This window comes from Papilio xuthus, unplaced genomic scaffold (assembly GCF_000836235.2).
Source record: "Papilio xuthus unplaced genomic scaffold, Pxut_1.1 DF828142.1, whole genome shotgun sequence".
In the NCBI taxonomy this organism is placed as follows: Eukaryota; Metazoa; Arthropoda; class Insecta; order Lepidoptera; family Papilionidae; genus Papilio; species Papilio xuthus.
In genome coordinates, this window is record NW_013530507.1 from 2,040,759 (window position 1) to 2,112,847 (window position 72,089).

At 33.0% G+C, this 72,089-nt stretch overlaps 1 protein-coding gene across 1 annotated transcript; it reads right to left on the reverse strand.

Moving 5' to 3' along the window:
- Window positions 1–9,545: 9,545 nt before the first annotated feature.
- On the reverse strand, window positions 9,546–47,594 carry SC1 (voltage-dependent cation channel SC1). The gene is made up of 30 exons (XM_013307705.1): window positions 47,100–47,594; window positions 28,271–28,479; window positions 24,670–24,890; window positions 23,795–23,987; window positions 23,336–23,555; window positions 21,559–21,693; window positions 21,115–21,332; window positions 20,403–20,509; window positions 19,774–19,994; window positions 19,500–19,644; window positions 18,440–18,574; window positions 17,678–17,892; window positions 17,436–17,606; window positions 17,167–17,360; window positions 16,831–17,062; window positions 16,479–16,750; window positions 16,160–16,407; window positions 15,486–15,783; window positions 15,087–15,402; window positions 14,737–15,012; window positions 14,374–14,670; window positions 14,011–14,299; window positions 13,652–13,845; window positions 13,370–13,572; window positions 12,631–12,903; window positions 11,898–12,257; window positions 11,595–11,817; window positions 11,339–11,447; window positions 10,511–10,567; window positions 9,546–9,899 (listed from the first exon to the last, which is right to left on the reverse strand). Exons 1-30 carry the CDS (start codon window positions 47,592–47,594, stop codon window positions 9,697–9,699), a joined length of 6,729 nt encoding a protein of 2,242 aa, XP_013163159.1. The 3' UTR covers window positions 9,546–9,696.
- Between the last annotated feature and the right edge of the window lie 24,495 nt (window positions 47,595–72,089).

Genomic DNA, 72,089 nt, shown 5'->3' on the forward strand with positions numbered 1-72,089 from the left:
CAGAGCGGAAATCGGTTATGCACTTTCATCTACGATTTGAAATTAATTAACATTTGTATTTTCGTAGTTTACCTATAATCGTTTGTGGTGGATTTCAGATTAATTATAAATTTAAATGTAAATAGAATATGCTTTGTTAAATTATTTAATTTTAAACTTATAAAGGAATATTTGTTTAAAGTTATGTAATAAAGTAAAATAATAGTAACATTATACATGTTATAAGCAATTTTTTTATGTGTATTTTTTAGTATTTGATGTTAATGGTTATAAATTATTATTCGTATGGTCTTTGGGTGTTCATTGTGTGACTCTTTTATTTACACACTAACGGTCGACCGCTACTCCGTCCGCTCGTAATTAAAAAAAAATCTATGTGTTTTGATAGAGAGCCGTAGATTTGTTCTGGATATACCTTCAAGCAAACATCCATCCAATCATCTGTCAATCTAAACATTCACATATAGTAGTAAGAAGTAGGGTTAGTTAATTAGAGGGGTGGAAATATGTTTTTATAAAATGGTGTTACCGCGGAAATTCACATTAATGGATTAGCAATCTACAATCAAAAACGTGTCGGAGAATACAATCGTCAAACTGCCTCAAACATTTGCTCCATATGTGATTTTCTCACATTTCTTACACTCGCGCTGTAAATGAGGTACTTTTATGTACAATTAACCTTAATATGGTGTCTCTGGAACGATGGCACCCGAAGTAGATGTGTATTTAATGAAATTAGTGAACGTATTTTGCTCAAAACAGTACCTTCAATCGATTTTAAATATAATGTAATTAAAAAATCGTTTTGTTTCAATTAGTTTCATCATCAAGTACCATTTTTAATGGGGTCGATTATCGTTGTTACTGATGAGTTTGTCAGTTTTAATATTATAATATTTGAAAACATAAAGTTCGCATTTAAACAACCGACTCGACTAAAACTTCGTGCTTAATTCTTAACAAAATGCTTTCACAAAACATTATTTTTTTTTACTTCTAGCACAGTTCCCAAACTTATTTTGTCTACTGCCCACTTTGAGAATAAATATTTTTTTAGCGCCCCCATATTTTCACATATTTAAAAACCACTATAACTTCAAATTAAATTAATTAATTATTGTGACCTATATATGTATATTAACGGAGAATTCTAAACGAAACTTTTACTATAACCCGCAACTTGAGACCTGCAGCGCACAAGGGGGCGTTATCGCCCACTTTGGGAAAGACTGTTCTAGCAGGTTCTATAACCTTGACACGGCATATGGTCCAAAGTTCAATCATGCCAATACTATCTAATAAAGATGATTTTAAGTACTGAATGATTTCTTTATCTGTGCCAAATAGTATTAAATGGACAATATGTTTTTGGTACAAGTATTCCGTTAGTGTAAACTAACAATAAGGAAGCGTCATCCGTGAACTATCTTGATTGCCTACGTCACAATGTATTGTCCGCTCTGATGAATGCTCCTTCGTCCGGAAGTTTATCGAGATTGACTGGAATACGTTATACCGACTGGCTAAAGTTTAATTGCTTATAATTAAGCTTGTCCCAACTGTCAGAATTAGATTTAAACTTATATTTATCGTTGTAAGAAAGATACTTTTTAAATGTCGGCATAATATCGTCGACAATTTATATTTTAAATGTTTCTTAACACTTTTGAAAAATTTACGCTATTAATAAAACAGTTTTGAAGTATTTATAAACAAATAACTTATGATAGTATAAAAATTCTTCAAAACAATTTAATTGTCTTAAATTCGACTTCTCTTTTGTGAATTTACGGAGCTCAAGTTACTTAATTTAGTAACTTTGAGACAAACTCCAAATTCTTTAGTTTTTAATCTCATCGCACTCTTCTAACAATCTTCTAAAAGTTAGAAGTAAACAACTTACTATTACAGTTGTAAATACAGTCCTTCTTAATTACAATAGTAAGATATTTAATAACTTTATTAAAAACTAGATGTCAACCGCGACTCAGTCAGCGCGGAAAAAAAAAATCTTAATTAGTAGTCTATGTGTTCTTCCAGACTATGTTCTATATATATACCAAACTTCATCGAGATCTGTCCAGTCATTTTGGAGATACCTTCAAACAAACAACCATGCATCCATCTATCTTAACATTTGCATTTATAATATTAGTAACATTACGTAAATATATAAAAGTGAGCAGGCGACATTTACCCAAACGACACAGTACCCGTTAAAGATTTTTCTCATAAATATAAACGGTAAACTAATGAAGCAGGCGTTCGTAAGACATTAACCTAAATTTTAGAAGCTAACAGTTTAAAAAGTAAAACAAATTTTCCTTAATACGTTTACATTTTTCTTTTGCGACCGCTCCAAAGTAAATTTGCAAAACGTCTTTAAATGATCATAAAAATATTTTATGAAACTTTTGCATTTTAGTATTTGAATTGGAGCAAGGTTGACTTACGATTAAGAGCTTAACTATGATTTAAACAAAGAGAAGTTTTTAAAGTTTTTCTGAGCAATTAACAAATGCTTTTAACTCTAAAAACTATTAGAACTGTACACTAAGGCCGTTCGTACACAAAGTGACATAAATCTTTGAAACTAATATCCTAGTATCCTTGCGTCACGAGTATCGCTTGCGTTTGCTACACACAATTATAAGTCGTCGATGCAAGTCGTCTATTAGGTCAGTACAGGCATGGCGGCTACATGTCAGCGGCATAGATTTGTTCCACCATTTTGAAAATCACAGCGACTTTTCTCACGACAATGTTGACAAACACATAGTGACCGACAGGTTTTGGTGATTACAGACAGAAATTTTGAATACCAACATCTACGACATTGTACGGCCTTATCTGTAGAAGTCAATGTCGAAACATGGTAACCATTTTGTCAATTAAGGTCAAACTAGAAAAGTACGACGAACCATATACGCCATAACAGGAAAAAAATGACTTAAATATGATTGCTCTACTTTTATATATTTTTCTATTTAAGCAACTGCCAAAAGCTAAATATTAATTTAAATCTTGAAATATTTTTAACAAACTTCTACCTTATCTACATGTTAAAATAAACTCAAACTTTACGAGTTCACTGCAGTCGGCAACTCTTTAACTTCATTGATTCCGCTTGCTCTCAAATCTAAACTGCTAATTACCAGTTTCAAAGGAAAGTTAGTAATTTCGTAGAACGCCAATTTATTCGATATTCAACATGCAATAGTTTAAATCACTGACTCCCAAATTGGTCTATGTGGGCCCCCTTGGGTCCATGAAAGATCCAGGGGAGTGCATGATGACATGATATAAAATTTAGGGTTATTGAAGAAGATGGGCTGTAAGAGAAAAACGTTTGGTATACTCTGATTTAGCCAAAATTTTACATGCGTTAGCAATCGACCAATTGGCCACCCCAGGTCTAGACCATATAACCATATGTACATTTTTTACTGCCACTCTCACAATTAGTAATTACATTTCATGCATTCCTTATTGTACGACTAGAAAATGTGAGCACGTTCGCCCGTATTACATTCAAAATTTTAATTAATCTCTCTTGTATAACCGTAATTCATTAGAGGCGGGTTTGGCTTAAACACACAATGCAGCTCCAACCGTGTCTAACCATATTAACGGAGCATAGTTTCAAACAATCTTAATCTTAATAACACATCTAAACTGAGAGAACCTGAATATACTCGTAGTGGAGTAAAGTGAAATAAGTAACTCGAAATTTTAGTTTTTTTTCGAGGCAAACATCCTAGTTATATTATAAATTGTTATAAATTCTTGATTTGTATTTTTTTATCACATATTTCTTTTTTTATTGAAATATTAACAGATTTTTTGTAAATCTCTAGGCTTGTGCTAGGATATGGTTTACGACAATAGTCGAATGGTGGGATTCGAACCCCCGACCTCGTGATCGGAAATCCGTACCCTTAACCATTAGGCTATTGACGCTTCTAAGACATTGAAAGGTTCTTTGTCCTATTTTCTGTTCTATTTTGCATCACATAGCCTAAACGACTTGCTTCAATTGATTTGAGGGTTTTGTTAATTAAGGATTGCTAGATATAAAACAATATAACAAAATTGTATGACAATAATATTGTTTAAAGAAACGCGCTACAAAATTTCATTAAGTGCTGGACTGTTTATGTATTCAGTATTCTTGTAATATGAAGAACTACAAGAATACTGAATACATATTGCGAGAAAAATATACAAAAAGGTTGAGTCAAAGGCTGCGTTCAGAGGTCGTGGAGTTATGCAGCATTATGATTTCAAATGAGATGAGCACTCGTACGTGCTCACTGAATCCTGTTGTCTCGCTAAATGTGCGCTCTGGGTAAACATCTCATATCATTTTATGATTGCCTGGTAGTTGCACTTGAATAAAATCATATAAACAATAATACTAATAATAATATATTTTCTTAATTTAAAAGTAAACTAGTCGATGTCCGCGACTACGTCCGATTGGAAATTAAAAAAAAAATTAAATAGCCGATGTGTTCTTCCAGACTATGTTCTACATGTATGCCAAATTTCATCAAGATTCGTCGAGCTGTTCTGGAGATACCTTGTAACAAACATCCATCCATCCAAACTTTCGCATTTATAATATTAGTAAGTTATTATTTATACATTTATTTATATACATTTCTAATATAATACATTTCATATAAAAAAAATATACAAAACATATTATATTAAAAAGAGAACACCACCGGCTGCGGAATCCCATGACTCAAACAACCAGTGGTCAGGGCTGCAGAGACAGGAACCTTCTCACGATGCGCGCGGTTTCTAGGATAACTGCCTTTTGTATCGGGCCCTTAATCCAACTGTTTAGCGAGAGCTTCTTGAGATGTTGGTCGAAGCTCTTCGCTATCAGTCCATTTACCGATACGACTATCGGAATAATAGTAGTCGATTTCATACGCCACATGGCGGTAACCTCGTGAGCCAAATCAAGGTATTTTAACACTTTTTCCTTTTCAGCTTTCACGAGATTCTCGTCATGTGGAATAGTGAGTTAGTAAGTTTAATTATTATTCTTTATCTAAGACATAAGCTAATATAATAATTTATACTATACCAAATAAACTATATAACAAAAAATTCATCAATCTAAATAACAGAAAATTTAATTTTAATATAATTTTTATTAAAATAAAAATATTTTATTTTATTATTATTTTTTTATTTTCACCCTTAACTTAGGGTGATGATGATGATGATAATTTTTATTTAATTCAATCACAATATTTCAAACGAAATATGAAATCAAAAGCTAAAGTAATTTAAATATTGAAGTCCGTCTTATATTACTTATAAAAAAACATGTTTTAAAACAGTTAAAAACTAATATAAATATTTTCCGGAACGTATAATTCAATTTTTGGCTCAACTCCAAACTATTGAATAAAGTGCAACTTTAACTACTTCAGGTGGATCGTGAAAGTTGCCTAGATCTGTGATGTCGTCGTGAGTTAGTCTTTCAATGAGTCCGTTGAAACATGAGGGAATTCAAATTAGATTTCTCCGCAATATGCTGGGAGAATGAAATTTAAATGAATTGCTCTGTCTCTTTACAATTTTAGTGTGTAAATAGAAACATAAAACTTGGATGCAAAATTATAAATTTACCATTTTTATTTACGGCCACATTTATATGCATTGCAGTATTGTAATAAAACGTACCTGGAAAAAATTATGTAGTAATTCTCACACTTCTCATCCGTAGATCCATTCTGGGTAATCGGTTCTGTAGTTTTTGGGTGTATTGGAACAAACATACAAAAATACAAATCCCTGTTTGTAGTGTTAACATGGTTTATGAATATCAATACTTGAAATTTATTAATCTTATGCAATTTTTAACAATAAACTAACAAAGAATCTAATGAATAGCCTTAAATCTATGATATAAAATAAAATATTAAAAAACGAATAATTTACTAAAATATATTGTTAAAAGGAGTCCCTTTAGGCAAGGTTCCGAAGATACTCGCAGCGTTCCCCCTTTGGACAGCTAAACTAATTCTAATTCGCATTTATACTGTCAACTAATATTATAAATGCGTGTATTTAGATGGATGGATGGATGTTTGAAGGTACATATCTCCAGAACCGTTCAACGGATCTTGATGAAATTCGGTACAGATGTAGAATAATCTGGAAGAAATCATAGTCTACTCATTAAGTTTTTATTTCATTCCGCGCGAACAGAGTCGCAGGTGACGGCTAGTAGTCACAATGGTATTCATTCGGAAGCGAGGACATTGTATTAACGCTGGAGGGTGTCATTTCAATTGCCATATGAGGATTTCGTGCTTGAACTTCTAACACAAACATTTCGCGATGAATACATTTTAAAGAAAAATTAAAAGGAAATTTCTTGAAGTTTTTAGAGATAAAAACCATTTTACATTAGAATAAAATTCCTTATTTCACATTGAAGAAAGGAAGACGTGGGAAGAGTTTTATTTGGATTAATGATAGAAAAATAGATAGACAACAACTGCAGAGAAGAGTACCAGAAGCACATTCGACACAAATAAGAGAATAATAAAATACACCAAGTGATTATTTATTTGCATTATATTTCTAGGTCTTGCTTGCAGGGAAGCGACGGCAGTGCTTCCGGTCGTGCTGTGATTTGATGGAAGTTGGAATGCGATAGCAAAAGCTTCCTTGTCTTTTCTAAATCTACATCCTTGTATCCGGGATAATTTTATTTTTATAAAATCTATTTTATTACATTTAATAAAAAGGAAATGTGTATGGTAAGTAAATTATTATTAATTTATATATTCTTGTTTTTATAGTTGCCTGCATTATTAATTCAAGAGCACATCTGAGACATTGTAATACTGTTATTCATATTATCATTTAAAAAAAACAGATAACAATTTATTTGATAGCTGCTTTGATAAAGTATACATTAAGCTATTAACTTTTTATTTAATAATTATTTTATTTTTGAAATTTTGTTTAAAATTCGGTTGTTTAATGCAAAGGTCGTATTGTTGATGAAAAACAAAGTTTGAAGGTATTACAAAAGTGAACCCACGCATGTTCAAACAGAGTCCTAAGCAAATAGCCCTTTACACAACGCTTGCCTAATTACTTGGCTTTGAATTTATCATCGCTATACAAGTGTTCTTGGCTCGAATAGCTTTTATACTCCCTACTTACTAGAGAACCCTCACGAGTGGCTTGGTAGTAATCTGAAATTTCTCTTTTTATCTTTTACTTATTTCAGTTAAGACGTACAACAATAAAGCACTAATCCTTACAAAATTAGGCGCGAAATTGGAAAGGTGATTTTGAGTAGTCATGAATTTCACAAGCTTTAAGCTCACTTGAAAATGTACACACAAATTATTAGCTAATTTATTTCAAAGTGCTATCCTTATTGTGTTTTCATTGTTAATTGAATTGTGTCTATTTTTTCTAAGAAAATGTAAGGGATGGTAATGTGTCAATGTCATCCTCTTTTCTCTTATCCTCCCCTTCTCTTATATGCTTTTTCTTCCTTTATTGGTTTAGAATGCGATGTTTTCTTTCTGGCCACACATCAAGTAATCGTGCGGTTTTTTTCTATCATAATATAAATAAAACAAGAAAATATTGTGTTTTTCCTTTAATCATAATTTTCAACATGGTTAATTTTTATTTTGTACCTTAGAAGAAAATCATATTTCGCATATCTCACTTAAAGTTTCTTATTTACATATTTTACAATTATTAATACGTATTATTAATAAATCTACGCATGTACCATGCTTAAGAACCTCTCTCTGTTATCTCTCTACAATAATTCTAATGTACATTGTACATCACAACGTTCAAAATTGATCTAATAAACTTTTTACTACTTAAAATTGTGAAAAACAAACATAGCAATAACTGTATTATGTACAAAGAGCGATGTGTCAACATAAATAGATGTCGAAGGTTTTTAAAAGTGAATATTTTCAAGCTTTTGCCGTGATGTAAAGTGACCTAAATATTTCTCGGCTGTGTAAAGTAAAAATATAGAAAGGTAATGATGTCAGTGATGGTGCTTATGAGATGTTTCGTAGAGCTTAAAATATTGGTCCTTACAAAGAACTATAATCTATAGCGAGTCTAGTTTAAATTATATTTTGGTAAAGACGGAAATAACTTTTTAATAATTCGATATAAAGTTGATAAAAGTTGTCTATGAGTTGACTGGAAAGATATATGATTTAGGATTTTTTTTTTATTATAATAAATTAAAAAAAAATGTAAAATGCCTCTATTTTACGAAGTTTAAAAAGCTAATGTAGTTTTAAAATATTTGCCTTGGCCAAAAAGCCAATACATAAACTGTTACTATTATTCTAAACATGAATATTGTCTTTTACGATGTAACATTTTTAACTCTAATTATGTACTTATTAAAGTTTAAACTTATTAATCGGATTTGTGCGGTTCAACAATACATAATATTTATTTTAATTGACTGTCATGTCATAATGTATAGTCGAACTTGGATACATAAGAGTCAAAGGGACGGTGATATTTTTCTCTTAGAGATTCCTCGTTGACGCGAGTTTGTCGCTTATAAAGGTCGTCCGCCGAGACCCGTCCGTGACTATCGTTTGTAGAGATTTCTCGCTAATCCAAATTCGACAGTTTTTAAACGCAATGTCAACTATTTTATTTTTCTAAAAACATCATCTGCTTTCATTTGTTTTCAAACGTGTTAATGCATATTGAGATTATTCAATTATTTTTTATTCAGAATGTGTTTATTGTAATTATTTGCGATATGATTAGCTTAAAACGTTTAATATTATAAAACTTTTAAATTGTTTTTCAGTTGACTCATATTTATTCTTGCGCATTTACTGCATCTAATACCATACCAAAAATTTAAATATCTACATCTTTTGCACAAAAGTATTCGTATGGGAAATGCCACATGAACGACAGTACCACGTAATTTTACCACACCGACTAGCCCAGAGCTATTTGTAACAGAACATGTGACATGTTCCTTATATCCAAAGATGAATTCTAAATGATCTTTATATCTCTGTGTATTTTTGTTAATCTATTTCATAATTTAAAACTAAAATGACTTTATTAAAATTAAAGGAACATTGGCGTTTCTATATCTAGCGGATCACTAGCCCTAAAATCTGCGTAATAAAATTGCATTACGAATTCTATAATTATGTAACAATATTTACAATTCAAAGTAATTAACTAACAAACTCTATCTATACATATAAAACGTTTAAATGTCGAATTTAAATACAAGCGTATATTTTAAACCGAACAATTTCGCTAATTTAGCTCTAAGCTGGAAATAAATCTAACACGATACTCGAAGCGTGGTACAATCGCGTACGTAATATATTAAATATTATTTATTTTATATTATAATAATTTATTATCTTGTATTTAATTTTTATAAGTAGATAAAACATTTTAAACAAAAACTTCAAAACAATATGAAAGTATACCCAGCTATTGTTACTGAACTATAATAATTCATTCTAGGTTACTTCAAATTATTTGTTACAAAAAAAACAGTATATCACGTATTCGAATGTGTGAACACAATTTTCGAGTTTAAAAACCTTCTCACTCAATATTATCTAAGACTATTGAACTATCGGGAGCCTTTTCATCAGACTCGGTTGTTTTTGATCAGCTGGGTTGTTCATCACTTTCTCGGTGCACGAGGACTCTGACGACCGTAGGTGGTGCTGTTGGGGGCGGAGCTGCGTCAGGGGAAGCCTCTGTCACCAGGATGCTAACGGAGCTGTTGGCCTTTGGGGAGGGGGTCCGAGCTCGTACGGGGGTCGTCGCCCTCCTCGCAGAATTGCGACGTGACATCAAGCGAAGTGAACCTATGTACACGTCTGAATATTAGTTATACGTAATTTGTATTCAAACGCTTTGCATTTGCATACAAGCAACATCGATATGAGCAAATGAAAATTAATATTATATTGTGTAGGATTTTTGAAAATTGTGTTTATTTAAATATATGTTTAATAACTTTTTATTGTGATTTATTTAATATAATGTGCAATAAAATATTATTTTAATGAAATCTTCAAGTATTTATTGAGACGATGTGTGTACAGAATAAGATAAAAACATTACAGATGTAGACGTATATTAAAATGTGAAAGAAACGCTATTGAAATGTTTGTTTCATATATTATAATGTAGTAAATTTCTTTATTCGTAACATTTAATTTTAGGACATATAAAGTGTAAAGTGTAACATCATACAAAACTTCAAACAACTAAAATAATTTCTTTTAACAAAATAAGAAGAAAAAAATACCTAATTATTCCTAAATATGAATATTTGCAATTACAAAAAAAAAATACAATAAAGAACAATTAGAAAAAATTTGAAGTATTAAAGAAATAAAGAGTTTGTAATATAAGAAGCATAGAGATAAGTAGATACAGAGAGGGAAAGAGAATAAAATCGAGGACCACTCACTAAGAAACAGAGCCGGCGGTTGACGGTCCTCCTTTACTCTGCGCTCAATTTGTTTTTCTGGGATATGGCAGATTAGATCATAGTCAGAAAAAATCACTTACCAAAATATATCTACCTAATAGAATAAGTAACTATAGCTTATAGTAAAATGTAACAAAATCATGCAGCACACGTTTGGAACAGCTGCTAATTGAATCATGCGTATTATTGCTATACAATAAATGTAACACGAATTCATTGTTATAATTAACATTCATGCAAAGCAGAAAACACAGAAACCTGGAACATTAAACACGTCAAATTAGATAACGCACAAGACGATACAGTCGATACAAAATTTTAAGGACACTAGCGGGTTCTGGACAAGATAAATTCATTTGAACAACAGCCAAGTAAATTGAACGTTTACATTTTTCGTTGACAAAACAAATGAATTTATTCATGAGAAGCTTTCCACTAAGTAGCCTGAAGACATTTTTATCGTCATCCGAATTGTCTCTTCAAAGAAGTCGAATTACTTAATCTTGGATTTGTTCTCGGTTTCTTTTTAGATTTTTGATTTATTCATTTTCTATTTTCCAAATAAAGAAATTAATATCGTTTAATGTTCTAACAAAATGAATTACTAGATTAACTTCTAAAGTAATTCTATAATAATGAAATACTTAGACATGTTATCGATGGAACTAAAATTGTTAGTAATAATGGTTTAAATTTAAGATGAGTCGCATGTAGACTATTTAATGAGACTTATTGCAAAGCTTCGGTACGCAAACACGACTAGCTACTATAGGAAGAGACACAAAAAGCAAAACATTACATATGAACCTGCGCGTTTCGGCCCGGAGTCTTCATCCACTGCGTCCTGATGACGAAGGAACAAAGGCAAACCGTAAGCCGACCTTCGACGGGGCGGTGCTCCATCCGACCCGCTCGGCTAAAAAACATAAGAAATGATACATTCTGAATTTTAACAAATGCCTATAGATTACCTTAAGATAAAAATAGTAATATTGAAAATGGCATATTTTTAAATTAAGATATGGTGGTTAAAATTATAAATATATGTTTTTAACAACTATACCTGTTCACCAGGCGCCGCGCCCGGTAGCAAGAGGAGCGGCAGATTCAGCCAGGCTCCACCTAAGTCGCTGAAATCCGAAGCATCAGAAGCTCTAGAAGATTTTCTACTGGAAGCATGTGATCCTCTTCTAACATGCAGTAACGCGCTGAGACGTCCTCCCCAACCACCTCCGGGAGACCACTTCGTGCTCTCCTCTTCGTTTGAAGGGCTACGGTTCTTACGCCTATAAATTTACATAAAAAGTACAATCTTGTAATCATAAAAATTATTACATGTTGATGAATTTTTATATCCGTAACTTACTTTACATATTCTCTCCAAGTTCGTTGTATAGTTCGCGCTGCTTTGTCTTCGCGTTTCCATATCCTAGTGGAAGACACTATCTCTAACTCCTTCCTTGTCGGGAATTGTTTCTTAAACTTTATATCCATCTGTTCCTGAAGTTGCCTAAATGTTTCCGTTTCTTCTACATGACCTAGCACATGTTTAACTAACGCATGGAGAATATCCAGACAATGTATTTTGTTGCCTTTCGCGATGGGAAGATTAAAACTAACTAATGCCACTGTATTCGGCTTGGATATGCCTAAAGGTGGATCTAGAGATGCTATAAAATCTGATAATTGAGCAAAACTTATGAATTGGGTCGCATGGGGATCGTATCTGAAAATTAGACATTAATTTAAGTTAACATAAAACAAAATAATTTCGTTTAAATATAATAAATACTGAGCGTCGGTGGCTCAGGGGTCAAGCACTTGACTTGCAATTTGCAGGTCCTGGGTTCGAATCCCGCCATGTACGAATGTGTTTTGCGATTTACGATTTACATATGTATATTTATCCGACGTTCTTACGGTGAAGATAAACATCGTGATGCAACCTGAGAAGAAATTCAAAGATATGTATGAAGTCAACCAATCCGCACTTGGCCAGCGTGGGTGACTATGACCTAGTCACCCGTAACTTAGGGTAGGCTCCGAGCTCCTCGGTGGGGACGTATAGTGAGCTGATGATGATGATAAGAAATACTCACTTAGACCATCTAATATAAAACATTTCCAAATCGTCTTCCACAATACCGATCTCCTCTTCCTGATGTGCCTGATTAAAGTTCTCGAGAATTATCGCTATGTACATGTTTATCACAATCATGTAACTTATTATTATGAAAGATGTAAAATATGTTATTGCTAGAAGCGGACTTCCACAGTTTCCGTTGCTGTGCCCAATGTCTCCTAACTCACAATCAGGCGGCTGAATCATTAGCGATTCCAGTACATCATTCCAACCTGCTGACGTCATAAGACTGGAAAACAACACGTCATTTTACCTCGTCTTTTTTTATAAGATTATAATTTTGTAAAAGGTGGCAAACGAGCGAGCGGCAACCTGAAATCGCTGAAATAGCGAAGCGGCTGTGCCCATAGACATCCGCAATTGCATATGCGTTGCCTACTTTTAATCGACGGATGAGGGGATGAAAATAAAGAAACAATTTTCCCTTTCCACGCATCCCCAAATTCACTACCACTTCTCATCCTTTCCTTATAAGAAAAAGGGTAGCTAGTGAAAGAGGTCTAAAATTAGGCTTCTGGTACCCCACTCATCAGATGAAAAGCGGAATTGCTTCCACTTCACGCCTGTCTTTTGTGTGGTCGTGGTATTTCACTGGGCGAAACGTCTAATTCGTGAGAAGATGTTAAAGTGGGCTCTATCACAGTTTGTCTAATTAATAACACAAATCAAAGTATCAAAGTATCAAAGTATCTTACCGAAAGAGTAACTGCATACTTCTACCAAATGTTTGAAAATTGACAATATCATCCAATGCACCCTGCTCTTTAACATGTCCGAACACTGACATGCCGATGATGGCGTATATGAATGTAATTAAAGCGAGCAAGGCACCTATGTTAAATAGAGCTGGCAGAGATACTACTAGTGCGAATAGAAGTTTCCTAATACCCTTAGCGGCCTAGAAACATACAAAAACAAGACACGTTATTTATAAAGTTTTTTATTTTAACAAAAATAAGATTGAATGAACAACATACTTTAATCAGTCTTAAGATTCTCCCGATTCGGAAAACGCGAACTACCCGCAGTAAAGTGGGAGATATGGGGAGATCGATCATTATGTCCTCCATAACAATGCCTAAGATAGAAGCTAAAACTAGAAGAAAGTCGAATACGTTCCACGGTACCGTAAAATAATGGTATCGTAGACCAATTATTTTAACTATTGCCTCTGAAAAATAAGATATTTAGTTATTTATAGTTGAATTCAAATATTGTAATCTTTTTATATGTTAAAATATGTCATCGTACATGCCTCTATGGCCCATAAATCTACAAACCCCAGTTGGATTTTACTTTGATAAATTGGTTAAAATTGTTATTCAAGTGAACTTACCTAAACCAAACACAGTCGTAAAAAAAGCATTACTAACTTCTAATACAAAGAAAACTGAATGTGGTTGATCGTAGTGTTCGATACCCATTGTGAGCATGTTTAGAAAAATGAGCACGAAAATTGCTATTTCGAAACGGCGGGAATTCGACAGGTCATAGAACATCGCCAGAAATTGGTTCCTCGGCCTCTTTATTACTTTTTGAGGCTTCTTTCTTCCCAATTTCTTCATAGCCGTGTAATAATGTTTTTGGCTTTCAGTAAGAAACATTTCTAAAACACCACCTTCATACTGAAATTTAAAATATGATTTTAAACTAAAAGATACATCTATTTCATTTATATTACTATCTAAACTCCTGTTACCTTTTTCTTGAGCATATTGAAATTGTCTATGATAACTCCTATGAATAAGTTTAAAGTAAAAAAAGAACCGCATACGATAAAAATAACGAAATAAATGTAAGCGTAAATATTTGCTTCTCTAGCTGGCTGTAGGTCTACGCCTCTAGCGTCGACGGCGTCAGCCATCACTTCCATCCAACCCTCGAATGTGGCTACTTGAAACAGAGCTAGATACGCAATCCCCACGTGATCAAAAGATATCTTAGAATTTATCCATGAAAAATTATTGTAATAACATTCCCATTTATCGTTTACAACCTGGAAAATATTAAAATTTATGTATTGAGTGACAGAATAATAAGTATTCATATGAAAAATGTTTACCTCTAAAGGCAGTAACTCTCCTTCGTCATCGACACATTTGAAGAACTTTCCACCAAAAAACTGTACACCCATTATGGAAAAAATTAACCAAAACACTAAACACACTAATAGCACATTGAAAATACTCGGTATTGCATACATCAAAGCGTTAACAACTATTCTCATGCCTTGCCATCGAGATATCGCACGAAGCGGTCTTAAAGCACGCAAAGTTCTTAGAGATCTTAGCACTTTGAGGTTTTCATTTTCTTCTATTAATAAACTGAACACGGAAACCTAAAACAATATGCACGTACAGTTTTACATTCATTCTATCAAATTTCATTTGTTAAACAAAAAAATATACATACGAAAACTATAGTAAAATCCAACAGCGTCCAAAAACTAGTGAAATATCTAAAAAATCCCAACGCTATCCATTTTAGAAACATTTCAATCACGAAGATCATGCAGAATCCCAGGTTGGTCCAATAAAGTATTTTCTTTAGAGGTATATTTTTTTCTAAATGGATATCTTCAAAGCACAGAGTTATACTGGACGCGAAAATCAGAACTAGGACGAACCATTCGAAAGCCGGAGTGTCAACGTAACGTAAAATAAATGTACGAATAAACATCCAACGTTGCCCTAGTTTTGTCTGGATGCATGCATCCCAGCAAGAACATCTGTTAAGAAAAAAACTTGTTTTAAAGTTTGTTATTTATAAACATCTTTATATGACTTTATAATGAAATATTTCCATACATACGCGGTGTAGCATTGACGAGGAAAACAATCCTGGGGAACTTTTGGTTCTTTTCTTTTTCCGAAGCCTGGAAATTTACCCATTGCATCAATATATTGCCCTTTAGAGTTTTTTCTTCCGCCAATTGTTAACTCGTCAACGTAAGACACTAATGTTTGCCATGGATGTTTCATGTCTTCTTCGTCAGGTTTTTTTATGGTCTCTTTACTTAGAACATTTGGCAATTCTCTTCCCTGGCGTCTTATTTTATCTGGTGTAGTTCTGCTTGACATTTGAGCCATTTCATATTGTTCATTCTCATCTGAAGTAAGATTTTTTTATATAATATTATTACGTTTTTGATTTTCGATAGCAAAGTAAATATTTTCTAAGAATTTAAATATAGACAACAATTTAATTAAATAATTTAGCTTTCCTTTTGTTGCATTGTTTTAAATTGACATCAATTTTTTTACTTAAAATATTAGCACACTTTTGTAGATTTACTAATATTTCTTGGACTATTAAGCTCTATTCTTGGTTAACATGGTTTGCGTCAATAGTCGAATGACGGGATTCGAACCCCTGACCCCGTGAACGAAAATACGTACCCTTAACCATTAGGCTATTGGCGCTTTTTAATTAATTTCAGCTTATAAAATTAAACAAACAAATCTTTCTAGTTAGTATCTTAGTACCCTTAGAATCCGATGGCTGCGTGTGGTATCCAGACGAGGATTGATTTAACAAACGTTGAGCAACTACTTGGTTTGTTATCGAAGCGGTGTCATCTAAATTTTCTTTAGAATCCTCTCTTATACTCGTTATTTTGTGCTCAGTTGCTAAATCACGAACATCTTTCAAAGTTTCTTGGCTGCCATGATTTAAATTATTACCTGCTTGATACAAATTTGGATATGCAAAGTCTGATCCTACTGAAATTGGCCTAAAAAGACAATTGATTACCTTGATATAAGTTCCATATATAAAAAACAATTTACGAGAAATAGGAGGTACCTGTTTAAAGCTTCTTGATAACTGTGACTATAAATATTATCATGAGGAAATAGAATAGTTTCTTGGACCGACGACGAATACCTTTGTTCGCTAGGTATTGATGATTTTTTCTCCTTCATGGCACGTTGTTGTATCATAAATTCGTTAACTAGCTCTTCTAATTTAGTTTTTTTTTCAGTCTCTTTACTCCTTGATATAAGGAAACCTTTTTTTCTTACAATAGAACGTATTCTATCAAAACTTTTAGCTAATTTTGAATCTTCACCAACTTCCTAAAATTAAATTTTAATTATTTAATACATCTCACAAGTTAATTGCGAATAATTAAAAAAAAAATAGAACGACGTCTTACCTCTTTTCTGTTTTTAAGCTCCTCGCTATTGAAACTGTTGAGGAGCAAGGCAAGGAAGAGATTGAGCACCATAAAGTTGCCCATAACGAGAGCGGGAAGGAAAATGAAGAAACAACTCTCCGCCCCACTCGCTCTCTCGGCTCGCATGCAGTCCCACAAAGGTTCAATCCATTCACCACACAGAATACGAAATATCATCATGAAGGAATGAAAGAAATCATTGAAATTCCACCTTAAAACGTATAAATTTAATAAAAAGAAATACACAATACAGTAAAATTTATAAGTATTTAAAATAGGTACTAAGGTGTTAAGTTTTCTTTTGTTATTACATACCTAGGGACAGGATCTGGATCAAACTTTTCAGGTGTGTAAGATTTAGAAAATAACTGCATACCGATAACAGCAAATATGTATATAACTATTACTAAAACAAACGTCAAATTACCAAGAGCACCTATCGTCGATATAATAATACTTAACAACACTTTCATCGTAGTCCATGATTGAGCTAATTTTAAAACTCGTAACTGTAAAGAAATATACCAAAAAATATATTAATGCAACATAATAAAATAAGAAATAATATTAATTAGTGAACTTACCAAACGCAATCCTCTTAATACAGATAAACCATCAACAAGCTCAAATATAAGATCTAGTAAACTTGCCGACACAATTATCAAATCAAAAATATTCCATCCACAAGAAAAAAAATCTTTACTCATCGCCATTACTTTCATAATACATTCCAATGTGAATATAGAGGTAAAAACCTAAAATTTAAAGAACCACGTTAGTACAAGACAACTCATTTAAGATATCATAAAAGTGATGTTTCCAATACCTTATTCCCTATATCTAAAGCTTGTCGGACATTTTCGCTCATACCGTGATGTTCCAGTGCAAGAAATAGTGTGTTTAGAACTATACAAGTAGTGATGAATAATTCAAATAGCGGGTCTTTTACAATTCCATACAAGCAGTTCTGGAACTGAAGCCAAGACTCGTAGTCGATACAGCAAGTAACGCAGCACTCACAATTTCTGTCGACGAGTTCATCTAAGAAAATAATAATAACTAAGTATTTGAAGAATTAATAAAGATTATAGAACACACATGAATTTATAAAGAAAAAGATGAAAATGGCAGAAGCATTTGTAAGCAGAATTTACATCTTTTGAATGCAAGCTTTAATTTGCAGTTATATCTAGTTTTACATTTTTTACAATAAAATGAAACATGCATACAAAAGCAGATAAGGAACTAAATAGGAAAGACGCAGGACCGTATTTTCGAAATCAAAAAGCCAATTTGTTTCTATTGGCTTTGAGTCTGACAGAATTATTGACTTTGACAAAATTACATATGAATTCTGACTAATTGGATGATTCCGATTATTTCGATTGCACAAAAGTATTATTGTTTTTATTATTGTTTCAATTAAGTTAAATTAAATATTAAATTTAATATGGATGTTAAATATATGCGACATTAAAGCGATAGACAGATAGTACATCGACCGCTTGCAGTATACCCTGCAGTCTTCCCGTAAGGAACAGGGGTGGACTGGGGGCGGAAGCGTTTGCATCTGTAGTGTTTTACTAACCTGTGAAGTAAGTGCAATTTTGCTCGTAATTGCCCATATGAGATTTGTGCGTGGCTGCCAATAAACTGAGCTCATTAATTTTCGTCGTTTCCGCTTGGGGGAGATCGGGCGCGTGCTTGTATGGCCAGTCCGCCCCTGGCGATATTAATGAGGGTAGAAGCGAAATTGCAATAGTGTTATTTAAACGTGATCTATGGGTTTGTTCCATAGAATTGTGATACTAATTGTGTTTTGTCAGCCACTATTATAAATATACCTTTTTATTACAGTGAATCAACTATGTAACATACCAATATAGCTATTACCCTCAAAACATTAGTTAAATACGCTTAAGTTAATAGAATACTTTAAAGTTATCACATCGAGTGTATGTCAGTTTGTTAAATATGTATTTAAAACAATAAAGTATTCTACTAATTATGTACTTTATAATTTTTATTATATGTAATTAATTTTAATACAAAATAAATACTTAATTAATAATTTACAATTGCTTTTTGAAGTATTATGCGTAATGATTTTGAGTAGATTAAAAGATGCTAGTAAAGTTTATGGATAAAAATATATACATAATATAGTAAATAATACACGAAACATGAAATATGTTAAGAAGATTCACCTGTAACAGATCAGTTACAATGAAATAAGTTAATTACTTAAAATCGTTACCAAAAATGAATTAACAAGCTAGAAGTTAAAGAGGAACGTAATTTTCAATATTATTGAACTTCAAAACTCGATAAAATAGAAAAGAGAACATGCATTAGGCAGTTATTTATATTTTAAATCTTATCTATTCTACTTAATCAAATAATTGTAATATTGTTCTATGAAGTTAGGAGTTGTAGTGAAATCGGTTATAAAGAGCTTTTGTGTCGGCAAAGCATTCATTCTTTAAGTTGTGGTCTTTCACTGTGCACTCTTATTCTAAGCGTGCCCATTCTTTGAAGCAATGCAATCAAAATTTTATAAATAAAATCCTTCATTTTACTACAATATGCATAAAAAATTTGAGTGCATCACTTATTGGAAATTAAAGAAAAATATATATATTTATTACCTAACACCACAATCTGGTTAAGATAATCAGGATTAAGAGGATATTTATCTTGCACGTTGCCTTTTTCTTCCTTCTTTTTTGTCTTTTCACAGTTTTTTTCTATTTTTGTTGGATTACTTTGCGTTGTCTCTTGAATATGACTTTCCTGTAAAAGCGATTATTTTACAATTACAATTGTAATTTATTTAAGAATTCAATATAACGGGCTCTTCACACGCTCTCTCTTGACACACAAATTATTTAGCCCATTCTTTGGATATCTCAATTTGCTTACTTGTATCAGTGGTATTTGAGGTACGGGTGTCGGCGGCTGGGATGGCAGTACCGGTGGAGGCAACAGTAGCGTCCGCCGCGGATGAGGGTGCGGGGCCTGGTCGTCGGATGTATGCTCGCCTTCGTCGTGGTCGTCCACCACGCCACTGTCGTCAAGTGACGACTCTCTGTTGTTACTGTGGTCGCTTAGCTGACGCCCAGCTACACTTAATGCACCACGACCTGGTCAATGTAAAAAATAAGTTTTATTTTTGACATTTTCTTGGTTTGGATTCCTCGATTCTTCGAAGAAGTTTTTTCTTGAAAACTAAGATTAAATTCCTTATAAAACGAAGACCTCCATATTATAGTCGTTGCATCGCTATGCTATATCCGTCCGCACGGAATAAAAAAAAACATAATAGTAGCCTACGTGTTCTTCCAGACTATGTTCTACATGTGTGCCAAATTCCATGAAAATTCGTTCAGCCGCTCCGTAGATACCTTCAAACAAACATCCATCCATCCATCCATTCATCAATCCATCTATACATTCGTATTCGTGATTATTCTATACCAAACGACTGACTGTGGTACTTATTGGTACGTATTGGTTTGATTAATCTTGCACTTTACCGATTATCCGATTACCTAATGCATTGTCAGGATGCAATGTGTGTGGCGGCGGTGGAGGTGGTGGCGGCGGCGGCGGGGGCGGAGACCCGCTCGGGGTCACTGACCTAGACCGTGATCTTGACCTAAACATGGACATTAAGGTATTATCACGTCAATATACTGATTTTAGTCTTTAATTTAAGTAAGAAGTTTTTTGAAACATTTTGATTTAAAAGCAATCTCTACATTAATTCCTAGATTGAATTTTTAAAAATTAGAGCACGTATAATGGATGTGCTTAGCGCATCCCCTCACCACGTTTGAGCTTGCATTAAAAACGGTATTAATATGCAAATTTCTCATCACTTTGATACCGGCTCTTTTAAATCCGATGTAGGTGAAGGTAATTTTCATTCAGCACACACCTTTGTTCAGAAAATCTGCATCTACATTAAAATCGTTCATGTTTTATAACATTTAAATTCTTGATTAAAAATAAAATTTAATTGTGATTAATATCATCATAGCTTTGAGGATTTCTGTCAGTATAATAAGTTGGTAGCAAATCATTGTATTTGAGAAAGAACATTGACTTTGTTTTGTAATTTTTGGATAAAGTCTAAACAACAAAAGGCAAATATTTGAAATGCCATAATATCCTCCTTTGATTTTTTTTTCTTCGATTTCTTCTGCTATTTTTTTAAACCTTATAATATAAGGATCAACTACAAATGTCAACACTACCCACCTTTCTGATACAGCCGCAACTGCTGTCACTTGATGTATAGAATTCTTCCCTCTCTTTCGTCTTCTCGTTCTCTTTCTGGAGTAGGAAGACAGTAGAAGTCCCTTCCGTGCGTCTATGCGTTTTTTGGATTCTTTAGCCAGAGTCCGCACAGACAGCGACGTTGGATCAAAGCTGAATGTAGAGTCATCTCGGTGTTCATTTAGATCTTTTTTTCTTTCCTAGAATATGTAGAAGTCAACAAGCTTCAAATAGTTAAATCATAATTTTCAGTCGAAAACAAATATCACTTCACATGCTGACATTTTAAACTACATCTGTTGTCTAGTCGTAACAAGTCCTAGATCGTAGTTTGGTTCGTGTAAGTCCCGTATACTAACGTATACGAAAATATCTTCGGTTAAAGAAGAAGCAGTTCTACTTCTACCTTGTGTAAAAGAATCGTACCTCTTGTGTAATCTGTGATTCTTCTTCGTAGCTCAAGGCCACTACAGCAAGCATCAGATTTATGAGGTAGAACGAACCAAAGAACACAACAACAGTGAAAAAAGACACTGACATAGGACCACAAGATGACAGCACCTAAAAAAAGAAACTGATTAGTATAGAAAGGCCATCTTAAAGCTATAGAAAAAGGCAATACAATAAATCGTAGCCGATTAGAGTTAGATGTAAGAATGAATAATTATATTTTTTAGGATAAAAATATTCTATAACGAGTTGTCTCCCGCGACTCTGTCCGCGCGGAATAAAAAAAAATAATTAGTTGCCTATGTGTTCTTCCAGGCTATATTCTATTTTTCAAATTTATCGACAACCGTTCAGCCGTTTTGAAGTTACCTTCAAACATCCAATCATCCATCCATCTAAACATTCGTATTTATAATATTAGTAAGATAGTTAACGGCGTATAGTCAATTCATGCTGAATCAAGTCAATTCCCAAATTCTGCCAATATCTTTAAGTAAAATATCTTGCTGTTGAATATGCATGAAGATATAGAAGTTACATGATAGGTCAGAACAATTATCCCATATTTTTTAATAGAATCTCTTTGTGAGTATCCTTCATGGTAGGTATTATATATTATGTTATCACCAGCTCGAAGTGACGCTTTAGTTTCATCTGAGGTAAACGTTACCAGCAATTAAGTAAAACGTGTCTAAATTATTCCGTAAGCGACATTTAACGAGCATAGTTTTGCGGGTACGCTTCAAGCCTACGAGTCACCTATTAACCGTAATTTGATTAACGCCCATGCTGCCGTATCCTTTAACATTTCATCGTTAAAATTCAAGCCGGGTACGTTTTATTTGCATTTGACTGAAATCACAACTTAGTTTTACATGTTTAATTATTACAATTTTCTTCTTACAGATCAATATGGATGACAATCATAATACTAGTACCGATTTCTTGGTTATAAAACAGTTTTTACTTCAAATGATTTGATTCCAAGGCTCCTAAACCCTAAGCCTTTGGTATTTACATTGTTTTTACCAAATACATTTCAAATAACAGCAGTTATTTGAATTAATTTACTATATTCCGTTCTTAATTTAGTAGGTAAAGATTGTGTTTTAGTAAATTGTAAAATTTAATCATCAAATTGAACTACGATGTTTATTTATCTAGTAACGATTATGTATTTGTAAAGCTATTCCTTAAGAAAATATCTGAACAGCTGTTGACATTGGGGAGGATCTGTTGGAGGTTCTAAAGGGTAAGACAGAGGAACCTGTACTTTGTTAACAAACTTGCCTAAGTAAACAACGGGTAAATGGTTAAAGTAATTGAGTTTGCAGAATTATATAACTTACGTAAAATATACTGAATATTCATGTAAGTTTGGTTAAGATTTTTTTACGATTTCTGTTTACTAGAATTTTTCAAATATTGCTAACATTTTATGACAAATCCGCATTAAATTTAATCCAACGACGCAAAGATTCGGCAATTAAAGATGTATTCCATCATTAGCCGCCGACATTTAATCTAGAATTTTGATAGCGGACCATTAAATAAACAGCGCTCCTCTACAGTCAACGAAAAAAAAGGAATTGTAAAAATCTTCTAAAACGAATAAGAGCTTAGTTGATTAAAGTTGAATTTATCGAAAAGTTAAACATTAAATTAGCGTCAAAATTTTATTAATTTTATTTTCTGATTTTAACTGCGAACAATATTTGTTTGTTAATGCCGCATTTTATATTAATGGACTTACCATATTATACACATTTTCCCAATAGTCTAAAGTGATGAGTTGAAAAGTGGTAAGCATAGACCATAGGAAGTTGTCAAAGTTCGTGTACCCGTGGTTTGGGTTTGGTCCCACACACAGACACGTATACTCCGGTGGACAGTGTCGTGCACCGGTTAAGTTACCACATATTATTGGTATTTCTTCATCATTCACCATCCAGTTAGACGGTTGTCTGATCCATCTGTATAAAAAATTAGGTTATTTTCATAAAAAGTTTATATATATTTTGTTACTGGCACACACTAGTTTACTGCCACACTCAGAATTTTTAAATGGGTTAGGGATTTTTTGTGTACATTTAACTCTCAAGAATCTATACTAAAGTATTTCTTAATTAACTCTGAGACTCCGAGTGAAGCAATTAGTAAACAACATATGTATTTATCATATCAAAGATAGTGAGTAACTTTTTATACTTACTGCAACCATAGTTCATCAGAAAAGTTCTGTCCAGGCTTAACGACTAGATTCTTGACACATTTATTCCTGAGCTCCCCCATGTAGACCTGTAGAGCGAACAACGCGAACACCATAAGGCAGAAGATGGTGAGGGTCATGACCTCTGCGAGCTGCTTGAACGAGTGTAGCAGCGCGTTGATGATTGTTTTTAGACCTGGGAACAATATCTTTATATTTATACTCCTTCTTAAAGCCATCTGTAAACAAAGTAGTAGCATTTATACGCATTAGAATACTTTGGGCTTTCTAGGTCTGTACCTAGCTGACTAGGATTTGTGCATTCTTGTACGATATAAACATACTGTCAATTGCGGTTACCTAGGAATTTAATAACCTACTTTTTGAAACGCGACTTCGATTAATTGGAAGGTTTTTGTAATGATAATATAAGTAAAATTTATGCCACAAAGAAATGAAAAGTAAGTTTTTAATTACAAAATACAATAAACACACAAACATAAAGATGATATTAACATCATGCACACACACGAATATTTTTATGAAATCTTTTGTAATATAAGAAACTAGATTTACGGATATCGTTTTTACATTTTAAAATTTAAGAATATTTAAATCATGCTTATAAAATATATTGTGCAAACTTTAATAGAAAATTTATATTTTTAATAGTAAAAAGTAATTCATTAATTATCTGATTAATCGTGGGTTTATAAAAACAAAACCTTTGTATAAAACATAGCAGTTTTAAACGAAGATTTTGGTTTCAGAAACCCACGTTATAATTTATAAGTGATATCATAATATAGTAATTAATTCAATTAAAATAACTTTTAGGTTATCTTTTAGTTTTATCTTTTTATGAGAAGATACTTTACCAGGCATTATAGAAACAGTCTTCAATGCTCTTAGTACCCTGAAGGTCCTCAATCCAGCCAGGTTGCCGACTTCCATCCCGATGGTGGCGTACCCCGAAGTGATTACCACGAAGTCCAGCCAATTCCATGGATTCCTCAGGTACGTATACTTGTTGAGAATGAATCCTTTCGCTATGCATTTGATTATCATTTCCGCCGTATATATTGCCAGAAAAATGTACCTGTAATTAATTAATTATGTTAATTTCCTTATGACACTTCAGCTATGAATCATCCATAAAGTTGATAACACACTGGTTGATAAATTCTGTAGAAAATCAAACATAAATTCAGTTTGGAGTTCGCAGATCCAGAGAGTGCCAAGTCTCAGAAGAAGATGTCATGGACAGAGCGAAGTGGAAGAGACGGATTGGGAAAGCTGACCCCACCACCTTGTGGGATGCAAGCTAGGGAGAGAGAGAGAGAGAGAGTTTGGAGAATTATACAAATAAAAGCTTAATTGTACAATTATGTTGCTACTTGAAATTTGTTGTTATTGTTTGTATTAAATTACTTTGTACAATCGTAAAGATTTAGATTTGTAAACGGTTTCATGTTCAGACTTTGCAACATAAATGTACAATCTTGTAACTTGGAACAGCTGCTCAACTGTAACCTTGTTGTTATTAAGTTTCTTTTGGAAGCTAAAATGTTAGTTTTTACACTTGAAACTTTGAAACATATACTCCTACAAAAATAAATAAAATGAAGTATTCACCTCGGTCGTTGAATGTATAATAAAATAATTAATTAAACTAAGCGTCAATAGCCCAATGGTTACGGGTACGGATTTCCGATCACGAGGTCGGGGGTTTGAATCCCGCCATTCGACTATTGTCGTAAACCATATCCTAGCACAAGCCTACAGCTTAGTTGGAATGGTAAAAGAAATAGTAAATAAAAAAAAAACTTTTTTACATCTGTAGTATTATTAAAAGTAGGAAAGTGTATAACCAGTGTCGATCTTTAAGTTCCTTTTAATATTAGGATTCTACATTATTCCAGAGTAACGTAGGCTATATTTTATAAAATGAATATGACGTGCGAAGCTGTGGTCGACCACTAGTATTATAAGATAAATGTAATTAAAATATTGTACTGTTACATCACTCATTTATTTTAATATATTACCTCATTACATATATAAACTTCTCGTGTCATAATTTTTGTTCCCATACTCCTTCGAAACGGCTTGACCGATTCTCATGAAATTTTGTGAGTATATTGAGTAGGTGTAAGAATCGGCCAACATCTATTTTTAATCCCGCGCGGACGGAGTCGCGGGCGACAGCTAGTATTATATAATGTTATAATTACTGAGAAAACATCAGTATTCCATAGTCAAGTAACCCTCTATAAATCCACATAACTGGGTCACCGAGTGCGATTGTGTACAAGAGGCGAGGTATCAACATAATGACGTCGTTCACGACACTGCTTATTGAGTGGTCTTCAATATCATTAAAATATATTCCGACGACACATCTGAGGCTATATTACTTATATTTTAAAAGTTCTAATAAAGCTTTGTCTACTATATAAGGTAAATATTTAACTTAGAAGAAAAGAAAAACCAATTTATTGCTTTTCATGCAGGATTTCTTTGAGTAACCAACAATGTGTTATTGTTATATTATTTTTAAGCTGTCGGGTGCTGTTTGGATAACATGCTTCCATTTTATTAAAACCTATTTTAGAAAAGATTATTGTAATCGTTTTTGTAATTGTACAGTCAAATTCAATGTCAAGAAATTATAAACTTTTAGACATTATTAGTTAGAATCCTTTGGCGGGATTTGGCGCACATTCGTTACCCAAGTCAAGTGTAGAATGAATAGTGAGGGGACATAAACGTCGACATTTTAATAAGGCTAGTGTTGCGCCGGTACAGACACAGTGTCGGATTTTCTTCCTAACAATACACGTATCACTAGACGCCAATGTAATTTTTTGTCTATGGATTTATTTTGGAACAATAATGTGTGAACATAAATATTGATGATACAAACACGTTTGTGTTTTGTATGTGTTTGATTACAAAGTTAGATATAAAATGGTTTAAAAAGGTTTTACTATAACTTATTTCGTAGTAATACAACTAACTAATAATAGAAAAGTGAAATTATAACTCTATAAAAGGTTTCGTAGTTGTTGTTGTTGACTAAAACTGTTAAGTATTTGTTAACATATAACAATTTAAAATCACTACAGTGTAACGGAAATATTCATATGAATTAGTTGTATGTTTTTTTAAATAAAAAAGTATACTTTTGTGCGTTGTTACTTAATGTAAAATAATCTACGTAAATTCCTCAACACTTTGTGAATAATGTTCACACTTCAAGAACTGCAGTGTAACTCGATTTATTTGCACCCTACTCCGCAGTGACAAGATAAATGTTACCAGATTAAACTGTTGTGAAACATGACAAACCACTCCTATACTATACAAAGGAGGTCGATTAAATGAGATTTCAATCTTCAATTGCAGCTGCATTTGTTTTAGATAGAAAATAGTTACTATTCAACTACTTTTTTATTGGTTACTTGCTGTCGCCCGCGACTCCGTCCGCGTGGATATATAAAAAACCTAATTAGTGTATGTGTTCTTTCAGAGTATGTTCTATACTTCTATACGTATGCCAAATTTAATCGAGATCCGTTCAGCCGTTCTAGAGATATCTTCAAACACCCATCCACATCACATCCATCTAAACATTTGCATTTATAATATTAGTTAGCTAAATAAACAGCAGTTATTCAAGGCATAAATTAAAAAAAAAATTAAAAGTATCCTGGCTCTAAGCTACCTCCTCACGAATTTTAAGGCATATCGGTAAAGCCGTTCTTGAGTATAAATATACGAACGGATATATAGATTTAATTATTTGTATAAAATACGTATCTTACGTGTTGCCTTAACAAAAAAAATGTATTTTGTTCATTTTTATTTCAGTCAAATTTATCCTTCTTCGTTGCGCTTTATGTTTAATTTTAATATGAACGCATCCTTAAAATATAAAGCCCCGAGTATTCCAAAGTGCTGGAGCGTGGGCTTAGTGCGGTACAGCGTATAATTCGCTATAATACTCCCCCCCACCCCCTGTGAGACGAGATGCAAAATACTCCCAGCAAAAAACTGCAACGTGACTTCATTTTGCATGAGATTGTCGAGTACAAACTTTGTTTTATTGACCGTAATGTTTATTAAAACGTTTTGAAATGTTTGCTTAATCTCGTGGGAACTACTGAAATGGATAATTTCGGATAACTGTATTCATGATTCAACTGAGGTATCAACATTTTTACTACTTTTAGTACGATCGCCAATAATAATGAAGTATCATTACTGTTTCGTTTATTTTTAACTGTATTCCAGAACAGATAAAGATCCTTATTGCTTAAAGTATTTGTTATTTGCTAATCTATCGATAATCAAAAACAGTTTCATTTTTTGCTCCTTACAATTTGAACGTGCATCTTTCTCATATTTGTGAATATTCAACGAACTATTATTACTATTTAAATACGAACTACGAATTTATAGTGCTTTGGTACTTACTCAGCTTCTTCGATAGTTTCCGACATGGCGAGGAAGACACAGTTAAGCAGGATAGTGGCCATGACGAAGTAATCGAAGTACTGGTTAGTGGAGAGGTAGACACAGGCGCGGCGTACTGGCGACCACGGCGACCACCAGAACAGTGAACGCGTCGCCGTGAACCGATGGATGTAGTTCTTGCGAAACCTCTTCGATACAACGCAGAACGTCTGCAACAATAACATATGATAGAAGTATGAAGTGTGAACGATGACGTCATTGTACAATGTAGAAATAAAGTTACTACAGAAAAATATTAGAATATGAACTAACAGAGAACCGATAGCTTTGTCGTCCACTGTACTAAAAGAACTAGAAACTGGTGTAGTTATCAACGAAAATCTGATGTTATTGAGTTATCGTAATATTTTTTTCTTTCATTGAAATTGACTCTTTGAATTACAACAGTTCTTAACAGTGGTAGAGCCCGCTTTAACATCTTCGCACGACTTGGCCCGGCTCTCCCGGTGAAATACCACGACCACACAGAAGACAGGCGTGAAGTGGAAGCAATTCCGCGTTTCGTCTGATGAGTGTGCGTCCCGGAGGCCAAATTTAGTACTCTTTCCCTTCCCACCCTTTTTCTTATAAGGAATGGATGGGAAGTGGAAGTGGACTTTCCGGATGAGAGGATGCATGGAAAGCGAAAATATTTTTTCTTTCTGTGCATCCTCTCCTTCGTCGATTAAAGGTAGGCAACGCAAATGCAATTGCGTATGTCTATGGGCAACGGTCACTTCGCTGTTTCAGCGATTTCAGGTAACCGCTCGCTCGTTTGCCACCTTATGATATAAAAAAAATCATTTGATTCTTTGGAATACACTGGAACTACTTATAGTTTGAAAAGTAATAAATGACACACATTAATTTAGTATTTTCCTTGGAAATTGTGAACGATAAAATCTTGCTACAAAATTTTTATGTTCATCGATTTATTGCATTTTATGCCTAGCTCATTAATTGATTGCGCCATTAATGCATGCATTTGAAAGCTTTGTAAGAAGGAAAATATTTTTTGACTGCAATATTTAAATCTATTTATCGTCTGTGGTAAATAAGCATATAAAAGTTTCGCCACTTTAATACATAACTATATGGAAAACCGAAAACACTTTACCAAATGGAGTCCTAAACAAATATATCCCTTACAGTGTGTTTTGTAGGCGAAGATATAACGTTATATTTTATATGTATTTATTTACAATTGTGTGAAATGTTACACAACACAATTATTACATATGTTTATTTATACATAATGGTGGAACAAATGAATCAAAAAGTGCAAGAACTGATTTAGTATTTTTAACTTAGTTTTAATTAAATAGATGAACTGTGCAGTTAAATTGTTCGTGTGTGAGGCTAAATAGAGATCTGTACTTTAACAGTTAAAATTTTGCCTACAAAAGTACGATTTAACTGTACAGTTAAATCTGAGCAATTAAAACTGAAGTTTTGTAGTGAAATTTAATGTGTATGGAGTGCTAACAGCGATTAGTATTTGATTTTAAATATAAGGCAATATAAAAATTTAAGTAACTCTAAATTGGACTTTGTAATAATTTCTTTGAATGTCTTTGATGCGTTAAGTGTTAGGTAATGGCAAAAGGTAAAAGGGTCCAATTAAATCGAGTAACTAATTAATTAATCAGACCGGAGTGTAATTCACGTCCGTGTTGGGATAACATCTGAATTCTGAATTAACTAACACATTTGTGACTACACTGGTAAACCGTTAAACGCAACGAAATTTGAATCTTACTATTTAATGTTAACATTTAAATTCGTTTGTTCTAATTAAACCTTCAAACAACACAACTATTAATGTAAGTGTAACGTTTAAAATCGTCTGCCTGACTTACATTTAGACGAAATTTTATTACAATTTTCATTACAAAACCAAACTAAAATCCATTTCCAAAGATGAAGTTGAATCCTATCTTCTCAATTATAGTGGAAGGAGATTAACGAGCAGCGGATTGTCTAATATTGATTGAACTTCCGTCCATTGCCATCTGTAACTTTAGAGGAATAGAAAATGCGTTCTTTTCTAAAATCTGAGACACATTTGTAACTGTTAGCTTGTCGATTTTAATTCAACTACTTCTTTGGTACTTCTTCAATCAATTTGTTCAGTTGTTTTCGTTTTATTTGTTCCTTTGTATCCTATCCAGATGGTTTAAAAGGTGTGAGAGCTTATTTATTATGCATGTGCCTTCTGACACGTGACGTCATCGTATGCCGCATTGCCGGCCGTGTGGACGCGGCAAATAGGTAAATTGAGTACCCACACTGCTAACAAGACTATTTATAGCCAACATTTATAAATACGCCTGACCTACTATCATAATCACCTATTGTTGGAGAAAGGAAAAGTTCGTAAGACATGTAGTGACGTAATCGTCAACAATTAACTGCGGTAACCCGGTTTTGTATTATGTTTTTTTTTTAAAGATATCGATGACAATGATTTATAATTTTCTTTTTTGTTTAACAGTATGTTCATTTTTCCTCTCGAAGGAGGACTATCTATAATTCCAACAAGATTTCAGTTTTCAATCTTACTAATATAAATGCGAATGTTTAGATGGATGTATGTTTGTTTGAAGGTATCTCCAGAGCTGAACGGATCTATATGAAATTTGTCATACATATACAACATAGTCTGGACGAACTCATAGGCTATTAATTAAGGATTTTAAAAATTCCAACCGGACGTAGTCGCGGACATCGACTAGTTTACTTTTAAATTAATTTTGATTTTTTTTATTCGGCGAGGGCGACACTTATTAGTTTATAAAACGAAATAAACTATTTATAACATACTGTATAATGTAAAAAAATATTATCTTGTCACATATTTAACATTAGATACGAAGAAAACACGAAGAATTTTAAGTATAACTAAATTCCAAACATAACACTAAAATGTAACATTAGTTCCACTTACAAGCAATTTAAGTCGGGACCATTGAAATAACTAGCGCTCTTGTATTCATTTTAAGTACCATTAAGTTGCAAAATCAAGACATTTATTTGCGAATCTTATTGTTGTATTCTGTTTTAACTGGGGATAGTACAAAAGCTGTTGCTGGAGACTTCAACCTTTTTGAATTAAAAAAAATAGTAATTATTTATAGCTGTGTTTTTTTATGAAAAATAAATGTATCCCACGTATTATTACTAAAATTATAAATGCGAATGTTTGGATGGATGGTTTTAGAAGGTATCTCCGGAACGGTTCGATGAATCTTGATGAAATTTGGCATGCATATAGACCATAACCTGGAAGAACATAAAGGCTACTAATAAAGTTTTTTTAAATTCCGCGCGGATAGAGTCGCAAGCGACAGCTAATACTTATATTAATCTATGGTTTGTTTGCAGATAAGGTTAGCGAGTTTTGAGTTACGTAATAAACATCCATACAACAGCCCAATCTTTCGCATTTATAACATTAGTAAGAAGAAGCAAGATTTTAATAATAAAGATAACTAAATGAATTTATAATTTGTTACCAAAGTAAGAAGGTAGCGTCTCTATTCATATCCGAAACGACCTGTATTCTTTTGCACCTTGTTTTTCGCATAAGAAAAAAAATCTGAGAGTAAAGCGCGGAACATTCGGCCGCTGTGCTTACATATTAAGTGGGTCAAGAAACCTCCTTTGGGCTCGGCCATTTCAAATATAAAACGAACGAGCTTTTGCATGAATACTTAAATAACCACGAGGGGGCCGAATGGTTAAGCTTCTCTTAAATTCCGCCAATTTTAAATTTAAACGTATTGCAAGTATACAGCAACATTTGCACAAACAAAATAATTTTAATTTTAAACCAAATAAGAAATAGAATATTTACTGGAATATTGTATAGTATAGAGATTGACTATGGCCTAATCACCCTTAACTTGGGGTAGGCTCCGAGCCCCTCGGTGGGGACATGAGAGAGCTGATGATGATAGAGATTGTTTATCTGTAATACTTCGTAACTAAATAATTTCACGGATTGCTTAGAGAAACAAAAAGCAGTGGTGAATCAATACTTATATTATAAATGCTCTGTCTGTCCGTTGCGCTTTCACTCCAAAACTACTGGACTGATAATAAATTGGCTTACAGATCGTCAGGATCTCGAAAAAGGACACAGACTACTTTTAAAGCGTAAAAAAGCCTTGTGAGGATTGAAAAGGGGGAAGGAAATTAGCATGGTATAGTAAACTGTCGTCATTTTAGAGTTTAAATCTAATTATAACTTTACCAAATCATAACAATTTTTGAACATATACAATAGTAATTTGTTTCATTTCAACAAATTCAGTTGAATTACTCGTGATAATAAAAGGAACGTGTACCAAAAAACAATATGCAACGCTAACAACTAAAGTGAGAGTTCGCTAAATTAAAGCTGGCCGGTACACCGACAAACGTTTCATTAATCCGCATTGAATTGTGGTTTCATTCGGAAGAGCCACGCTGTCGGCGCGGGACAATTTACTCTGCACATTTAGAGCAGGTTTTTTTATACGTTTGAATATTTCATACATACCAGTAATGAACACCATTCATTCGGATAAATTAAAAATGTAGAAATGCTCTGTAGTGAAGAAACTGTTTTCTTTTTTTTAAATGAAATTCGGACGTATTTTATTTTACACCCGTATTTTTACAAGAATTTATTTTATTTGCAATGCATGTAAATTCGAATGGAAACTCGCATATCAATTAGTTAATCTGAAATTATGCATACATGAGCGAGCGGCCACCTGAAATCGCTGAAATAGCGAAGTGACCGTTGCCCATAGACATATGCAATTGCATATGCGTTGCCTACCTTTAATCAACGGAGGAGAGGATGCACAGAAAGAAAATATTTTCTCTTTCCATGCATCCTTTCATCCAGAAAGTCCACTTTCACTTCCCAACCCTTCCTCATAAGAAAAAGGATGGGAAGGGAAAGAGGACTTTTTAGTTCTCAAGTTCAGATGGACCAATCAGCTACTTTTAAAATTTAAAGAGAATCAAAAGATTCTTGAATCAAGAGAGAAATGTAGCGTACAATATGTGAGACATAACAATAGAATGTGTCTCTTGTGGCAGACGCTACGATTGTTAAGACGGTACAAAGAGAAGCGCGATGTCACGACCGCACTTAAGTGCTTATGCTGGCTTCACACGAGGACAGTACAGTGGAGCAGAACAGTACTACTATCGTTCAAAGGCATTCGGCGAAACAGAACACTACCGTTTGGCCAGTACGTGTGCGTTCCAAAAATAGTAGTACTGGTCTGGTAAAATACAAAAGGTATTTTATGAAAAAACAAACTTACAGTACTTTATGTATATCGATCTCTTTCTGGGAAAAAGCTCTAAGACATTGAAATTAAATACTAAACGTAATAGATCCTACATCTTATCCATTTATATTTTTCTTTTTAGTATAAGGCGGCAAACAACAAGCAAACATTTAAGTTGCCTACCTTTGATCGACAGAGGACGCACAAAAGAGGTTCTAATTAATTAGCATAAGTTTTCATCGTGTAAATGTATTTGGGTGTATCTTGCTTTGCTTTCAAATCCCAATTACTCTTAAGGTATTCGATGAATTCAATAATAAATACCTTTTGAAGTGGAAAAGAACCTCTCCATCCATATTTATATTCCGAATGAAGGTAGATTGGAAAGGGTCCAATTTACGGAAAACATTATATTTACCAGTAAAGCAATATTTTTATGAAGAAAAGTGATATTGGACCTTCTTTTGTTTGCGTTAATGTAAATTTTGTATTTTAGTAGAGGCATCACATGAGAACGGTTTGATTGATGGCGATATTCCTTTATATTAAGTATGAATATTTAAGTGAGGTATTTAAGAAACATATACAAGATAAGATTAAAACAGAATTCATTTATTAAATATTTGAATCAACATTACAAGCAAAATAATAACATACTAACAATTTTTGTATTCGCTATACTTATTAAATTATTCAAACTTTCGTGAGACATTATACCAAACAGATATAGAACGGCTAAACACTCACGTATATTCGTCCGGTGGCGGCACCGACTAGTTTCGAGTATTATTTCGCGGACGCGGCCCGTCGCTCACTGCCTGAAATAATACCAGTACCACTCATCCTGTTGAAGGACCCCCGATGGGCTCGAAACTAGTCGGTGCTGCCACCGGACGAACATACGTGAGTGTTTAGCCGTTTTATATCTGTTTCGCTATACTTAAAATCAAACGCCCATAAACAACTTTAAAATAACACGAATTAAATTTCTTCGAACTCTATAATTTAAAAGTTCAATTCACGGTACAATTAACTTTTTATTCCATTTTTTAATAAATTAAATAATTAATAAACATTAAAGAACTCCTTTAATGACCACTTATTAGTTTGACAGAGCATACAAGCAATTACGAAAATCAAATTTAAGAATTATAATGCTATAATTATAATATAATATATTATAAGAGCGTCGGTGGCTCAGTGGTCAAGCACTCGATTTGCAATCTGCATGGGTTCGAATCCCGCCAAGTACCAATGTGTTTTTCCATATCCGATTTACATATGTACATTAATCCGACGTTCTCACGGCGAAGGAAAACATCGTGATGCAACCTGCACATATCTGAGAAGAAATTCAAAGATATGTGTGAAGTCAACCAATCCGCACTTGGCCAGCGTGGTTGACTATGGCCTAATCACCCTTAACTTAGGGTAGGCTCCGAGCCCCTCGGTGGGGATGTATAGTGAGCTGATGATGATGAATTATAATATAATTCTATAATTATAAAACAAGTAAATATGTAGAGAGGCTTTAATTGTAAATTATTAACGGTCCGAGCTTTCTGAAAAATTCTGCAACAATATGGTAAATTAGGTGGTCCGAACAAAAAGTTCGATTCAGGTCGGGTATTGTTTACGCGGGCATTGTGCTGCCCTGGTCATCATGTACCTGGTTTATACCAGAATTACCGATATCATTATTTACAAAATGTTACTAGTGATTTAGTTTACATTCCAAACAATTACTTATGTATGTATATTACGCATTTCGCAGCTTTTTTCTTGTTTCTTTTTTTGTGGTTGTGTGTAAACTAAGGATTATGCTTTAAAAAAATCTTTGCTTTTTATTGCCATTCTTTTATGCTCATTTCAAGGATGGATGTTTGTTTGAAGGTATCTCCAGAACGGCTGATCGGATCCCGCTAAATTTTAGGATTGATGTAGAACGTAGCCTGGAAGAATACATCGGCCACTAATAAAGTTTTTTTTTTAGTTCACTTGGAGGGACAGAGTTGCGGGCGACAGCTAGTATCCTTATAAATTCTAGCAGTTGCTACAAAGTTAATATTGTAGTGTATTAATGTAATTATGTTACATAATATTAGTAAGATAAATAACAAAATTGCAAACTATATAATTTATAAGAAAAAGGAACACGTAACAAGACCAAATAAGTCTATTTTTCTTCCATAATAATACCGAAGTGTACCTTTGTCCGTTTTATTCATTCCATTGTTCTAATATTAACCAAGGCTATTGGAGAGCGGGCTTAAATCTGCCGCGCGTGTTCCGCCCAATGCGTGGATCACGCGATGGAAACACCTTTGGTCACAATTTTATTGACTTTTCGTCCCTACCTTACCTCTGGTAGGGTTAAATTTGATGTTTTTAGTATTTCATTGAAACTAATTGATGAATTTACTCGTATTACTAAGTGTTCAGTTCAACCAGTATCTTCTAGAAGCGATAAAAATCTTTTATATAAGTCAATGGAATTAATAATCCAATAAAAAGTTGAAAGAGACAACTAACCGTTGGTTTCTGAGCCCAAAATCTCTGTATAAAATGTATCATCACTGTCATTACCTTTGAGAAAACAGAGAAAAAAATATGTTCTAAACTAGGATTTTAGCCTCAGAAACCCACCGGAAATAAAAAAAGATTTCACCCTTAAGATTGATCCGATATATATTATAATTACTTTGTATAAAACGAAGCAAAAAATTATTTGAGTGCTCTCTAAATATTTTTGTAAATTGCTATTAGGTTCAGTGTTAACTACATTGATTAAAAATGTTATTTAAATAGAGCGGTCACGCAAATTCATTCAAGATCGATTATTAAGTTCAACCGTATGTAGTCTATCCCTAACTCAGTAACACTGAACATGTTACACGCTTAGTTGCCTCGTCAACTAGATTTATGATGAAGATGTGACAATCCTGTACATTGAACACGCGATGTAACACTGTCGGTGATGTCGTGACAAATGTCAAATGTATGAAATTATAACGGTTATAAACTAGGAAAGTAATTCTACTAATTGATGTTGAACTTGGACATCAAAAATACGTTGAAATCGTATGAAAATATTTCTTATATATATAAGTTTGTAGTATTATATTTTGATAAGTTTTGTTTTAGAAAATTTCGACAAACAAACGTAGCCTCTATAATACTAGAAGAAGTGCAAGTACGTGCTGACCTTATAAGAAGTAATGAAAAAAACCTCCATTTCTGTATTGAATTTCGAAATAATCAGAAAAAAGGTAACAGCAAAATAAGGAAGAATAAAATACATGACGAATTAATACGGTTAAAATCGTGCAAATATGATTTAACATTCAAAATAAGAAAATCTCGGAACATTAATCCCGGATTATCGCAACCACAAAATCTCTCAGCTCATGTTCGCTCAATTTAATTTAAATTAATTCGGTTTCAGCATTAAATAAGCGCTTGACTCTTAACAATGGAGTATCTCAGAGACAGATTAGTTGAATTAACGCTTTTTGAATTAAATTAATAAATTAACACAATAAATGAAACTGGTTAAATGTCAGATTGGAGTACGAAAGATTCTATATTAATAAAAGCCAATCCCATTATAAATAATGCTACAATTTTTTAATTATGCGATAATGACACGCACTTTTTACACATACCTAAATAATTAATTTTAGACATTTTCATTTAGAATCCTTTGGCGCGAATGGCGTGCTTTCGTTACAAAGTCAACTGTCAGAATGATTAGTGAGGGGACATAAACGTCGACATTTTAGTAACGCTAGTGTTGCTCCAGTACACCGGCACAGTGTCGGATTTTCTTCCTAACACAAATATATTTAATTCATAGTTTTCATTTTCTGTGTAAAACAAACATACATAATTCTTATCGTCTGCCATGCTACAAATATATACCAAAGGGTCTAAAAACTATTTTAATACGTATTTAATTTAATTTTTATCTCAAACACTGGCTGTCACGCACGACTTTGTTTAGCCGGAATTAAAAAAAATTGTAAGTAGCCTTTCTCCTCTTCCAGACTTTATTCTACATGCCTTTCAATGAGAAACATTTAGCCGTTCAAGAAATACCTTATAATAAACATCCATCCATTCATCTAAACTTTCGCATTTATAATATTAGTACGATTGAATACATTGTTATTTATTTCGGTTCGTTACAATAGAAGCTAAGAATACTGTAAGAATTTGAAATATCATACAACAAAAGCCAAGAAAAGTTGAATTCTCTTGGGTTTTAGACGACAATATGAGAAAATTTATCGCACACTCCTAAGGTTAAGTGAAAGATAAATAACAAAGGCAGTGTCTTTAGCAAAATGAATAATATTTATCAGATTATGGAGAGGATTTAAGCTTTAATAAATAAATAATTATCTTAATATAGGTTGGCTTATTAATAGTTTATTTATTACTGGTACTGTAGACAGAAATAGGCTATATGATTTAAATAATTTTTTCTATATTCGATTTTTACTTAATTTACTAATATTTATTTCATTCCAACTAAGCTCTTGCCTTGTACTAGAATATGGTTTACGACAATAGTCGAATGGTGGGATTCGAACTCTCGACCACTTGTTCGGAAATCCGTTCCCTTAACCATTAGGTTATTGGCGCTTATTATTCATAAATATATTTTAAATCACGCCAAAACGGCAGGTAAAATCGCGTGAAATAACTAGTAAAACATGTATTCATTATTTTACATTAAACATCAAAGCAAGGGTATTTAAAGTTAGTGGTATTCACAAAGATACATTTTTAAAAATGAACACTGCTAGAAAATGGTCTACCATTTTAGTCGACAAGCGTTTTTTACGGAAAGCGACTTTGAATACTTGTAGTGAAATGTTTCAACTGCCTACGAAACCGCATCGCTGCTTTAATTCAGGCAGCTTCAAAATACGAAGAGCTACGAGAGTAATTTAAACAGACTGTATCATAAAGCGTCTATTTTTTAACAATGAAGGGATGTTAAAATCTATTCAAATCAAAGTATTTCAGCAATTTGTTTCATGTTACGAAGTTGGTATTACTGCTATAGATTTGGACTGCCGAAATATCCTCACTTGAAAAAAAAACATAATGAGGCAATGGGTACCTACGGTCATATCATTTAGTAAGAAAGATTGCTCATGTAGTTAAAAGGACATCTTCGAACTTTCAACGATATGAAGAACAATGACCGTCTTTTGTTTTATTCGAGAATAAATTGATTTACAAAGAAATAAAAATCAGGGACGATAAAAAAGGTTACTCGTTTCACAAAACTAACTCACCGTAAAGAGCGGAGTTAGTGTTTTCCTAAACGATCATTTTAAAGCACCTCATAAAACACATGAAAGAACTATAAAAAAACTGGTTGACATTTATACCCTTATTAATGAGGCTTCGGTATGTAGGTCGTACGACCAAGATGAATAGGAGTATCTGTTAAATATTCCGCAGAGTTGGCTCGGAGGCGCGCAATGAATTAAAACTGGGGAACAAGATCCACAGACCTTCCGGCATCGCCCCGACGCCCTTTTGTGCTTCGAAATTGCTTATTTAGCCCGTGTTTCTGCAGTTTAGCTTTTAAAGTAAAGAACTATTTCCAAAGTATGTAAATTCGATGCTTGTATAATGTAGTTAGTTCATTGTGATCGGTATTCTCTTTATCTTAACATATTGTATACAATTTACATATATTTTTTTTAAATTTTTAAACTGGATAAACGAAAGAACTCTTAGAGCGAGAGTCATTGTTTGATCCCGATGGACGACCTCTATAAGCGCGAAACTCGGGGATGAATGAAACCTCTATAAGCTAGAAAAATAGGTCCCGCTGTCCCTTGGACTCTCGCAATAATTGGAACTCGGATAGAGTTCCAATATTTTAATTCGAATGTTTCGACTGTACTTTATTATAATTTTTTGTATGTTAATCATATAGTAATCGCGACTCTAGTACGGGAAAGAATAGTTAATCATGTGAAAACTAGGTACGTCTAAAAATAACTAGACATATTCATGCAACAAAAAACAAGCTATAATTTATGTCCAAAGGATGAAAACTTGTAATAAATTTCAAATACATTCATGTCCAACTCGAAATTGATTCAAAGTCTACGCTGCATTGAATAGGAATTCAGATTTAACTAGTTACTAGAATATCTTATTATTCAATATGAATTGTATTTGTTTATGAAAAGCAAAGGAACAAAGTTTAAATTAAAAGTAAAGTTTGCGGATGGCGAAGGAAGACAGCTCATGAATAATACCGCATTACAGGTGGAATATGGACTAGTTGAAATTGTCGAGTTATTTACGGACAGACGCAGCGCAAAACTACCAACGACTTTATAAAACAAAGCAAAACTAGACGTATACGATTATACGATTAAGTTGAAGTTTGTCGAGTAATTCGTTATAATAAGCTTTTATTTAGTTTCACCTGTCCCGATGTTTATCATGAAATCTTAAAAAAAAATATCCACTTCCCGGTTATTGATTGAGCTGAAATTTTGCGTATTGGTATAACAAGATCAGGTGATTCTGTACTAAAAACTTACGAGTTTACTTTCTATTTTTAGAACGAAATCAATGGCAGTGAGAGCTTATAAGAAACTTGTCTAAACAATCTTCTTATATATAAAAAATTCTCGTGTCACAATTTTCGTTCCCATACTCCTCCGAAACGGCTTGACCGATTCTCATGAAATTTTGTAAGCGTATTGAGTAGGCCTGAGAATCGGCCAACATCTATTTTTCATCCCCCTAAATGTTAAGAGTGGTCCCACCCCTAAATTTTATTTTTTATTTTTAGACAAACACGCGGACGGAGTCGCGGGCGACAGCTAGTATCTTTATAAGATTATAATCACAGACTTATTGAAAATTTGCTTGTTATCACATATTAGTAACTGATTGAAAAAAAAATATAAGCCAGCGAAATCTATTTCACAATAATAAAATTTCTTATTCCTGTTAAATACGATTTTTCTTGTCTAAACTTACTTTGTAAATATTTAGATGTAAATACTTCGTTATGCGCCTGTTTATTTAATAATAATCACTTTATAATAAATTTTCATTTATTTTATTTATTTACTTATTGTATGTGTTTTTCGATTTCCGATTTACATATGTACATTTATCCGACGTTCTTACGATGAAGGAAAACATCGTGATGCAACTTGCACATATGTGAGAAGAAATTCAAAGATATGTATGAAGTCAACCAACCCGCACTTGGCCAGCGTGGTTGACTACGGCCTAATCACCTTTAACTTAGGGTAGGCTCCGAACCCCTCGGTAAGGACGTATAGTGAGCTGATGATGATGATGATGTATACACTTATACAACTAAACAAACAGGATGAGCGTTGGAGTCTGTCATAGTATGAACTGTGTCATAGTATGAAATGGAACACTAATATGTTATGAAGGAATTTAATTATACGCAACAAAGGTTCCTCGTTCGCAAGCTACCCTACTTATTAAAAGCAAAGAACAATACAAGGCGGTTTGTTTTCTTTCGCACGTGTAGGCGTTTATACGAAAATATTGTAACACCGCGCCCTACTTACTTTATACACGTTATTACAACCTTTGTTCAAACTGAGGATATTTAATTTTCATTGCCACAAAAGGTTTAAACGAACGATAATGTAATGTACATTTTCCTTTTTAATATTTTACAATTATCTGCGTCTGTTTATGTATGTTAACTCGAATAAACTGAAAGTTAAAGAACCTGCGAATGAATGAAATAAAAAGTTAAGCAATTTTACCACAGCATTGTTCCATGTATGTACACTATGACCTGTAGTTATTACATAAACATAAGTAAGCAAAAAGAAAAAAATCGGAAAATACCGAAGCTACTTAAATTAAATACACAACAACCTTTCATAAAATTTAACTTTAGTAAATTATCATTTCGTTTTTTTTTACCTCAAATACAACTACAGTCTATATAACAATATTTTGAATGAGTTTTAAAAACCAATATATCGGAGTTGTTTGATAAAGATATCATTTCTCCAATAAATATAAAACTGCGACGTATTTCAATAAACAAGCCGGTTGCGATGTGATGCCGAGTAAACATGTAATGTGAGGACAGGGAATTACATAACTTTAATAGCTTTCACACAGACCACAGCGGATCATTATAAATACTCTGCGAAAATATTTACTTATTAATTTTAATGCAGTACAAATCTATTTGTGAGTGCTGGAAAATACATAGAGAACTCTATTTTAGGATAAGACAATAAAGGTTATTTAACTGTGTCACGGTAAAGGAAAACATCGTGATGCAACCTGCACATATCGGCGAAGAAATTCAAAGATATGTGTGAAGTCAACCAACCAACTACTAGTTACTAGGCCAGGCGTGATTGACTATGGTCTAGTCACCCTTAACTTAGGGTAATCTCCGAGCCCCTCGGTGGGGACGTATAGTGAGCTGATGAGAGATGTATGATGATGAACTATGTTTTATTTTCCAGAAGGGTACAGAGAAATTTCTCAAGAAATTTTGTCATAATTCTGTGGTATAGAGGTCAGAAATAATATGCTCTTGTCGTCTATATCTACATTACAGCATGCTCTTGGATATATGGTCTGTATATGTTCGTTTTGCGGATTACATATAGTACCTAAATGTCCCTAGCATTTTGTATTTTTGTCATTTGTCTGTAAAGCCATTTATTCTTCACTGTTCTGTTTACTCAGTTATATTTGATGACAGCGTTATCTTCATAGCTTTATATACCTATTTATTTCGATTTATTAAAATAAACAAACAGGTCTACATTTTAATGACGTTAATTGACTTGGCATCGTTCCAAATCAGGTCTTTCAACAATTCGATCTTCTTTCCAAGGTTGGACTGACGACTGACGACATCAAACAAAAAACAACATCGAATCAAAAGCCTTATTAGTGAGAGAGTACTGAGATTTTAAAAGACGAAAAGCAAACAGAGGTCGAATTATATTTTTTTAATTATTGAAATAATATTGAGAAAAAAATGATGTTAAGTAACAACCTAGCATTGCTTAAAACATAATTAAACAACCAATCAACAACAACAAGAAATTTGTTCCATCCACACCATCTCGATGGCTGGCAATCCACAACCATGCGGTTTTCGCGGAATTGTCTACCTCGCACAGCCGCGTTATGGAATAGTCTAACCTCGGCGGTATTTCCAAACCGCTACGAGTTAGGGTCCTTCAAGAAGCGAGCGTATCACCATCTCAAAGGCGGGCAACGCATCTGCGGTTCCTCTAATCGAGCATGTCCATGGGCGTCGATGAACCTCGGTGTTCCCGCTGCTCGTTTGCCCCCTAATCTTATAAAAAAAGTCGTTTTTTCCACGGATCGTACAGGTCATACACTCACTCTGACATTTTAATTTTTTAATTAACAACTTTAGCTTTGTTCATTTATGTATAAACCATCTTTTGAGTGCAAAAATAAGTAATTACTGTATCAAAGCATTAAAAAATATACAGCTTGTAAATACCGAATGTCGTCCCTGACCGACTTGTGTTTCATTTTCCATCAACACCCGACTATCACGCTCGAGCGCGCCACTAAACTATAACACGAAAGAACGAACTCAAACAATAATTAGCACGGCGGTACAGTACTATCCAAACTTTATAGGAGCAATTTTGCACGAGACGCTGCGCATAAAACAATTTAATTGACGGAGCACAGCCCTACGCTTGCTTTACTTCATCCGCAATGCTTAACTGACTGACATGCGTAGACACGCGTGGTTAGCTGCGGGCTAATCACGAGCAGGCATTAAGTTTGAATATTACATTCCCGTTATGCACCATATATTACATTGTTTCTAAATACACACTACTAATATTAACTGTGTCATAAATCAAATGTGTTTTATTTAAAATGATTACAGAGATGGTCTTGCAATTGCTTTTTTACATTCTATTTTAACTAACTATAGTTTTATGCATAATTGTATTACTTCATGCATTAAACATGAAATGTTTTTCTTGATACTATACTAATATTATAAATGCCAATGTTTGTATGGATGGATGAATAAATGTTTGAAGATATCTCGGGAACGGCTCAACAGGTCTCACTGAAATTTGGAATAGATATAGAACATAGCCTGGAAAAACACATAGGCTACTAATTATTTTTTTAATTCCGCGCTAGCTAGTAGTTATCATACAATATTATGTCTTATAATAAAACTAACTAGAGTTACAATACTTTGAGGAACATATGTTAAAAATCTAGTTTCTTAACTTAAAGATTATATATACAAAATTAATAATTGAGTTAGACTTTTCAGTTTTTTTTTTTGAGTCAGCGATATAAAGATGAGTACTCATTCATGTTTATAATTCGTATAAATCAATCCGAAGTGACATAATGGTATCGTAAACTGTGCCCGAGTAGAATTCCATTTCGGGTCGTTAAGCCGACGTATAATGCGTTTCCATCCCGTACCTAAATATACCGAATTTACGAGAGAGACTTGTTTAACGTACGCGAAATTCGATCTTTCAACGATGTTATTTATTTAAAAAGCGATTGAAAATAGCAACGAGGATTAATCACCACACGTAAACGATCGCTTAAACAATCGTATGTTGTTTTAAAAAATGTTTGTATGCAGTTATCTGTAAATCTATTTGTTCTAGGAAAACAGCCATTTTTTAATTTTGGAGTCGTTACATAATACCCACACCACAAAAATACGTTCGCGTACATATTTCATTATGTTTTTTTATTATTTAATTCAACAGACGAATAAATAATATTAAAATTCTTTTAAGAACGTCTTACATTCATGAGATTACAAGTTTTGGAATGATTCCAATACTGTTTACTACAAGTCTACTCAGCAGTCGTAGCCGTTAGGATCGCGTTCAACTCAAAGCTGAACTGCCTCTTGAATACCAATACCTCTATTAAATGACTCTTCTCATTTTAACATTTGAAGTTTCGTTCGAATATGTTTTAAGTATTATAAAACATATAGGAGTAAACTATTGACCATATAAATGAAGTTAATTCTTTATTGATTTAAATGAAAAATTAAACATTCTGCCAAAAATGTGGCGTACTTTTCTAAGAACCTTTGCCTTTTTAATTATGAAAAAAGCTCGGGTAATCGAAGTGTTATCAACGAAATATTGTAAATAGAGTTAATGGAATTTTATTTTGTAAATAAATTTATAGTTTTAAAAGTATTTTAACAACGGAATAAATGCATTTTGGCTGCCGTGCTGCTGTTTTCAACGTATACATAATTCGTCATCTGTGCTCTTTACAAATGGAAATGAACCGACTTTTACTTGCCGTTGTGTGAGGCTCGGGTGTAACTTTTTAAATATCGAAGAAGTGACAAAAGCAACAGGATTAATCTGTCCCAAATAATAGTACGATTTACGATAGATAAATTCCAGATGAAGTTACATTGATGTCTACATGCACAATATCTAAAAATTTAAGCTTAAAAAGCGACGAATACTTCTATAAGGCTATCTATGGAGTCAACCAATCAACAAAAATAAACATTTATGATAGAGGGTGCTCACACATACTGAGCGACGGTATCAAACAACATGTGACACGTGAGGTAATATTGATACTGTCAAAAATAATACTATTGTAGCACTTGGCGTGATTGCAATATACACTCTAGTTTTAGAAAATCCGACTAGTGATGTAGTGCTTGATTGTTTATTTTTAGAACACCCTGTAAGCATTTTATAATTCGCATCTATTTCATCTTGATTCATTAAAATCATATAAAGTATGTTCCAAGGCAAGAAAGAGACAAAAAAATAAGTATTAATTATCACTACAGCATGTTTAAAAAATGAAGCATATTAAATATAATTATAGTATTTCTTTTCTAAATATAACTTACGTAAGATATATAACGTAGTGATTATATGGATTTTAAATGCAAAATGAAGCATTCACATTCACTGCAGAGTAATTGCGGATGCATTTTACAGGTGAATGTGGAAACTGCGTCATCATTCACTGTCTTTGTTAAATTAAACTGCTGACTATTGGTTTTGTTGATGACAATAAAGTTAATCTTTGTACTATTTAAATAATTATAAGTTAATCTTACTTGATGTTTAGAAACATCGTTTTATATCGATAAGCGAGAAACCTCTATTAGCGAGAGTCATTGTCCGGTACCGACGGACGACATCTGTAAGCGAGAAACTCGCGTTAGATAGATAACTCTACGAGCGAGAAAAATGACGCGATCTCTTGGACTCTCACTTATCAATGTACGACTGTATTTTATTACTTAACAAAAAAATGTAACAAACGTTAAATATTTTTTGTTTATAATTCTCTTTTTATTTTTGGCCTGTAAAATGTAAAATCATGGAAACAATCCATTTTAGTTTTATAAGACACCGTGTATAATACGTTACGTAACAAATATACGAACCACGATATTTTGTCACTAGAGAAAATAGTCGGTGATCATTTTTTACTACCCGAATTCAATATAAAGGGTGGATAAAATGGCGGAAGTTAAAGTAAGATAATAAAAATTTCTGTTCCCTTTTTATTGAAGATCATATGATATTCTCATTGTCACCTAAGAAAAAAAAAAGAAGACAGTATTCGAAGATTTTTTATCCATACTGTTATAACCGAACACATTGTTTTTATAATTTTGGTATAGCAGTTTTTATATGCAACAATACCTACTTGCATTAGAATTTCTTAGACGAAATGACATTTTTTACACAGCTAAAAGCAGTAAAATTAGCCAAGTTTCTGTTAACCACATATGCTTTTAATATGATTGTTAATCGTCCATTGTGAGTTTGACGACATTTGCCGATCAATGGAAACCGTTAAGCTTTCGTTTGTATAAAAAATAAACTATGATATTTTTTTCAATATAAAGTACTCTGGTTTTAACTATTTCGAATAACAACTTCATATAAAGTGTTGAAACAAATAGCTGAACTACAAAACTGCTAAATTGCAAGTGAATATTAAATTCAGGATTTGCAGCTGTGTCGCGCCGACATGTGCAGTTGTGTTTAACTTTTGTGATAATTCCGCTCTAGCTTTTGAGTGCGACACAATAGTATTAAATTTTTTGCGAGCTTTTTAATAATACAATCAGTTTACAAATATATAGGTTTACAAATATATTTCAAACTAAACCTTATTACTTCACTTAATTGATAAAAAGGCACGCAATAAAAGCAAGTCTTATTTTATATCTCCCCTAAAACTTTAATTAAGTAAATCTGAAAACTTGTTCCTCTTATGAAAGTGGAATAAATAATTAACGGTTTACTGTTCAAATAATCTTCATTAAATAACTTTTAAAGTAAATATTTTAACTTTGTAGACGAAGAATAATTTAAATCTCTACAAAAGGAGAGAGTTATAAAACGTATAGATTTGGGAATTTTCTAAAAGTTGTTTCACTCACTCACCTCGTCATAAATAAAATTGTCAATCTCCTCGAGCGGTCGTCCGTAGAGGTTGGGCGGGAAGGGCTCGTACTTGCGCGGCAGCCGCGCGCCATCCTCCACGCTGAGCCGGCGACGCGGCATGAAACCAAACTCGCGCACCAGCTGCGCGCCGCGGGAGCCCGCGCGCCGTGCCGACTCGCGCGTGAACGGCGTGACCAGCGCGCGCGGCTCCTCGCGCCCGTCCCGCGCGTCGCGCCCGTCACGCCCCTCGCGACTCGTCGGCTCCGCGAACGTCACGTCCAGCGGGATGCGTAGCTCGTCCCGTCGCGGCCGCTGCGCCACCTCCGCGAGCTCATCGCGCGACTGCGAGGCCGCCAGCGGGGCGGCCGCCTCCGGGTTGGTGGCCTCGAGTGTGCGCACGATCTCGCCGAGCAGCCGCGAGCCGTCGATCTCCTCGCCGGGCGAGTGCAGCGGCGCTGGCGGCCCGAATGACAGCCGCCGCTCGTCCTCCTCCATGCTGGCTACGCGCGCCCCCGGCCCATCGCGCCGCCCCAGCGCCGCCAGCCGCCACGCACTATTTCCTCGCTCCCGGCGCCATTCTCAATTAATACTGCCACCTGAAACGAAAGCCAAGCGTTAAGGATTTTTCAACACGTGGCCCACTAAAGTTATAAAAGTCTCGGTCTATTTACGAACCGCCTTCGATTCGTAAATATACAGTTCAAAATCACTAACCCATAAATCGAACTAGTTTCCTGTAACAATGAAAGTGAGTTTATAGACACCTTAAATCATTTTAGACAAGAGTTTTGTAAAACAATAAACTTTAACACTAATAAATTATAGGAGCTGGAGAAACGAGCTATTAGATAAGGCCAACGGTAAATATCTAGAAATAATTTCATCAATTGTGTCATCGGCAAATTCTAAAACAACATCAATGTACATTCCAATAAGAAAAACATTACACTTCAAGAAAGATAAGATGTTCGAAGACTTCTGGTGATAAAACATTAAAGTTGTAGTTTTATTGCATGTTACCATATGGCATGAGAAACATAACAACATGAGATAAAAACAAATGAATACTTCGTGTATTATAAATATTTGCATGTCTATAAAGAAATTTACGCAGTTAATACAGTGAGTCATAAAATAAAATCCGACTAACAATAATAAATCTTTTAATAGAACCTATATTGTAAACAGGCGATTCGAAGATATACTTACATTGATTTAAACACGGACATACGCTTTGATATATGGATGCCACCGATCGATTGTGAACTTCGATAGTTGAAAATCGAAATAAATGAATAGGATCAGAAAATATACAAACAAAAGATTTTCATAATTTAATTTTGCATTAATACAATATTTCGTTCACTGTCTAAGCTCACAAACGATCGGTGGCATAAAAACTAAAGTATGCATAGATAAGTTCACTTTAATGACGTATTTGTAAGATGTGAATAGTCATTCAGTGCGCTCCGCTTATATCCATTGTACCCATTTTCTCGATCCGCTGGGGACGAACTTGTACCCAGATACGTAAAGATAAAACTCTAATGAAATCGAACAAGATATTGAATACGACGTTTTATCAATTACATCGTGATTATTTTACGAAGTTCATTTTAGTATTCTTTAATTCTCTAATAATAACATATTGTTGGATAAGTTACTGTTTTAATAAATATAATTTAATTTTAAAACCCGATATGAAATTCGATAGCCGATATTTTGTTTTAATTATTTTGAAGAATAAACGTTGTTAGGATGTGACGTAAGCAACGTCAATTCCTCTAACCCATTTTGCAACATTTACAACGTATGTTTTTATCAATTATCCCTTTTATCCAATAAAGCAATACGTTGAGGCAATACAAATCAGAGAAGCGAATCCGTTAGCTATATTTCACACAAGATAAATGAAGTGTAATGGCGACGCAGAGGCGCTAACGCCTAAATTCAATTCGTGCCTCGGCAACTTCCAGAATCAATTCCCGAGGCACTTCCGGCTCACTGGACAAGAAACAAATGTACAGAACATATATGTTATATGAACACTGTTAATTTCCGCTGAATTTTATCATGACATTCGCTGTTAAATCCAAAAGATTTATTATTTTTGCTTGTATTTTAATATTCTGAACATAAATATACAAAGCTAAATGTTTTATTTTTTTTTAATATAAATTGAGCTATAGACCATATTGTGTAACTACTTTCCCTAATGATACAAAATGAGACTATTCTAGGCGAGTTTTAAACATGTCAGGGTAGAGTTTAGTATTTTATTAAATTACTGGAAGATATCTCAACTGGAAACCCATTACATGCCTCATTAATAACAACTATAACATAAGCTAATTTTATCTCTATTTCAATAGATTTGAGATCAAAAATTAAACAACAACATTCACGTAATTAATATTGTTCCGATACATATGTTAGATGGAGTTGGATTGTCCTATCTAAGTGCAGAACATGTCTTGTTCCACTTATAAATTTCTACGTACGATGAAATTGTGTCAGCCGCAGACATGATGAGAGCCACAATGAAACATGTCACTGCAATATGGCGCTTAGCAACGCAGCACTTCTATAGTTATTATTTAATCTTTTATGTATAAGATGATAGTAATTTAATTTTTATAATACTGAGGTCCTTTACCGAAATACAGCGTGTTCAATGAAATGAGAAAATTTGTAAGTACAATTATAAATATAATTTAGTTATTTATTATTATGGAAGTAATTTACTTAGAAAATAATACTTAATTAGAAACACTAACCGAATAAATCAAATGTAACTTAAATTAAACTTAACTTAAGTTGCAAATGTTTACCATTTTTATATGTGTTTAAAATTAATGAATACACATTATTTCAACAATACGCTTTTGTGGTTTATTAAATGCATCGCATTCAAAATCTCGTAACAGACAAGTGTAAACAAAACGCAATAATCGTTAGTAAATCTACGCCATTAAATCTGTTCCGTTTACATCACCTTGCGAATTTGTTTACGATTTAAAAAATTAGCTTTGAACACTATTTAGAAGTAGTTGAACATAGGATTTTTTTATATCATAATGCGCAAACGAGCGAGCGGCCACCTGAAGTCGCTGAAAAAGCGAAGTGACCTTTCCCATAGACATACGCAATTGCATATACGTTGCCTACCTTTAATTGACGGAGGAGAGGATGCACAGAAAGAAAATATTTTCCCTTCCCATGCATCCTCTCATCCGGAAAGTCCACTTCCAGGTCCCATCCTTTCATTACAAGAAAAAGGGTAGGAAAGGTAAGAGGACTAAATTAGGCCTCCGGGACGCACACACATCAAACGAAACGCGGAATTGCTCCCACTTCATGCCTGTCTTCTGTGTGGTCGTGGTATTTCACCGGGCGAGCCGGGCCAATTCGTGCGAAGATGTTAAAGCGGGCGCTACCACTGTTAAAATCGAAATAGATTGCTAATTATAAATCTTTTAGTTGCTTACGTTCACTTGCATTTAGCCGATGGCAGATATCAAGAAATAACAAGGTTTTCTTTTGTTTTTTTGAGCTCCGCATTCACCAGATGTGTACGCACCCTTAGATTATCTACTCTCGCCCGAACACAAGCAAACCGCATCACAAAATCAGACTCAACGGCCGTGAACGTATATTACGTAAGACACGTGATTTTGTTATTCCGATCATGTCTCGCTACATTTGACTTTCCTTTTCTATAATATTGGCTAAGGATTTATTTTATTAAAGAAAATCTGTGTCTTTCGGTCTATATAAACTTAACGATGGTAACAACAGACGAGAAATAACCAAGTAAATCTCAAAAATTGTAAAGATTATATGATTAACAAAACAATTAGAAGATTTTATGATTAAACATTTTAAGATTTTTTTTATCAACTATTAAAATATTGCTGTCATATAAACAAAGTTTTTTCTGAAGAAACCAACTTTTAAGTTATAAAAGACTGCCCTAGCACGTCTTTGATTCAATTTATGCCTCAACGACTACCAGATTCAATTTCCAGGAGCATTTCCGAGTCAATGAACTATATTGAAACGTTTGCTACTAAGACCAATCAATATCGTACATTGACTATCGTAAAGCTAGAAATACACGGAGTGATTCAAGCAGTCGGTACCGACAGCTTCCAACTGTCAGTGTGCGCTGGAGAGTATCTTTGAGTAGCGACTGCAAATTGTGAATGGTTTTTTTCATAGTGATAAAAAGTAATTGTTCATTTTTTCTGTCAAATCTAAATTTATTAAAATATAAGGTTAAAAAATAAAAGTACAAAATGTCCTTGTTGGCCTCTTGTAAGTGACAAAGGCTTTGTAACGCCTCTCTCGAGCTCAATTCCGACAGATTTGAATCTCGAACGTGTCGCCGGCGGCGATCTTTCGTAGCGATACCACTTCAAAGGTGTCTTTTTGTATTCAACATTATTTTCAATTAAATTACATTTCTCTTCATGTATAAAATAACTAGCTGTCACCCTCAACTCCGTCTGCGCGGAATAAAAAAGAAAACTTAATGAGTAGCCTTTGTGTTCTTCCTGATTATGTTCTACATCTATGCCACATTTCAGCGATATCCATACAGTCGTCCTAAAGAAACCTTCTGATAAATATTTAACTATCCATTCATCTAAACGTACGCATTTAAAATATTAGTCAGATAGTGTTGTGAACTATTCAATTATTATAAGTAACAGATTTTGCTTTAAGTATTTAGGTTTCCAATCCGAACCAGCCAGTGTCAACTTATGGCACATGCAGCCCTAAATTAGGTTAGGTTAATTTACTTAAGTACTAATAGGTCTATTTTCTCACTGTTTTTTTTACATTTTAAATTCCTCTAAAACTCCATTTTTGTTGATATGGAAATCCTTCTCTACTGATGATAACAAATAAAATAAAAAAACGTACATAAACTTCTAGTAAGTAGTTAAGTAAACAGCGCACATACAGTAGCGTTAGTAGAGATAAATTAAGTCTAATGGTCGCTGAGTAACAGCCTGAAACACCTAAATCCAATTTGTGCTACGATACGAAACTTCCAGATTGAATTTCAAACACACTCCTAGTTTACTGAGCATAATGTTTATTGCATTTACTTCGACATTAAAAATATAACACAAAGAAAACTTGATAACTTTAACACTTCTATTTTCGCGACATGCAGCGAGTCATAAATGATGACAAATTGTTACGAGCTCTGAATTTATTTTAGAACTGACTCGTTTAGACTGTCATATTTTATATTTTGTAGTTTTAAGTAACTTTAAAATAAAATTTAGCTTTTATTAACAAACTTTAAAGCGGTAAATGTCACATTTAGTGGATTAACAACGTTTTTCTATACTGCAATGTTGACGTAGGACGGGATGCATAGAAAGAGAATATTTTCCCTTCTTATTCATGTCTTCCTCCGTCAAATCCATTTCTTCTCTTCTTTTCTTTATAAGAAAAGAGTGGGAAGGGAAAGTGGAATAAAATTAGAACAATCTTTCATGTTTTATACAGCAAGAACAAGGCAAACTTTGTCACTAATCCTTAAGACACTCTAAAGTCAATTTAGAAAACATCAAAGTTTACAAAACGACTGCTTCACGACGAATTAGGCTCGATTATATGAATGCTTAAAGTGGGTTTCCACTGGGGACTTGTAATAACTCAGCAAATTACAATCTCGCTCGTGAAAATCTTTTATTCTTAACTTTATTAAATGTAACCTTGTAAAGTAAACTATTTCGCTTTTGTTAGGTTAGATTTGGCTACGGGCTACGGTAATTTCATTATAATTTTACGTATAAAATACTCGCACGGGTCAAGTGCGAATATTTCGCATAGTTTTGTGTTTACATATCCTAAATTTAATTTAAATTTGTCTTATACTAAGTTGTACCAAACTAATTCTGTAATCACTACCAAAATTATATTTGATAACAAATTTTTAGCCGACTTAAAAAAGAAGGAGGTTATCAATTATTTTTTTTTCTTTTTAAAATTAAGTGATTGTGACTATCAATCCTATTTCTTTTAAGTAAACTTTTTGAATAGACTTTTTAGTTAAATGATCAAAAATCATTGGCAAACAATCGAGTGATGTCTTACTCATAAAATTTCAATTTAAAAATTTAAATATTAGTCAAATTAATATTCAACTTCAAATATTCAGTATTCATTTTCAGGTATCCAAAGCTTATCTGAATACTAATTAAACTATCTTCGATGTGTTGACTAATGCTAGTTGTCATAGTATGCATAAATTTGATATATTAGTCTCCGGAGTCCGTAACAATTAACGATACGATAAGCCGGCGTGTTAATTCTGACAATACGCCATGTTGAAACTGGCGCATAAATTATTTAACACCATCATATGTAATTACCTCATTTATTATAAATAGTATCATGTTAATCGTGATTCTAATAGTAAATAAAATTAAATTTACGTTTACAGTAACACACTAGTTCATCTACTAGCTGTCGCCTGCGACTCTGTCCGCGCGATATTAAAAAAGAAACTATTATTACTATATATAATATATATATATATATATATATATATACATACATAGTTCTTCAGACTACGTTTTACAACTATGCCAAATTGCATCAAGATCCGTTCTGGAGATACCTTTCAAACAAACATCCATTCATCCATCCAAACAATCGTATTTATAATATATATTGTAATATAATTAAGAAAGATTTGCACAAGTTAACTATTTCAGGCGTTGTATATAAAAATATTTATAAAAACTCGTTACAGCCACAAAATTTTGCTTATATCCCTCAAATTTTTTATTGGAAGCATATCGGTCTAGAAACACTGCCATTCAAGAAGCTAAAGAGCCAATGCGAAATAGATTTTTTAAAATCCGATTGAAGATATTTAAGATCAAAGAATAATCCGAAATACAATATGTTAATTACGTTTCTTTGATTTGCTCACTTTCTGAAATCGTTTCAATTTGTATCACATCGCTGTGTTTTATTAAAGCATTTTCAATGTGCAAATTCTATTATTCATTGTCAGCTTTGATTTCAAAAGAAGTGAGAACAATGTTTTATAAATAACACCGCTATTCATTACAAATGCAAAATGTTTCTCATCTCTGCTACAAATTCATTTATTTCAAAACAGTTGTTCTTCGTATCCGTTAAAAATAAACCTTTGTTTACAATATGGTTTGAGAAATATTTTTTTTTTACTTAGTGTAAATCGATTAAAATTGTTTATATAATAAAATATATCAAATCGTTATATATAATTTTAGTTTCACCTACCGTAGTTTCTCTTCTATGTAAGCTTTTAGTTTAGCAATTCTTATGTTTATCGAATTCTTTGACGTAAACATAATAGATCGTCTTGACCGCTTAGATGAAAGGATCGATGGATGTTTGTTAGAAGGTATCTCCAGAACAACTGAATGGATCTCGATAAAATTTGGCATGGATGTAGAATATAGAATCGTCCACGTTAGCCTCCTCCATCTATTGTCACACACAATGCAGTGCAGTTTTTTTAATATGTTTTATTTAATTTGTAATAAAAAGTGTCCTGTTGACGTTATGAAATTATTTACTCTGATATATCTCGAATTAGTTCACTTCAATATATGGACACGTAGAATATATTATAATAAAACTAATGCATATCCAAACATATAACATCCGATCTCACTGCATGTTGATTGCCAAATTACAATTGACAAATAGATCGTAATAAATAATGTAGGCAGATGGTCGAATGCAAACTATTCAATCAATTTGACAAATGATAATCAATTAATTGTTCTTGTTATACAATTTAAAATAATTGGCCAGTTCGTCCGGTGCAACAACGACCACTCAAATGACAGGCGTCAAGTGGAAGCAATTCCAATTTTTGGCTGATGAGTGTGCCTCTCGAAGGACCAATTTTAGTACCCTTTCACTTCCCACCCACTTTCTTATAAGGAAAGGAATGGAAGTGAAATCGGGATACATGACAAGGGATTTCGTTATTCTCTTTCTGTGTATCCCCTCCTCCGTGAATTAAAATAATACAATTTATTGGTAGTACATAAAAATACACGTCATAAGAGTAGGCAACGCAATTACGTATGTCTATGGGAAAGGGACACATCGCTATTTCAGCGATTTCAGGTAACCGTTCGTTCGTTTTGCACTTTATGATATAAAAAATATAGTTATTATAAAACACTTTTTTGTTATTTCAAAAAATGTGCAAGAGAAAATCCACAAATCTCTCAAGGTTAAAAATTAATAAAAAAATTTAATATTCAAAGCAGGAATCCTTAAGTAACTTTGTAACTTGAAATACAATCATCGTAAATTATGAATATTTAAGTATGACAAGAATCTCGGCAACAAAGTGTACCGTTGGATGGATTTTCTTTTGTAAATAAGTCGAATATCAAACAAATCCTTTCCGCGAACATCTTTCACGGCTGAGCAAATATTTTTATTAGGCCCAATAATTCAATGAACCAGTAAACAGAGCGTGAAACAGTCGGCTTATCAAGACACGATGTTTTATGCTTGATCAAATAAAGAAAACAATTTTATTCTATTTTTTTTAGAAATATTAGCAGTTTTTCTTTGTAAATTTAATAATATTTCTTTTACCATTCTCAAATAAGCCTTAGGCTTGTGCTAAGATATGGTTTACGACAATAGTCGAATATCGGGATTCGAACCCCCGACGTCGTGATCGGAAATCCGTACCCTTAACCATTAGGCTATTGACACTTTATTTCACATATCAAAAGATCTTTGATAATTGTTGAATTAAATCACATCAAATCAAAACGTAGAAATACTTTGTTTTTCACTGCGATTTACCCTTAATTCAGTCAGAAAGTTATCTAGAGTAAATTTTCAGTAGTATTATATTTTACTCAAAAGACTGGCCAGCAAGAAAATAGGCTGTATGTTTTAATATTTGCTTTTAAAATGAAATCCCTTACGTTCCAATTTTAAATTTAAGCCAGTAGGAACTTGACAGTAATCCGCGTATGTCATACGATATATTATTATTAATGCGTCCCAGTTTCTCAACGTCCAGTCCCCTGCGGATTACACCTACATAAATTGGAAATTCCTACTCATTTAAACAAAACTGAGACTCACCGCAACATAATTTTAATTCATTATTCGAATTAAACACGGACCGCGCGAGCACCAGGTTCAAATAAAATTAAAACTTATATACGTAGGTTACTTGCTTAATTTTGTTTATGAGCACAAAACTAAACTACTCATTGTTGAATTTACAGAAGTTACTACAACATTATTACAATACTAGCTTTCGCCCGCGACTCCGTCCGCACGAAATTAAAAAAAACTTGAAAAGTAGCCTATGTGTTCTTCCAGACTATATTCGATACCTATGCCAAATTTCAGCGAAATCCGGTAAGTCGTTCCAGAGATACCTTCAAACAAACATCCATCCATCCATCCATCTAAACAGTAGCATTTATAATATTAGTAAGATTTAACTTTTCAACCAACCGACACAGCTATATAAGAAAGTTCTTAGGCTTTTTATAAAGCGACAGAACTCAACTCCGAGCGTCACTTCTCTTGGGTTGCCAGACTAAAGAGATCCTTACTACATGCTTTGATGTTCTAACTCTAGGTACATATATTCTACTTGCCGTAAGGAAACCTTGAGGATAAAATCTCTGCTTAACGATTTAATATTATCCAATGCTTGTACCTTTCCGTTTTAACTTCAAATCAGATACTAGTTTTCTTATTTTATAGTTTTTATTGTTTCATTTTTTACTTATTAGTTTTAGTTATTAGTTAGAATAATTTGGAGCGAATGGCGCGCTTTAGTTATCAAAGATAGGTGTCATAATGACTAGTGAGGGGACGTAGACGTTAACATTTTAGTAAGTCTAGTGTTGCGCCGGTACACCGGCATAGTGACGGGTTTTCTTTCTAACATTAGATAATTCAAATACAAACATCGGTCACTATTAGTATTCAATACACAAATTTTTATTTTTATTATATGTATATATAATTGGAATCTCGGAATCGGCTCCAACGATTTTCATAAAATTTTGTATATAGGGGGTTTCGGGGGCGATAAATTGATCTAGCTAGGAATAATTTTTAGAAAATGTCATTTTATTCGTGTTTTATCGATAATCAACTTAAACATAAACTTAACTTTTTCTATCGGTATTATTCATATTTCACCATTTTATTAGTAATTCGTACTTAAATATAATTTCCAAAAAACACAATTTAAAAAATATCGAGCAAAGTCATCCAGGTTTTATTTTTAATACAATAACAAAATACAGTTGTTTGATCACATAATAAATTATATTTTAAATTCTCCGAAGTGTTCCTCCGAATAACGTAACTCTTGTAAAGAAACAAAAAGCCAGCATACGGCACATAAACGCAATCATAAATAACGTATGATTTATATGACCTAAAACGATGTAAAGGTCAGCGGAAAGATCATAAAACAAGAATTTGAAAAAATAAACATCGGATCATAAATTGCAGTTGCGAAGTTATCAAGGACGTTCTTTTCCATGATAGTTAAAATTATTTTGCCTATTGAATTAAAAAAAAAACACATCGTATTTAAATTGTTTTATGTAAGCTTGGAATGTAGGCCTTTGCCGATAGGCAAACAGATAGCTGCTAAAAAAATATTGTACAAATTTGACCCTATAATATTTCTGTGTAAGCTTAACTCAATAAAAGGCCATTTTATATTTCTAATTTAAAAAAATGTATAAGTAGATTTTTTTTGTAAATTTACTAATATTTATTTTACCATTCCAATTAAGCTCTAGGCTTATGCTAGGATATGGTTTACGACAATAGTCGAACGACGGGATCGAACCCCCGACCTCGTGTTCGGAAATCCGTACCCTTCACTATTAGGCTATTGACGCTTAAACTAGACTTGCATGAATTAGACAAATAAAATAAATATGCTTAATAAATAGCTTCTTACCAATAGAAATTGAATTAAAATACGTTATATAGGCAATGTGGGATATATCTATTCTCAAACTGGTAAAGCATTTTGTGGCTTTGATATCTGTCACAGAGCTATTACCTTGGACCTATCGTATAATAGTTGGAGTGCTCCAATCGTGTGACTCGGCCTGCGGTTACAATGCCATTTAGAATCTAATACTGATATACGTTGTCAATTTCTAATACAATGAATAACGATGAGTTTTCAACGTCGTAACACCTGCATAATAGAGATAGCAAAAACGTTCTGATATATGTTTGAAGGTATCTCCAGAACGGCTAGACGGATCTCGCTGAAATTTGGCATACATATAGAACATAGTATGGAAGAACACATAGGCTACTAATCATTTTTACTTGTTAATTCCGCGAGGACGTAGTCGTGAGCGACAGCTATGTGATATAAAAACAGAGAATAAAAATATTGATAGCATTATATCGTTTTGAAAGTTTTGCCGCTAAACTCGTGCACTGCAGTGAAACTTACAAATTCATATTTAGCCGCTGACTATAAACTACAATTAAGTGTAGAGAGACTGCTATGCGGTGCACGTATTCGCAGCACTTATAAATATTCTGATGAAGGTTTCGAGTTTTACTTTAACTTAGACATTAACGGTTATGAGTAGCGCGATGTAAATGACTTGGCACGTTTACGTGACACAACTACGCTCATAAAATTTCAATTACACTTGAGAATAAATTTGTAATGAGATTTTTTGTACGTATGAGAATGCTAGTTCCATTGTGATCTTACATAGCCTTATCGGCCTAACCAATATTTAGAAATATCAATCGATTACCTTATTGCAAACAAAATCCTAACATTGCCGTCGTTAGTCATTTTCCAGGTGATGTTCATCCGACAGGCGATTCGCGACTTTAAAACGCAAAAGGAATCTGGCAACACTATGGTGACTCGCGGCGTAGACAAGCTGTCTCCGACGGCACACCGATTAGCCAGGACGGAGAAGTCGACGCACGTCATGGAGCCTGCAGTCTGCAACCGGCTGCCAGACCACGTTACAGTGGCACCCAGCCTTACATTATTCAAAAATAGATTGAAATCAGTGCTTATCGAGAGGACTCTTTATACATTCGAAGATTTTTTTCAGTGATTTTTTTTTGTAAATCGCTCTTTGACCGGTAATTTTTTACCAATAAATATTGTATTGTATAATATTTTATTGTATTGATTACATTTCGTACCAATTAAAACTTTTATTAGTTTTTCGTCAAAATGCAAAAAGTTAAATTATTGACATAAGTTTACTTTAACCTGAATTCTCGATGTTTCCTTACAACAAGAATTTCCTTTAGAAGCTTATTAATTCTCATAGATCATTCCTTAAAAACAAACGTCTCCTATCATAACAATGAGACGTAGTAAGATTACAAATTACCCAGCCTTTGTTAACACGTTCCCTGCTCCCCCTTGTGATAAATGATGTACACTGCAGTTAGATATAACAACAGAAACTTAAAGCCGCTACCAACTTAACACAAGTCTTCAAAGGATATCCGCCGCTTTGTTAAGCCGCGAATCTTCTGTTTAAATATTTTATCAAGCGATTGTATTCTAAGCCAGATCTGACAATTAATACATTGTAAATAAAACAACAATAGCTTTTCTATGCCCGAACTCAGAGTCTTTAAGTGTCATCCTTAGTGTAGATCAGACTTGACCAAAGTGGGGTCTCGAAAACGCAACTGGATCAGATTTACGCAATGATGGTTTGAAGAATGGCAAAAAAATAAATAAGAATTGAGGTTAAAGTTGGAACTATTGAGATTTAATAGGTAAAATCTTTACTAAAAAATCACTTTAGTATCCAAGACACAACTCTGAGTGTAGCAGATACATTTACTTTTTCACTTTACATTCTAGAATGGTCGACAGTATTTTAAAAGAGTCAAGGACAAAAACAATGCCAGAATGCAAGAAAAAGCTATTGGAATTTGACCAAGAGATAAATATTAATCTTATATTAAACAATAATTTGTATTTTCCCATAGTTGGTGGTGGAGGTCAGTTTTTTCAACCTTGAAATTCTCTGGTGCACTGCAGTATTGAAATAGTTCCAACTATGTTTTTCCAACATATAAAAATTAAATAACGCAAACTTGTATAACGGAATAGTAATACATAAAACCCGTTTGAAATCTTTTATATCTTACAAATTTAAACACATTGAATGTAATCAAATTTTCTTTGGATCTTTATGTATAAAATTATGTATATATTTAAAAATGATATCCATCAAACAAATATCTAAAACTGATCATAATCTTACATAAAATCGGCTAAAAAACTCACGTATGTCCGGTGGCGGCATCGACTAGTTTCGAGCCCAACGGGGGCCTTTCATCAGTGTGAGAGGAACTGGTATTATTTCGCGGACGGAGCCCGTCAATGCAGCAACATAGATGAAGAAATAAATAGCCTAGAACACTTAGGTTACTAATTAAGGTTTTTTTTGTTCGCGCGGACGGAGTCGCGGGCACAGCTAGTAATAAAATAAAACTATTTTATTCCAGCCTCAGGATTAGATGTTGAAAGACATCTCGTTCACCTTTACTGATGTTGAAAAAACAAAGCAAATTCCGGCAATGTTTAGTCGTGGACTGAAAGAAGAGTGTTGGCTCTTGCGGCGGAGGGCCCTACAGCTGAGGGCGCGGTGTCAAGAGCCTACGTGCCCCCGAGCTCAGCACAAGACATGGTTTGTGTGTCACTGAGTATATCGTTGGAATATATTAAATTTTTCATGTAGATTATATAATCTTTAGTCAACCGAAGAGTTAATTTAAAAAAATATATGTTATACTTTATTCATCATCAGCTCACTATACGTCCCCACCGAGGGGCTCGGAGCCTACCCTAAGTTAAGGGTGATTAGGCCATAGTCAACCACGCTGGCCAAGTGCGGGTTGGTTGACTTCACACATATCTTTGAATTACTTCTCAGATATGTGCAGGTTGCATCACGATGTTTTCCTTCACCGTAAGAACGTCGGATAAATGTACATATGTAAATCGGAAATCGAAAAACATATTGGTACATGGCGAGATTCGAAATCAGGACCTGCAGATTGCAAGTCAAGTGCTTGACCACTGAGCCACCGACGCTCAGTGTATACTTTATTAGTATACGTTTATTGTTAGATACGGACATGAACACAACTTAATACGTAAGTGGAATTAATAAAAATAAATACAGTGCGCAATTACAAGATATTTATGAGTTTCACATTTCCGCTTTCCGCTCATTTACTTCCTGACTAAAGTGTGAATTCTTCAAGTCACTTACCCTCCTGATATTTTCTTGACATATTTTACGTACTTCATAAATATTTTAACTTAACTTATTTGATGACTAAAATATTGTCAAAAGACGGCAATTTTTATCGTGGAATATTTTGCTTGAATTATTTACAGTTGGTAATGTTTCTATGGTGGATGTTTCAATGGAAACCCACACTAACCGGAATGCCTACATAACTGTAACAAACGTTTTCAATAAACAACGAAACCAATTAACTAGAAGGCAATCCATCTTATTCCTTAGGGATAACAACACATTCCTGCATTGCAACATATCTCATTTCCCTACGGCAGGGGCATGTCATATCCGCCTATACATTGAACTTTGTGTTCGTTTTATATCTCCGTATATATGAATATTATAAAAGAAAAGATTTGTATTTTTGTATGTAACAAAGGAACATAAAAACTATTGGACCGATTACAAAAATTCGTTCGGCATTAGACAGCTACATTACCACTGAGTGACGTTACTATTTCTTTTAAATCCCCGCGGACGAAGTCACGGAGAAAAGATAGTGTTACAGAAAATGAATTCAATTTTTTTTTTAAATTAAATATAAGCCCAGCACTAAAACGATCAGCGATAGTTAGAAGCATAGAATCGAATAAGAAGCGATGTGTGCGTTCTCAGGGACGCTGAATGTTTAAGAGCTTCCCTTAGTTTGGATTTAGAATTGTACAATGATTCTAAGTTGAGTAGTGATATAAAATACCTCTGTTTATTATTGCGGTAGTGAAATTTCATTAAAACAATATTTTCCTTATATTTTCTCAGTGTTCTTGGTAAAGTGAGACAGTGCCTTAGGCTGTTTTTTCGCCTTGGAATTTTTTTAATATTTCCGCTTCATTATACCAGTTTGAACAATACAACACCTCATTCGACCGAATTTTACCTACACTTCTTCACATTCCCAGTTGCATTCTGAATACTTTTTTGAAAATATATTTTAATTATTTTTTTCGCTATCTCATCCATCATTATAACGCTAAATATATTTATTTCAAAATAAATGAAACAAATATTAAATATATTTAGCACTTACTGCCGCACTAAGTGTTGTTATACTATAGTTTTATACAGTTACTAGCTGTCGCCCGCGACTCCGTCCGCTCGGTATTAAAAAAAAAACTTAGTAGTCTATGTGTTCTTACAGACTATGTTCTATATCTATTCCATTTCAGCGAGATCCATTCAACTGATCACGAGATACTTTCAAACATCCATCGATCCATTTAAATATTCGCATTTATAATATTAGTAAGATTAAGTTAGCTCTAAAAGATATAGTGACCATAAAAACTTATTGTTGTAGATAGCTATAATGTTCTATAGCATTTTAAAGGTCTTGATATAATTTGAATTTCATCCTCTACGTAACAATGATAAAAATAATGGGTTACTTGAACAAAATATTTCAATAAAGCAATCTATTTTATTAGTTAATAAATTGGAGTTCGTTTTTCCCTTCATAGAGTTGAAAAACAAGTTGCATAACATAATTTATATCCACTTACAACTAAAGAAACATATAGCTCTAAAAGGGCTGGGTTCATACAACAACAGCAATTCACACCCGTAACTCAGAGGAGTATGCAAAGACTACAAACCTCCATTTACGTCAGTCTTAACACACCTCTCTCTATTCTATTTTCATTATAATATACTCTACTCTACTCATGATTTATGTGAAATAAAAAGTAATTATAAGTTTAATATAAAAGATGAAATTGTCACGTTCTAATCTTCTTTTGACATGAGTTTACACGCGATTGGATCTTTCACGTTGGAATCGGGCCACGATCTAGGGCGTAGCCGTTATCGATATCATAAAAATATGAAAATACAATTTCAATATGTGGCTATGAATTTAAAATGACGACATCTGCGTATTCAGGAATTTTGTTTCTGCAACAAATCTTAACCAAATCTTTTGATAACTTCTGTGGTATTTCGCCGGTCATGCTGTTCCAATCATGCAACACATGATACCTGCTCTATTTCTGTTAAATCTGCACAATACATTTTTACCATTGTTTACAGTCATGGGCCTGATTCATGAATTTTTTTATTAAAAATCAGTTTTGCCAGCGACATCGTCTGCGCTGATAAAAAAAAAATTACTTTTTGACATACCAAATTTCATCATATGCTTTGACGTTCTAGAGATAACATCTATCAAACACCTATCCATCTAAACATTCGCATTTATAATTTTAGTAACGATTACTACTTGTACATCTTAACAGAGCATTATAAAGATACAGAACAGTATCAAAGTGAAGTATTATTCAAGCAACATAAGAAAGACGCGAACCTCTCAGCAGTACAAAGACACGTAAAGTTTCTCGGAGCCGTGCTTTGGCATTGTTAATGTCGACGAGTACTAATACTGTTTAAGCTTACATCTTATCTAACATATGTACGCTGTGTACATAAGAAAATTCTTTTATTATCATTCCTTTATGTACTTATTATATACAATCGATTCTGGATAAGTTATATTTTTTTAGCTTATAGACGTTTTCACTAATCTGTGTTTCTCCCTTATGGAGGTTATCAGTCGGAACAGGACAGTGTGTCTCGCTCTCAGTTTCTCTCTTATCTAGGTTCAATTGTGATATGGATACTGGAATGGTGGCAGTATAATTGTGTGTCAATTGATAGATATACCATTAAGTTCGCGCTGATCTATTATAACTGGTGATCTTGATAATCTTTCTATCCGAAAACATTTTTATCGGAGAATATTGTACTCAAAAAACAATATTTAAACAACTGCCAAACTAAATCAAGATGAATTGAATGAAACTTTCATATACTTACCAGGAAATTAATGTTACTATTAGGAGAAAAGTACTGACGTAAAAGAGTATAAATATCTAGAAAGCTATACATTAGCGAATTAGCGACGTTGTTATTTAGTCTAGACGTTATAAAGCTGAAAATTATATAGCACTATCATTATATCGTTCCATATTCGATTTGGAATATGATTTTTAACGTTTTATACATAGAGTTTATTATTGAATGAAATAAAATTGTTTCAAAATCACTTTTGCACAATGGTTGTAGTCACGCATACGCATAAAATATAATGTATGGCTGTAATACTATTAACTAAAAGTAGGAGCTACAATAAAGTTTTTCAAGATTTGCGTAAAAATAAACTAATTAGTAAATTAGTAGTAATTTGAAGAAATAAAAAAAAATATTTGGTACAAAAAAGGTTAAGGTATAAAAAAGGTTAATTCTAACACAATTTATGCAGTTGTTAATAATAATGCATTTACAGCTGCACCACATTTGAGATAACAAAGTGCAAATATCATAAATTGAACATTAAACCTACTTTTAAATTATAAAAATTTTCTAAAAGTAAATTTCTATGCCGTGATTAAGAAGATTTACTTTGCAGTACAGCGCCATCTGTTAATACACCCTATGTATTATTGTCGACAAAGGATTATAAATCAATGCTAAAGATTTAACGACAAATATTTCGAATAAAACTCCTAAAAGGCTTTAAAACAGAAGCGTAAAACTCAAACTAAATTAGCCGCGAAGGGACTCGAAAAATCCAATTACCCGTGAAGTAATTACAAAACCTCGACGGAGTCCTCAACGTTTAGTGAAATTTAAAAGGAAAGAGTTAAGCCGACTGATTGTGGAAGTAAAGATAAATGTTACCCTTAGGGAAACCTTTCCGAAAGTTGCCTTTCCCTAATTATAATATTAATAATTTATGCTGAAAATCCCTCGTTCCCTTATTATTGGGCTTCATTAAAAAAGTTGCATAATTCTAAATATCCGTTGTTAAATAGAACACATTAAGAAATAAATTTAAGTACATTTGGATAAAAAAATTTTATAAATTCGAAATTGTATTATATATGAATAAAAAATCCAATATGAATATCGTACATTTCGGTCGCGTGATTTTAAAATGTCAAAGCACTATATAGGTTAGTGATCTGGTACGATCAATAAGCCGTCCAATATGTTTATATTTAAAAATCTTTACTAAAAGTATACGTTCGTGTAACTATATTCTGTATACTTAAACAAGTGACAAACGTGAAAAACAAGAAATAAACTTAACAAAAACATATGACGACAACATTTTGAAATTCAGGTGCAGTAAAAATATACAGCTTTTATGTAAGAAAGTGCAAGACAATTTATAAACTAGCATCTTGTCTGCTGAGAAAGTATTTCTCTCTCCATTTCGCTGGATATTTAATTCATATCGCCACTACGAAGATCGTATGTAATCTGAAAGCACTGAATTTAGAACGAAATAAATAAACTTTTTAAATAGTAAAGACGACAAAATAAGGAGGAAGGTAAGAGCGGTTGGATTTAGATAAATTTTGGAAAATTATATAATAAAGGTAAAAGAGAAACTGAAAATATTATAAAATTGAGTAAGGTAAAAAGATTAGCAGGCACTCTTTGTTTGATGATATATATAAGACTGCTATTTTCAATAGCAAAAAGGAATAAAAAATATATAATGTTCTAAATATAAAAATATGAAAATTAAAAGTATAAAGAGGTTCCGTATGTGTCGACAAAAAATAGGCTTCGTTTTTTAATTTGACTTTAAAGTGATATTACTTTAAAATACTAAGTTGTCTACGTGATTAAATGTGGTATTTGTAGTCAATTTGTTAACACAACTAATTTAAAACATCCAAGAAAACTTTCACAACTCGTTAATGTACTCCTGTACTATATGTAACTCCTGAACTATAATGAAAACAGTGTTATATATTATATTTTGCTTACTTTGTAGTTATACAAACAAAGTATAATAAATAAGTATACATTACCTGTCACTACTTTTACAATACACAAAGGAAATTCGGACGGGTTTGACTACAGGCAAAATGAAAAGGATCTTTCGAATCGACGTGCCTTAAGCCTTCAATTTTCGACTAGTTGGACATTGTAGTTCGACTTTCAAGTCTCAAAGGAATACTGATACTACTACCAAGTAATCTTAATTTGAGTTCTTAATTAATCCATTTAACAAGATGTCGAAGTTTAAGATTTAATCGAGGCGTGAAACCTTCCAAATATCGGAACAATTTAATTTCCTTTATTACGTTGGTTATACTTAAATTAATAAATGTATTTGTTATTAACATCGTAACAATTTGTTTTATATTTTAATAGCAAGTTCGAAAATCAAAATCAATTCTCATAGTCAACGTATTATTAAAAACAAAGATTTCCGCGACGGAGCCATACCGCAAAATATTTATAGCAGCGTCGATCGAAGTAGCATTGCATGTCTTTAAACTTTAAGTCCCAGTTGAATAAACTTATCTTAGATAAATATTACTTGGCTGCGGGAAATATTTATTTCTTATCATTCAAGAAAGGCTTCCGTTTGCATAAACTGAGAGTAAAGTACTGCCAAAAGTAGCAATGTAACTTTGGGTTGTAACTGTCGAAACATCTTAAAAATTATATTATATTATCCTCCCTCTCATTCACTTTTAACAGAAAGAGATAACAATATATTTATGCATAGTTTTATCGAAAGTGAAACGAAAAATAAATAAGCTATGGTCGTAACCAATAACCATGTATATATACATATAAAGAGAAAGATAAATGTATCAGGATTGCGCTAAATGTTAATCTGTTTTCTTTTTTTAGGTATAACACATAATCTTTGCCTAGACATAAAAATAACTCAATTCTTAAATTGAGAATATATCTTATCTTATGAAAGATTAACAAAGGTACTTTCTTTTTTATATTGAATAAGCTAGCGCTTGACCACTTTTAATTATTTTTGTTATCTTATCGGTGAGACATGTTCTGACTGACTCTATTTCTATTGGCTTACATCGGCTGCCGGCTACGGAGCTTTATACAATATTACCCAACTTAGCTATAGATTACCTTGCTCATCTACTGAAAAAGGTGAGTAAAGCTATAAAATAATAAAAAGAAAAGAACATAAAAAGGATATAGTATGCAGGTTTTATATGTAAAAAGTATACCATATAAGACTACTAAATTAAAGGTTTTAACGCGCCCATATGACATGTTTATGTATATCCTCTCTAGACCACTTTTAGCCTATACGACTCGGAATGTTTCTCATTGGGTCGTTTGATCGGATTGATTCTATTGGGTTCGATCAGTGGACACACTTACGGCTCGACCGATTTACCTTATCACATCAACATATATTTCCCGGGGTAATAAAATGTGTCAAAAAATCAATAACATTTTGAGTTTTTTTTTAATTAAACACGAAAGCTACAATTAAATATTGTATTTACAACTTGAATAATATTTTTACGTGATTACTATATGAATCATAGGGTGTTCTAGCTTAAAGCGATTTGTTCAATTTGGCCGGCGGTTTAGGCAATTATCATCATTCATATTTGTAATAACGTCACAGAATAGCCTCTGTACGCCGAAGCTCGTAACGTATGGGCTTAACCGTTTAACGTTCCCACTTCAGATAAATATGTCGCTATTGTGATATGAATCACTGAGACATTTATTGTCCCATTTTTTCAGTAAGATTTATGATATTCTGGTTATAGAGATATTTGTACATGTACAGAGATTTGAATTACAAAATCATTTAAACAATTTTTTTTGCATTAAAACTTATGTTTGGATTAATTTTCAATCAGTACTTTAATTATTTATTTTTTTAAATACTAGCAGATTTTTTTGGAAATTTACTAATATTTCTTTTACCATTCCAACTAAGCTCTAGGCTTGTGCTGGATATGGTTTACGACAATAGTCGAATGGCGGGATTCGAACCCCCGACCTCGTGATCGGAAATCCGTGTACTTAACCATTAGGCTATTGACACTTTAATTGCAACATAAGTTATTAAAATGTATAAAACGTTGTAGTATTATAATATTTATATAGAGCTAAGTATTTAGCTCTAAATTGAAAAATATAGAGCATACTTTACATAGAGTTACTGTATCTAATATTCAAGTTGCCATGAAAGTATTACAAATGTGAAAAAAGTATTAGCAAAGTAAATTTTAATTAAAAAATTATTTTTTATTTTTACAAATATTTTTATATAATACCATAATGCTTATCAAGAGATTTAAGCTGTACAAGACATGACGTGATTCCCAGCGTTATCTCTGCTAATGAGAAAGACTAAGGGCTTTGAAAATTAGCGGCTTTACCATTTACAATGCGAGGGAAGCCGACTTAATTGAATTTTAATTATTACCAGCCTATTGTTTGTTATTTAATTTACCTCTCTCGCTCTAATTAATTACTGTAATTTTATCTATTAAGGTGATCAATAATGCTGTTGTCTGAAGTTATAAAAATTACTCCGTACAATATTAATTAAGTAATAGATGTATCGTTGGTTTCTGAGACCAATATCTTTGTATAAGACATATGATCATTCATGTCATTCACTTTGACTAAACAGAGATTACAATACAACACTATGTTTTAAATTGTTTATTTGTATTCAAAATTGTATTGTTAAATAAATTAAAAAAATGTAGTTTTTGGTCTCAGAAGCCCACGCTTAGTCAGACGTAATAACAAAGATGATAATAGCCCACTCTTAGCTCTAACTCCATCTACTTATATCTTTCAGTTTTTCTCCCGATTATACAGTTACCGCACAATTATGTTACGTAAATTGAAAATAACATTTTCCAAAAATAATTTAGCGATAAACGAATTCGTTTGCTAGCAATCAATCACACGTCGTAGTGGAATTCAACGCGATAGAAAAAAAATTCATTCGTCATCCGGTAAGATGAGTTAATATTCTACGAATTCTTAAAATAAGACATTACATCACATTTGAAAAAAAGAGTTACATGAATTCACTAATTGCTATAAAGAAATATAAATTTTTCTTCCAAATTATACTAGCAATCTTTACACGGATAGTCATTTGTTTTTTCATTTTTTTTTTAATTTTTTAAATATTTATTAAATACAACATACACTAAGGGATAGTTAATTCGTGGCAAATATATATATATATATATATTTATTTCGTCTTCAGACTTGTAAAATAAAAGTGATATAGAAAACGGATGACCGCATACAGTAGAAAGCATTGACTTAGTCTTTTGAACCAAAAATTACTAACTGGATATATAAAAATTTCGTGTCACGATGTATGCATGTTCGCGATAAACTCCGAATCTACTGAACCAATTCTTATATAATTTTGTAAGTATTCCCCGGATACGGAGTCCTTCGCCGGTGAAGGAACATCGTGATGCAACTGATGAAATTCAAAAGATATGTGTGAAGTCAACCAACCTGCACTTAGCCAGCGTGGTTGACTATGGCCTAACCATCCTTAACTTTGGGTAGGCTCCGAGCCCCTCGGTGGGGATGTACAGTGAGCTGATGATGTACGGAGTCGCAGGTGAATAGTATTGATATAAATCAAATTTTATTACAATCTAGGGATTGAAAAGAAAATTTATTTTCTTAAAAATAAAACGTCGTATATCTTGATGACAGTATTGAGGTGTGACAATATTGAGATAAAATGTCTGCCAATCTTTGGGATTTAACTGTTTTTGTTATTGGAACATGTGATAAAATGTTTTATGTTTTTGTACCTCTATCAAAGTTTACTACATGTCAAAACTACTGTGATTCTTTTATTGGTAGGCATAAAATTTCTGTTCAATGCGAACTGATTCTAATAAATTGTAAAAAATGAAAGAAATAGTACTTATATATATGCTTGAATTTTAATTATAATAGAAAGAAGAGAGAAAAATATTTATTAACAAAAATAGAAAAAAATATACAAGGCACAAGCTTTATCTTATCTTCTTACTAATATTATAAATACGAATGTTTAGATGGATGGATGGATGTTTGTTTCAAGGCTTAGATGTAGTACACAGCCTGGAAGAACACATAGGCTACTGATATATATTTTTTTTAATTTAGAGCGAACAGAGACACTGGCGACAGCTAGATTAATATACAATATATTTAAATAGTATAGCAAACGTAAGCCAGCAACTATACTCTCCATGCGCTGGTTTTCAACTGACTCCTTTTAGTTAAGTTTGAGCGAGAAATTGTTAGTTAACTTATAGTTAATTTATATATTTGTATTATAGCATGATATGAAGGGATTCTCAACTTAATTACACCAAATCACATAATAAAAATACTACTTTTATCTATTAATGTCACGACATTAGATTTTAACCCAAATTACGTCACTATATGGTCATATAGAAATGTCACACGCGAGACTAACGTAATTGTAAAAACAATCACTTATCATATTTTAGATAGATTTTTTTTTAAATTTGAAACATTATGGTTATTAATTTTAAAACTTTATTATTTTTTACTAACACAAAGTTAAAGAAGATGTGTTTTTATCAAAAAGTAGTTTAAAAATCATAATCGTGGTAGGAACCCTATCTTTATAATTATAATAAGTATCGCCCACGACTTTGTTTGCGCGGGGTAAAAAAAATGGTAGTAGCCGATTCTCAGACCTACTGAATATGCATATGAAATCTCATAAAAATCGGTCATGTCATTTTTGAGGAGTACGTTAACTATTAAAGTAAAATATTCATTCTGTATTTTTTTTTGTATCCACTCAGTTTAAACAAGTAATATTAAGTTGTCAAAAATAATGTAAAACAAGGCGGACGCGACCATTCATAAACTGAATAAATAACAAAGTTGACTTATTAAACATCATTAAAGTCTCAACTGGAGCTGGCTCGGAAAAGTTTTCAAAATGGTCGTATTTATTTCCGTGTTTACAAGTTCCTTGCAATATTTGTCGGTGTTTTGTTTAAAGCGATGGTAAATTTTCGTTATTACGTTCGCCAATTTCGCTTTTACGGACATCTTCAAATTTTAAACATGTTATTTACTAAAGCAATTTATTTTAATGTTAATGTTCACCATTTTTTATTCTATGCCAATTAGGCCTCATACCTTCGGTCAAGCTACGAACTCCAGCTACGAACTCAAGCTACGAATTTCACCTACTAACTCCAGTTACGAACTCCAGCTACGAACTACAGCTACGAGCTACGTGCTACATATTACTACGATCTCTGCGGACTCAATACAGTTAATATCGTGCAAAAGCAACCGGATCACATTGATGTTTGGTAGCGAGCCAAACCGCTAGCCACTAATTTCCACTACGAATGCAAATAAACAACAGTCAATCTAATTACTTTAGAATGGAGCTATCAAACAATTAAAAATATACGAAATCGACCACACTTTAAAAGTCGTTGTGTTACTTTATTAGTAGATAAGTTAAACACTTTATAACTTGAATTTCACTAAACCTACTAAAATTAGGGCATTGCTTTAATGTTCAAAAGTTTGGATGTATAGATGGTTATTAATTACTACGTATCTCATACACGGCTTAAGTGAACTCGATGAAATTTGCCACAGATGTAGAGCATAGTACGTAAAATCACATAAAATACATTCAATTCTTTTTTAATTCTGCGCAGAGGAAGCCACAGGCAAAAGCAATTTTTACATATACCTCTTATAACGTACTTCGTGAAATTTGATACTAGTTGAATTACTGATACGTTGTGAAGTCAAGATTGCACACTAATTTTTTAACTTA

Bases quoted from the DNA above. Each gene is read 5' to 3' on its own strand.
- SC1 (XM_013307705.1), bottom strand. From the start codon at position 47,594: ATGGAGGAGGACGAGCGGCGGCTGTCATTCGGGCCGCCAGCGCCGCTG. The intron at 28,480-47,099 runs GTGAGTGAGTGA...TTATTGTTGCAG, and splicing joins ACAATTTTATTTATGACGAG to ACGTTCTGCGTTGTATCGAA. The intron at 14,300-14,373 runs GTAACAGGAGTT...TTTAAATTTCAG, and splicing joins TCAATATGCTCAAGAAAAAG to TATGAAGGTGGTGTTTTAGA.